This window comes from Lepus europaeus, chromosome 18, assembly GCF_033115175.1.
Source record: "Lepus europaeus isolate LE1 chromosome 18, mLepTim1.pri, whole genome shotgun sequence".
In the NCBI taxonomy this organism is placed as follows: Eukaryota; Metazoa; Chordata; class Mammalia; order Lagomorpha; family Leporidae; genus Lepus; species Lepus europaeus.
In genome coordinates, this window is record NC_084844.1 from 71,779,902 (window position 1) to 71,843,872 (window position 63,971).

Consider the following 63,971-nt stretch of genomic DNA (forward strand, 5'->3'; position numbering starts at 1 on the left):
GAATAGACATTTCTCAGAAGAAATGTAAATGGTCAAAACATGTGACTATGCCCAATGTCACTGGCCATTATGTAAATATAATCAGAACACAATATCAGTCTCCAACATCTGTGGGAGAATACAACGCTCAGGTTTTTGTGTGTGCAGCAAGTGGGTTTAGAGGACCCTGTTCACCTCTGGAGAGCAGAGTCTACAGGGAGATAGAGAAACCTTACTGCTTTCCTAACGGGCTTATTAAGTTCTCAACCAGTGCCTGTTAGTCTTGCCACAAACTTTCTAGTCTCACTACTTTCCTTCTTCTTCCTCTTCTCTGTGACTTGTAAAATAGTATACATTTTATATACTATGGATACTTTTGATTTATTTTATTCCTTCGGTCTCTTATGAAGTTCCCCCACAAAATCACAGCCCTCAAAATATTCATTCATTTATGCAGTCTGCAGATTTCATGAGCTACTAAATTCCAAGTAGTATGTTAAAGGCAAGATCTAGGCCTAACAGAAAAATGGTCTGAATTCTGTGCCTAGAAGAGGATTTGGGACATAGTAGAACTTCAGGGAAGTGCTATGAGAATGACATGCACTCAGTAAATGAGGAATCTAAAGCATACACTGCATTTAAGCAACACAGCAGCTGCTACTGACCACGGGTAGAGCAATTGAGAGGAATAATGGGAACAAAAATAAGACATCAATAAGTTGAATAATAACAGAGAGAAAACAAAATGAGATAGATGCCAACATTACTGACCTATTTTTGAGGAATTAAATTGATAGAGAGGCTGACATTGTGGCTAAGTGGGGTAAGCTGCAATCTGTGAGGCCAGCATATCATGTGAGTTTCAATTTGAGTTTAGGATTCTCCACTTCCAATTTAGCTCACTGCTAAAGCACCTGGGAAACCAGTAGAAGATGGATGAAGGACTTGGGTCCCTGCCACTCATGTGGGAGACTTGGATGAAGCTCTTGACTTCAGCATGCCCCAGGCTCAACTACTGAAACTCTCTGGGGTGTGAGCCAGCAGATGAAAGCTATCTCTGTCTATCCCTCTCTCTCTCTAAATCCACCTTTCAAATAGACAAATATTTAATAAACAAAATAACTGATTTCAAAATACACAAAAACATGAACAATATTATATCATCTTTATGCCAAAATGATAAAAAATAACAAATGCTAGAGAGCATATGGGAAAAGAAAACCTTCATATATGGTGGGTGAAAATACAAATTAGTACAGTTGTTATGGAGAACAGTATGGTCACTCCTTAAAAAAGATAAAACTTTGGGCCAGCACTGTGGTGCAGTGGGTTAAAACCCTGGCCTGAAGGGCCAGCATCCCATTTGGGTGCCAGTTCTAGTTCCAGCTGCTCTTCTTCCAATCCAGCTCTCTGCTATGTCCTGGGATAGCAGAAGAAGATGGCCCAAGTCCTTGGGCCCATCCACCCACGTGGGAGACCCAGAGGAAGCTCCTGTTTCCAGGCTTCAGAATGGCACAGCTCCAGCCTTTGTAGTCATCTGTACAGTGAACCAGCTAATGGAGGACCTCTCTGTGTCTCTACCTCTGTCTGTAACTCTTTCAAATAAATAACAAAAATTTAAAATAAAGATAAAAATTGACATACTGTTTGACAGTTATCTTGCTCTTGGCTATATATAAGAAGGAAATTTTATTCGAAGGAAATGAGAAGAGCATATCAAAGATACAGCAATTTTCCCATAACACAGTTCACTGCAGCCATGATTTGAAACCAATCTAGCTGTCCATCAATGAAAAAAATGGACAGGGGAACATCATTTAGATACAAAAAAGAACAAAATATTATTAAATTAATTGAAATAAGCCAGAAACAGGAACATAAATGTCACATAGTCCTTGTCACATGTGGAAGTGAAAGAAAATAATGGATCTGAACACAGAACTGTGATTATTAGAGGCTGAGAAGGGAAGCAGCTAGGGATAGAAGGAGATTGGATAATAGGTAACAAAATACAAAGAGGCAGAAGGAACTTCTGGTGTTCCATAATATAATGAGATGACTACATTCAACCATATTAGGTTCTGTGTAAAGAACTGGAAGAGAGGAGCTGGTAGTCTCAAATCATGGAGAAGAATTAAACTGTAGTTGCTTGGGGGCCAGCATTGTGGCACAGTGGGCTAACACCCTGGCCTGAAGCACCAGCATCCCATGTGGGCACCAGTTCTAGTCCTGGCTGCTCCTCTTCCAATCCAACTCTCTGCTATGGCCTGGCAAAGCAGTAGAAGATGGCCCAAGTCCTTGGTCCCTGAACCCAAGTGGGAGATCTGGAAGAAGCTCTTGGTTCCTGGCATTAGATTGGCACAGCTCCAGCCATTGCAGCCATCTGGGGAGTGAACCAGCAGAGGAAGACCTCTCCCTCTCTCTGCTGCTACTTCTCTCTGTAACTCTGTCTTTCAAATAAATAAATCTTTAAACAAATTGATAAAACTGTAGTTGCTTAGCTTGATCAGTTTCTACTGTGTAAATGTGTACAAATACTGCACTACACCCTGTAATAATGTCTGACTAGTACACACTGATCACAAATTATTTAAATAAAATTTTAAAAATCAGGAGCATTTCTTTATATTAACAATGAACTCTTTGAAAAACAAATTAGAAAAACATTTCCATGCATAGCGGTGTAAAAACCAGGAACCAATGTCTTCAGCATTATCCGTGATGAATCAGATTTACAGCCCTCAGCACTCAGATTTTGCCATAGACCTTACCATGGCAATTGTGGGCATATGATAGTAAATCAATGGACAGGAACACTTTGTCTCTAAATCTGTTCAATAAATAAACAAGGAATTCATCAAAGAAAAAGAGATACCAATTTGGATGCCAGGTCACAAAAACACATGCACTTGAGCTATCCTCCACTTTGTGATGCTAACAATTCTTTCAGACATGTTACATTTTCAGAGACTTTTGTGTAATCTTGCTAAGCTTCCTGGAAATCTGCCTTACAGCAAAGGGTTTCCCAATTCCATTACACTCATGATTTTTCTTTTGTGTGAATTATTAGTTTACCATCTAGAGATAATTTATGGTACAAAACTTTTCTATACATGCATGTTTTCTAATTTGTGAGTCTGTTCATGGGAATTAAAGACTGATTTACAGCAGAAATACTTTTTCCAAAGTCATTGCATGGAATTTTGTTCCTTATGAATCCTCTGAAGTCTGTTGATGTCTAATTTCTGGCTAACAGTTTTATCAAATTCACAGCATGCAAAGAATATTACCTTTTGTGAATTCTATATCTATACAAGCCTGAAATAAAGAAAATGTTTTTACACAATCATTATACTCCTAAGAAACCACCTGTGTCAATTCTCTGATGTACCATTGACTTCTGACAATCTTTTCACACTAATAATATTTATAAGCTTTCTCCATTACATGAGTCTGTTAGATAGGATGTGATTTCCAGCAAAAGGTTTTATCACAATACGTACATGAATTTTGGGGAAAAGCTCTTCCACCTTCATTATATTGTTAAGGTCTCTCCCTTGTTCAAGCTCCATGATGGATTATGAGGCATTACTTATGTGAAATGGCTTTCTCACATGTATTTCATTCATTAGATATATATGTTGTGCATTCTGATATAAGGAGAGATTTGGGCAGAGCTTTCCAACACTCATTACACCCATAATGTTTCTCTCCCATGTGAATTCCCTGTTGTCTTATGAGGTATGGCTTCTAATTAAAGGGATTTTACTTTCAAAGGGGTTTTTCCCTATATGAATTTGATGATGTACAGTGAGGGCTGAATTATGGTAAAAGGCTCTGAGTCATTACATTCATAAAATTTCTCCCCATGAGAATTCTTTTATGTTTGATGAGGTCTGATTTGCACCACAAAGGCTTATTCACATTTATTACATTCATGCATTTCTCCCCTTGGTGAATTCTCTAATATTTCATGAGATATAACTTGCACAAAAAGGTCATATAGAAAATTCCCTGTGTGAATTCTCTGATATCTTATGAGTTATGAATTACAGCAAAAAGGCTTTCCACCATCCTGACATCCATAAAACCTACATAAATTGAGCAACACAGATATAGGAAAACTAAACACACCCACAACCAGATGGAAATGATATCAGTAATAAAGACCCTTGCCACAAAGAAAATCTCAGGATTGGATGGCTTCACTGTTGAATTCTGACAGACATTTAAAGAAGAACTAACTTCAATTCTTCTCAAGTTATTCAAAACAATTGAGAGAGAGGTGATTCTCCCAAATTCTTTCTATGAAGCCAGCATCACCTTCATTCCTAAACCTGAAAAAACTACAACAGAGAAAGTAATTATAGACCAATTTCCCTGATGAACATACATGCAAAGATCCGCAACAAAATTCTGGCCAATTTAATCTAACAATGCATCAGAAAGATCATCCACCCAGACCAAGTGGGATTTATCCTCGGTATGCAAGGATGGGACCAAAGGCTTTTCCACAGTCATTGCATTCATAAGGCTTCTCCCCTGTGTGAATTCTCTGATGCTTTTTGAGTTGTGACTTCTGGCCAAAGGCTTTTCCACAGTCATTGCATTCATAAGGCTTATCCCCTGTGTGAATTCTCTGATGAATTATGAGGGATGACTTGTGGCCAAAGGCTTTTCCACAGTCACTGCATTCATAAGGTTTCTCCCCTGTGTGACTTCTCTGATGATTTATGAGGTGTGACTTCTGGGCAAAGGTTTTCCCACAGTCATTGCACTCATAACGCTTCTCCCCTGTGTGAATTATCTGATGCTTTCTGAAGTTTGAATTCTGGCCAAAGGTTTTTCCGCAGTCACTGCATTCATAAGGTTTCTCCCCTGTGTGAATTCTCTGATGATTTCTGAGGATTGACTTCCGGCCAAAGGCTTTTCCACAGTCATTGCATTCATAAGGCTTATCCCCTGTGTGAATTCTCTGATGAATTATGAGGTATGACTTGTGGCCAAAGGCTTTTCCACAGTCATTGCATTCATAAGGCCTCTCCCCTGTGTGACTTCTCTGATGATTTCTGAGGATTGACTTCCGGCCAAAGGTTTTTCCACAGTCACCGCATTCATAACGCTTATCCTCTCTGTGACTTCTCTGATGAGTTATGAGGTGTGGCTTCTGGCCAAAGGCTTTTCCACAGTCATTGCACTCATAAGGCCTCTCCCCTGTGTGACTTCTCTGATGATTTATGAGGTGTGACTTCCGGCCAAAGGCTTTTCCACAGTCATTGCATTCATAAGGCTTCTCCCCTGTGTGAATTCTCTGATGCTTTTTGAGTTGTGACTTCTGGCCAAAGGCTTTTCCACAGTCATTGCACTCATAAGGCCACTCCCCTGTGTGACTTCTCTGATGATTTATGAGGTGTGACTTCCGGCCAAAGGCTTTTCCACAGTCATTGCATTCATAAGGCTTCTCCCCTGTGTGACTTCTCTGATGCATTTTGAGTTGTGACTTCTGGCCAAAGGTTTTTCCACAATAATTACATTCATAAGGTTTCTCCCCTGTGTGAATTCTCTGATGATTTATGAGGTGTTTCTTCTGGTCAAAGAACTTCCCACAGTCATTACATTTATAAGATTTCAACCCTGTGTAAATTCTCTGATGTCTAATGACACCTGACTTCTGGTGAGTGGTTTCTCTACAATCATTACACACATGAGGGTTTTCCACTATATGAGTGCTGTGATGGAGGGGATGGCAGAATTTATTACTGAATGACTTCCCACAAGTTTTACATGCATAGGATTCCTTCTCTATATTTGGTCTATGATTCATTCTAACATGTGATTGGTAAATGACAGGTTCCACAGGCCCAATATATTTATAAACGTTCTCTCTTTTGGGACTTTGTTGATGTATACTGAGGTTAGACTTTTTATGGAAATCTTGTAGTATTTGAGTTGTCTTGCCAATAGTAGCAGTTGGCTTATTACAGGTTTCTACCATAAAAAGCTTCTCAGATCCATAGAATATATTCTTCCTTTTGAAGACTTTCCCTTGTCCAATTTGTTCAAGTGCCTGCTCCATGGTCTGAATTTTGTGCTGTTGATTAAGAGGCTCACAGAACTGGAGAGTGTTCCCAGGTACCGTAGTAGCATCAAATTTCTCTCCAGCTTGTAGCTGATCAGGCCCACAATGGGGATACACATTCTGACATATACTACATTCTTCAGGTTTTATTCCTGAATAGTTTCTCTTTTTGATACTCAGTTTTGGAATATGGCTTATACTTAAATTAAGTGTTTTTCTGAATTCAACTCCCTTGGGAGTTAATGTCTTATTATTTTTCATAACATCCTGATTCAGATTTTTCTCCAGACTTTTCTGGTTGGTCTTAATCAGTTCATCCAGTTTCATGGCAACTGAAGTGAGAAAAAAAATGTCACTGAATCAAATATAATTGTTTCTCCTAGCATACTCATGTAAAAGGAATGAAGTTACTTGTATTTAAGAGGGATAAGATGTTAGGAAAAGTTCTGCATTGGTGCCTCCTCACACAGGGCACCAAAATGTTAGGAAAAGAGTTGTAGAATAGAGGAGACAGTGCATCAATTTACAGCCAGACAGAATTTATTCAGATAAAATTAATCCACAGAGGTGGGTGACTAACTGGCTGTGTGTACAAGATGGAGCAGGTGGCAGAAGGCCCCAACTCCCAGGGGCTAGACCTTTTTAAGGAGGGCTAAGGCTGGGCATGGGGGTAGTGGGCAGCAGTGGAGGGGAATTCCAGGAACTGGGTGGGGGGCCTTGGGAACCTGGAAAATAATGCAGGGTGGGGTATGAAGACAATAGGCTGTGAGACCCAACTGAGTTTCAAGGGCAAGGAATACATTCCAAAGTTTTGCGCAATGAAGGAGAATGGCTCAGGCTCGTATGCTCGTTCCATCATAAAATTTTAACAAAATGATTAGAAGATACATATTTATGAATATACAGGTTTTCTCCATAATACATTAATATATTAAATTGTATCCATAGATTTTCCAATGTTCATCCATGATCCTGTTTACTAACAGAATTTTTTCAAGTATGATTGAATGGTTTTTGTGGTAAGATGTCTTAAGTCACTGCTTGAGATGCCTGTATCTCAAAACAGTGCCAGTTTAAGCCGAGGCTACTCTGCTTCCAATACAGTTCTGGGATAATAGATACTGGAAAGCAGCAGATAATGGTTTATGTGCTTGGGACCCTGTGATAGAGATGAGTAGGTGAAATTCCAGGCTTCTGGCTTCAGATTAGTCATAACTGTTGCTAGTATTTGGGGAGAGAGTTAATAGAAAATATATTTCTCACTGTTTCTCTCTCACTTTCTACTTTCACAAAAATGAATAAGACTTCACAGAATGGACTAATATTTAATAAATATATTCATCTGTAATCTAGAAACCAATTTTTCCCTGTCCATTTTTAAATGTATTTTTATTTATTTATTTATTTGTCAGAGTTAGACAGAGACAGAGACAAAGATCTTCCTTCCATTGGCTCACCCCTCAAATGGCAAATACAGTTGGAACTATGCCAATCCAAAGCCAGGAGCCAGTTGCTTCCTCCTTATCTCCTTTGTAGGTGCAGGGGCCCAAGCATTTGGGCCATCCTCCACTGCCCTCCTGGGCCACAGCAGGGAGCTGGACTGGAAGAGGTGCAACTGGGACTAGAACCCAAGGCCCATATGGGATGCCGGCACTGCAGGGGGAGGATTATCCAAGTGAGCCACAGCGCGAGCCCCTTTTTAAATTTTAGAAAAATTGTGGGTTTTGTACTTCTGTGATATTTCAACCATAAATATGGGGACGTTTTACTAGATCATTTCCTTGAAGGTAAAGAGTGAAGTGTCTATACTCTAAGAAGGATCACATTCATGGGACAAGATTTCAATATGTGGTTGTCTCATGTTCTGTCTTCCCAGGGAAACAGCATTTGTGAAATTTTTCTAATGAAATTCTCTGTTTTATCTGCACTCTTACAGTTTCCCCATATTTCTAAGGAAACCTGACATCCTCAGCTTCTTTGAACTACAACAGTTACAGAAAGTCCCAATATACCACCTTGGCTATACATTCCCACCAGTTTAAATAATTTGTTTCTGCAATCCAGAGTCTGCTCAATTATTGAAAATTGATTTCTAACTCATTGTGCAGACGTCAGCCCTGGTTACCTCCTCTTGTTTCTTTCTATAAACACTCCTCTGTGATAATTTGAGTTTCTGGAGGTTTTTCATCAGTTGTTGATTTTCACATAAAACTTCATTTCCTTTGCCTTTACCAGAGATACTGATCTCCATAGATACTGTAGAATGTCTGTGTCTGAATCACAAGACCAGCTGTCTTCAGGAGTAAGACTTGGGAAAAAATCATGGAAAGAACACCACTCAACATCTGCTGCAAATACTTTGGCCTCCCTGCCTGTTATGTGCAGACTGACCTGGAAGGCTCTGATGTAGGCATTCTTCCCCCATCCAGGGCTCTGCTCCTTGCTCCAACTTGAAGATCAAGTCAGGTTTGGTCATGCAGTACCCTATTAATGGAAACAATGTAGACTTTGTGAAATCATTATCTTGGGTTAATTAAAGAAGTACAGCTTGGTCCAGAAGCTATGCAACAAATGTTCCAATTTGAAATCCTTCCCAGGTGGTAGATATTCAGATTCTTCATGGACTCAAATTCTATACCTGTCCCTCATTAAACTTTATGAATAGTGCTCACTTCTTTGTCAAATAGCGAGAAAATGTTACCATTGGGCATGTGAAGTGTGACACTTACCAAGGGAGAACAGGTTGCTGTAGGTCTCCAGCATCACATCCCTGTACAGGATTTTCTGAGCTTGGTTCATGTTCTGCCATTCCTCCCAAGTAAAGAACACAGCCAGGTCTTCAAATGCTATCATCACCTGTGATAAAACACTCCTGGTCAACATGTCAACTCTGTCACATAACAATCAATGGCAGTTGTATATCTTCTACATGGGTATGGAGGAAGAAGAAGCAAGAATGCCATTTCATTTTAGATTGGTTGAGCATTTGGACAGCCTCACAGAAGCATTCAGCAGGGGATCAAACCTATGGTATAAAGGCTGTGAAAAATGCCCAAGCTGGAGGGAAACAGGAATTTCTGTTCACAAAGGCCAGACTATGTCAAGGGTATTTGCACAGTAGGCTGAAAGGGGGACAAAAGTCACTCTGGAATGAGCAATGTTCAGAAGAATGTAGAAGTATTCAGGGAAAAAGACAAGAAACCATCAGGGAAGTTATGAAGGGATTGAACAGTGAAGAATTTCCAGGAAAATACTATACACAGTCAATGCAATTATGGCAGAGAAAAAAATATTTTAAAAGAGACAGTAGGACTTTAACTTAGTGTTTATGATGCCAGCTCAGATATTCTCTCTACATCAAATTTCCAAAGTTGGATTTCAGTGCCAGCTCTGGTTTCCAGCTCCCGGCTAATGCAGAACAGGGGAAGCAATGGTGATGCCAACCAAGAAGGAGGCCTAGATTCCATTCCTGACTCTTGGCTTCAGTTGTGCCCCACCCCTGCTTGATATGATTATTTAGGCAGTGAAGAAGTACATGGGAGCTCTCTAGCTTTCTCTCACACCATCAACTTCTTTCTCTACCAAGCTCATAAATATTTGAAAATAAGGGAGGAGATTCAAGAAAGAATAGAAAGCAGCTTTGGCTTTTTCTATAATTATTCTACTCATAAACATTTAAAGAACTGAAATAACATTATAACAAATTAAAGTAAAAGCAGTGGAGTTATTTACCCAAGAACAGAACCTGAGAAATTCTGCAGTATAATCTGCATTTGTGACTGAGGGGAATACAGAGAGTTTTGTTTGAGAACCTGCAGTAGGCACCAGCATTGTGGTGCAGCAGGTAAGTCTCCACCTGCAATTCAGGCAACCCATGTGAACAAACAATTTGAGTCCTTGGTGCTCCACTTCCAATTGAGTTCCCTGCTAAAGTACCTTAAAGAGCAGTGAAAGATGGCCTGAGTATTTGGGCCACTTCCATGGTTATGGGAGACCCAGATAGAGTTCCAGACTCCTGGCTTTGGCCTGGCCAACCATTGTGTCCATTTGTTGAATGAACCAGTAGATGGAAGATATCTCTTTCTCACTACCCATATCTCTCTATCTCTATTACTCTGCCTTTCAAATAAGTTAATAAATAAATCTTGGGGCTGGCACTGTGGCACAGTAGGTTAATTCCCTGGCTTAAAAAACCGGCATCCCATATGAGCACCGTTTTGAGACCCAGCTGCTCTACTTCTGATCCAGCTCTCTGCTATGACCTGGGAAAGCAGTAGAAGAAGGCCCAAATCCTTGGGCCCTTGAACCCATGTGGGAGACCCAGAAGAAGCTCCTGGCTCCTGGCTTTAGATCAGTGCAGCCCAGCCATTGCAACCAATTGGAGAGTGAACTGTTGAATGAAAGATCTCTCTTCTCCCTCTTTCTCTCTGCCTCTCCTCTCTCTGTGTAACTCTGATTTTCAAATAAATAAATAAATAAATAAATCTTTTTAAAAAATCTTAAAACATAAAAGAACCTGCAGTAGATTATTTTCCCGACATCGTCCTAGCTCAGGATCAAGTTCATCTCCTCAAACTATTAAGGAATGCATTGCTCTAACAATTAAAAATAAATGCAACTGATTTGTTTTAGCCCTAGGTAACTCTTTCCCTTGCAGAATGTTAAGTGTTTACTTCCAGGGTGGCACTAAAACACTGCCCACTACATCATCTGTATAACACTAAAGACTCTATTGGACATCATGACCCCAAAATTTAGAATATTGTCCTTGAAGCTTCAACTGAAATCATATAACAAATATATATTTTGCTATGGCAACAGAAAGGTGAGTGACAAAACTGCCTTATCTTGGATAACTGCAATGCTTCATAGCCATGACACATTCACCATTCATCTTGTTTTTATATATTCCCTGAGAATAAAATTCCTCTTCCTTTATCCATTTCCATTAATAAATTATTATTAATCTAAAAAGAAAACTGACAGCAAGTTGGGGAATAAAAAAACCACTTACAGGGGCCAGTGTGATCGCCCAGTGGGTTAAAGCCCCAGCCCGCAGAGCCAGCATCCCATGTGAGTGCCAGTTTGAGTCCCAGCTTCTCTACCTCAGATACAGCTCCTGCTAATATGACTGGGAAAGTACTGGAGGATGACTCAAGTGCATGGACCCCTGCAACTATGTGGGAAACACAGAAGAATCTCCTGCCTCTTGGGTTTAGATTGTCTCAGCTCTGACCATTGTGGCCTTTTGGGGAATGAACCAGCAGATAAAAGATTCTCTCTGTCTCTCTCTTGCTCTCTTTCTCTATCACTCTCTGTGACTCTGTCTTTCAAATGTATAAAATAAATATGTTTTAAAAAGCACACAATTTGCAGGTGATGTATTAATTTTCTTTGCTTTTTGAAATATCAGGAGGTGCCCTGAACCATACCTGGAAGAAAACGTGAATGCAAGGATTTAAAAGAAAATTTCTCATCTTTCCTTCTACATTACACTGTAGAAAAAGGAATGGTAAAATGAATAAAGAATCTTGAATATCTAAATAGAGAAAATGTCAACTTCACCATGGAGGAATAAACGTTTAAACATGGAAATATATAGGCAAGTGCCCCCACCTCTATTAAGTGGCAGAGATTAACCAGAAGTTATCATTGCTTTAATGAAAGCATTGCCAAAATTTTATTAAATGACAATGTAACAACAAAAAACAATAAAACTTAGTTATTGTTCAAATAAACTATGTTCAGTAAAATTTACACTAATGAAAGTTATTTTGGGGACTGGCACTGTGGCTTAAAAGGTAAAGCAGCTGCCTGTATCCCATATGGGTGCAAGTTCAAATCCCAGCTGTTCTACTTCAGTTCCAGTTCTCTGCTATGGCCTGGGTAAGCAGTAAAAGTTGGCCCAAGTCCTTTGGCCTCTGCACCTGCTTGGGAGACCTGGAAGAAGCTCTTGGATCCTGGCTTTGGATTGGTGCAGCTCTGGCCATTGTGGCCAGTTGGAGAGTAAATCAGCAAATGGAAGACATCTCTCTCTCTGCAAACGGGATTGTCACAGAGTATCCAAACTTCCACATTTTTGCAAACTAGGTCTTGTATAAAGTTCTGTAACCTTGAAAGAGTAGTGCAAGGCAGGCTACACAATGCAGGAAAACAGAAATTTTACTAGAAGATGATATACCATGAAACCCCAAAATTGCAATTGCCACATAGTGTAAGTCAGCCTGCACACACCTCACGAGGATTTCTCAGGGAATGCAGGGACATTTCACTAGTAGCACTAATCTTACAGATAGGTAAATAGTGACAGAGGTGCAATAAACATTCATGCACACACATTTCATCCCAAATGGCCTGAACCCCCAGCTCCATCCCATTGCCGTCTTGGATGAGACAGACTTCCTACAGAATTTTTAGAACTGTACTCTGTACACCTGGAGACACATTGGTCTTCTTTCAGTGCACCAATTTCTGACTAAAAAAATCCTTAAAATCTCAACCTTATTCACCTTTTCTCCAGTCTTCTTTCAGTGCAGCATTTTCTGACAAAAAATTCCTTAAAATTTCAACTTTCTAAAATATGTTAATAAAAATTCACCCTTTCTCCAGCTCCAGAACTGAGGCTGTGCCACTGGTGTCTCTTCCTCGACCAGCCAAGATCTACAGGGTGCACCTGAATACCTGACTTAACACCTCAGATCTATGGCTGTCACCTATGCCACCAAGAGACAGACACCTGTCCTGCTCTCCAAGGTTCCTTTCACCCTCACACTAACACCCACAGACACAGAAACCAACCACACAGCTCTGGAGCATATGAGGAAAGCCCCAGGGGTCAGGAATTCTGTGAAGATGGTGGGAGTGGTTGGAATGGCACATGCTGAGAAGGAGGCCAGAGGAGATTTCCCATGGTCCTGACCTGCTGACATCATGGGCAGATGACGCTAGATTCCCAGATACCAATGCATGCCTGCATTAGGAAGAAATGAAGATGATCCATATATCAGCTGGAAAATCAGCCTCCTGGGACACAGAGGGGATATATCAGAACTTTCCTGACCACATGAGATACCCACATAATTATCCAATTCCTCAGTAATTCTTGGTTTGACATATTTACATCTGAAAGAAACATAGTATAAGTGGAGAAATTCAAATATGGAAAGAATTCTTGGCAATTTATTGTTATTTTTAAATCTCATAATTAAAATATGGTTCTAAAAACCTCACATATTTTTTATGACTTATTTTATCTATTTGAAAGACAGAGATACAGAGAGATATAGAGCAAGAGAGAGAGGTCTTCCACCTGCTAATTCACCCCCCAAATGGCTGCAACAACCAGAGCTGAGCTATCCAAAGCCAGGAATGGAAACTTCTACTTGGTCTCCTGTGCAGCTGCAGGGGCCCATGGACATGAGCCATCTTCCACTGCTTTCCCAGGCCATACCAGAGAGCTGGTTCAGAAGTGGAGCAGCTGGGATTGGAATCAGGGCCGATATGGGATGCCAGCACTGCAGGCCAGGGCTTTTACCTGCTGCACCAAAGCACCAGCCCCCTAAATATATACTTCTTACAGATACTCAGGAAAAGACTCCAAGAATTTTTTTAACTTAAAATATTCGAAGAAACTAATGTTCCTCAACAACCCATTTTTAATCTTTTAAAATGATGCTTGATCTTACCTACTAAAACATTTTTTCACCCATCAATGCATCATATTTAGCAGTGAGGAAAATTATTTGAATCTATTCAGTGTATTAAAATGGCTGGAAATTGGGGTGAGTGCCTTCTAAAATGTTCATGAATAATTGAAATTGCACTACCTGGTAATTCTTTACCCAAAAGTTCCTGAAATTCATCTATGAATCACTCCATTTAGTTAAGTATTTAACAAAACTTTATTTTTTTGAGATCTGAACTTAATTTGTGGTTTCTCCCACAAATTAGGCCCAGAGACAGATAAAGGGATGCCATGGACTTCCTGCTTTTACTCCTTTTCCTGTATAAGTGAGAATGGACATGAAATTATGATTTGAGTGGTAGTGTCATTGGGCACTGACTTTTGGCCCACAGCTATTGGTCAATTTTTACTAGATATAATGTCTGAATTGTGCTGTTCAAATTCCTGTATCATCTCTGAGCTGGTAATTACCTTTCAGTGACTTTATTCTGCAACTCGAGGGAGGTCAGTCTTCCTTATTTTTTATTTTTAAATATTTACAGGATTTCTTTATTTATCTGAGAGTAAGAGTTATAGATAGGGAGAAGCATTGACAGAGATGCCTTCCACCCAATGGTTCACTCCCAACTGGCCGCAATGGCCAGAGCTGGGCTTGACCTGCTATATCACAGCAGCAATCTCAGTAAAGCTTTTTAAAAATCTAAAGAAGGAAAATGTAAAATGCATAAATTATAGTTGTCTGCATGTATACATTTCTGAAAAGTACACAATTTGATCCTATTGAAAACCTAAAATTCATTTTTAAATTATATAATTGAAAAAGATAAAAAAGATGTTCTGTCTTATGTCTCTACAGCATAAGATATAAATCAACTTTCCCAGGTTCTATATGCATTTATTAACAAAGTTTCATAGATGTAATCAGTAGAGTGGCTCCAATAAGTCTTAACCAGGGGTGCAACTAAATTTAACAAGAGTACTCAATAGGAATTTTAGAAGAATTTCAAAATATGTATCAGAAGAAAAATAAGTACTTTACTTGGTACTATACTATTGTCTAAATTTCCAGTTGTCAGATGTACTAAAAAAAATCCCAGAAGTGGCAAAGTTAGTCCAACATGATGTGTAATAAAATAAAGTTTTTAAGTTACAACTTGGCTAGAGAAAATGAGAATTTGCAGATCCCAGATTAAAATAACCAAGAAGGCCCAATAAAAGAAAACTCAATGTCTTCCTATACTAACATTTACTACCTCAGATTTATTTAACAGAAAGGTGATTATTCAAGCTATACCCCATTAGGTAGCCCAATTATACCTGCTAAATCCAGTAAAAAAATAGCACCTCATGATAGATTACTAAAATCATATTGCTATATGCCATCCACCATGTCCACTGTACCTTATACCTAATGTTAACACATCTGATGCATCTCAATAGATAAATGCTGTGTCTTAACCAAGTATGGCAAATGTGTTTTGTTCAAAGTTTTTCCAAAAGCCCCTCAGTCTCAGTTTGCCTTCACCTTGAAAAGACACTTCTGAGGTATACAAATCAGTCCAGCTTCTTTGGGCCTCCCTCCAATGAAAGGGGCTAAAATCCATCAAAATAAACTCTAGGCACTGTCCTTGTGTTCTCAGTGACTTTTTCCCTCTAGGGGCTCACAAACCTAAATTCTCTAGATCACCTGTGATGTCCATTAGTTGTCAAAGACTATGATGCAAGTAATTTCCCCTCTTGGAACCTTGTTATTAACTGTGCTGTATGAGAAATGAAGTCTCCTACACAACTTGTGCTTACGATTCTCCAAACTATGTTGTCTGCTAGGACTTTGGCCATGAATATAGGACAGTAAAACCTGAGTATGGTTACTGAGGTGTCCTTAATTAAGGATAGACTGGGGCCAGCACTGTGGTGCAGTGGTGTAATCCTTTACCTGCAGTGCCAGCACCCAATATGTACACCAGTTCTAGTCCCCATTTCTCCTCTTCCCATGCAGCTCTCTGCAATAGCCTGGGAAAGCAGTAGAAGATGGTCCAAGTGCTTCGGTCCCTGCAAAAATGTGGGAGACCTGGAAGCTCCTAGCTTGGATTGGCCCAACTCTAGCCATTGCAGTCATTAGGGGAGTAAACGAGCATATGGAAGACCTTTCTCTCTGTCTCTTTCTCTCACTATCTGTAACTACACCTGTCAAATAAATAAATAAAATCTGTGTGTATGTATGTGTGTGTGTATATATATATATGTGTGTATATATGTATATATGTCTATGTGTGTATATATATATATATATATATATATATATATATATATATATAATGAACCAAAACATGGCATTCTCCATTTGGCAAAAGGGACAGGCTCCAATATCTACTCTCTATGTCAGTATGTCAGTATAATGCAGGAGGTTACCCCTCTACCAAACAAGAAAAGCTATTTAAGTTCAGCTGGACACCATTCTGCTGACTATTGACCTTATTTACTGTTAGTCTGGATGCTTTCATTGGTTGCAATCCAGAGACCCAATTTTCCCATAGATGTTAACATCAGCAAACATGAAAATTTGGTAAGAAAAGCTTAAACTGAGAGTTATGATTAATAACTCTTTTAACAAAATTTCTCAGAACCCATCTAGTCCAAACCTTGGACGACTGGAAGCTGTTGTACTTGGCCCACCCATAATCAAAATGGATTCCAAATTCTTTAACTGCAAGGAGAGTATCATAGACATTAATGCTCCAAACTGATCCAGTTCCCTGCTAATGTGTCTGGAAAAGCAGCACAGGATGACTCAAATATTGGAGCTCCTGTACCCGTGTAAGAGACTGAAAGAAGCCCCTGGCTCCTGACATCAGTCTGGCCTAGCCACAGTCATTGCAGTCATTTGAGGAGGAAGATCAATCTCTCCCACTCTCTCTTTCTAGCACTGCCTTTCAAATATATAAATAAATCTTTAAAAAAGTAGATCACTTCAATCAATTTGCCATTGCTCAGTCATGATGACTTTTACTACCCGAAGTTCTTTTTCAAAAGATTTATTTATTCAAAAGGCAGAAAGAGGAGCTGGTGGTGTAGTGCAGTGGACAAAGCTGCTATATGTTACACTGGCAATCCTGTATGTGCACCAGTTCAAGTACCAGCTATTCCAATTCTGATCCAGCTCCCTGCCAATGGACTGAACAAACAGTGGAAGATGGGCCAAGTGCCGGGCTGCTGCCACACACATTGGAGGAGAAGCTCCTGGCTTCAACCTGGCCACACTCTGGCTATTGAAGTCATCTCAAAAATGAATCAGGTGATGGAAGATTTCTGTCTCTCCCTCTCTCTGTAACTCTTTCAAATAAATAATTAAATATTTTAATATGATAAAAAAGGCAGAGACACAGAGACAAAGAAAGAGGGAAAGAGAAACATAGAGATCTCCCATCTGCTGGTTCACTTTCTACATGGCTACAACAACTATGCAAGACCAGGTTCTCAAGTCCCCATTTAGGTTACAGTTCTCCAAATTAGATGACAGGAATCAAAGAATTTGAGCCATCATCCATTGCTTCCTGGGGATATTAACATGAAACAGATTTGGAAGTGGGATACCCAAAACTCAGATTAGCACTGCAATATAGGATGTGGGCATCTGTTGTGATGGCTAACAAATTGGAAAACCTAGAGGAAAAAAATGAACAGATTCCTGGACATACACAATATACCAAAATTGAGTCATAAAGACACATAGAAAAGCTAAATAAATCAAAAACCAAGACAGAAATTGGATGAGTAATAAAGACCCTCCCAACAAAGAAAAGTCCAGGATCAGACAGCCTCATTATTGAATTCTTCCAGACTTTTAAAGAAGAACTAATTCCATTTCTTCTCAAACTATTCAAAACAATTGAAAGAGAGACAATCCTCTCAAACTCCTTCTATTAAGCCTGCATCACCTTGATTCTTAAACTAGAAAAAGACACAGTGGAAAAAGAAAACTATAGAAAAATATCCCTGATGAGGGCCGGTGCCATGGCACACTGGGTTGATCCTCCACCTGCAGATCTGGCATCCCATGTGGGTGCTGGTTCTGGTCCCAGTTGCTCCTCTTCCAGTCCAGCTCTCTGCTCTGGCCTGAGAGGGCAGTGGAGGATGGCCCAAGTGCCTGGGCCCCTACACCTGCATGAGAGACCAGGAAGAGGCATCTGGCTCCTGACTTCAGGTCAGAACAGATCCGGCCATTGCGGCCATTTGGTGAGTGAGGCAGTGAAGAGAGGATCTTTCTCCCTGTTTCTTTTTCACTTTCTGTAACTCTACCTGTAAGTAGAGTTAAAAAATTTTAAAAAAGAAAGAAACATATCTGTGATGAATATAGATGCAAAAATCCTCATAAAAGAAATACGTAATTGAGTCCAAATGACCACAATGCCTGGAGCTGGGCTGATCTGAAGCAAGGAGCCAGGAGTTTCTCCAGGGTTTCCCACATGAGCGCAGGGGCCAAAGTACTTGAACCATTTTCCACTGACTTCCCTGCCCATTCGCAGAGAGCTGGATCATTAGAGCAGCAGCCAGGATACAAAATGATGCCCATGTGATATGCCAGTGTGGGTGGCAGAGGCTCAATCTAGTATACCACAGCACTAGCCCCCCAAAAGCAATCACAGATTCAATATGATCCCAATCAAAATACCAACAACATCCTTCTGAGATCTAGAGAAAATAATGTTAAAATTTGCATGGAAATGCAAGAGACCCCAAATAGTTAAAAGAATCTTAAACAACAAAAACAAAGTTGGAAGCCTCATAATACCAAAATTCAAGACCTATTACAAGACAGTTATAATCAAAACAGCCTGGTACTGGCACCAAAAAGTCATGTGGATGAATGAAGTGGAGTAGAATCCCCAAAAATTAATCCACAAATCTACAACCAACTAATTTGTGACAAATGATCTAAAAGAAATCCCTGGACAAAGAACAGTCTTCAAAAATGGTGCTGGAAAAATTTGACCTTCTCATGCAGAAAAATGAAACAAGATCTCTACCTTACAACTTATACAAAAATACAGTGTAAATTGATCGATGATCTAAATCTATGATGTGATACCATCAAATTCCTAGAGGGAAACATCAGAGAAACTCTGCAAGATACTGGCATCGGCAAAGCCTTCTTAGAAAAGGCTCCAAGAAGCACAATCAATGAAGGTATAAATACTCAAATGGGATTACATCAAGCTAAGAACCTTCTGAACTACAAAGTAAACATTCAACAAGATGAAGCACCTGACAGAATGGAAGAAAATATTTGCAAACTAGGCAACTGAAAAAGTAAAATATCCAGAACTAGAAAGAGCTCAAAAAACTCAACAACAAAAAAACAAACAATCCAGTCAAGAAATGGGCAAAGGATATAAATCGGCATTTTTCCAAGGATGGATTTCAATTAGCAAGCAGACACATGAAAACATGCTCAGGAACAATAGCCATCAGAGAACTGCAAATAAAAGCCACAATGACCTTTTGCCTCACCCAGTTAGAATGGCTCTCATACAGAAACCAAAAGTCAGGAGATGGAGGTTTTGTGTAGCAGGTTAAGCTGCTGCCTGCAGTGCTAGAACCCCACATGATTGTGATTTTGAGTTCAGGCTGCTCCACTTCCGATCCAGCTCCCTGCTAATGTGCTTGGGAAGGCAGCAGAAGATGGCCCAAGTACCTGGGCCCCTGCACCCACTTGGGTGACCAGGGAGATGCTTCTAACTCTGGCTTCAGATTGGACCAGCACCACCTGTTGGGTCATATGGAGAATAAACTAGCAGATAAAATATCTATGTCTCTATGCCTCTGCCTCTCCCTCTCTGTAACTCCACCTTTCAAATAAAGAATTCTTTTGAAAAAGTCAACAAAAAATAAAGGCTGGTGGAGAGGTAGAGAAAAAGGTACTCTAACCCACTGTTGGTGGGAATGAAGCTAGTACAGCCATTATGGAAGGCAGTATAAAAGTTCCTCAGAAATCTGAAAACAGATATACCATATGATCCTGCCATTCCACTCCTGGGAATTTATCCAAATGAAATGAAATAGAATATGCATATGCACGAGTTATCTGTACCCTCATGTGTATAACAGCTCAATTCACAATAGTTAACATGGAATCAACCCAGATGTCCATCAACTGGTGACTGGAAAAAGAATATGAGCTATATATACAGTCTAAAATACTATTCAGCCATAATTGAGAATGAAATCCTATCTTTTGTAACTAAATGGATGCAACTGGAAACAATTATGCTTTGTGAAAAAAGCCAGTCCCCACAAGACAAATACCGTATGTTTTCTCTGATTGATGGTAATTAATATATAGACAACAAAATGTAGCATGAGTTAAATTGACATTTTGAGATTTGATTATTGTTCACAGCGCTTTTCTGTACTCTTTGATAGAGTATAGAAAATATACTCATCGATATTTCTGCTACTACTTGAATTCTTTATTTTGTAGAGGGTTAAAGCTTGTGATTCTAAAATTAAATCAAAGCATGGAGTTGTAAAAGTTGAAAGAAAATAAAACAAGAAGGAGGGAGTTGGAAGTATGAGACAAAGGGAAGATAGGGTAGGATGTATCAGTTTCCTCTTAAATCTGTATATATAAATTACATGAAATTTGTTCACTTAATATGAGTTTTAAAACATAAACTTAACACTAGAAGAAAAAGACCTGAGATCAGTGTTTTCTGGATCACCACTAATAAAATTTAGTCTTCATTTATGTCTGATCATATTTTATTTTTATTTTATAAGAAAATTAACATTACCATCCCTAACAAGCCCATCCTGAATCATCCATATCTATCAGTTCCCACTATGCTAATAATTTCTCATGAACTTAAATCCATATCATCTTAAAAAGATGCAATGTGGGGCTGGTGCTGTGGCATAGCAGGTAAAGCTGCTTACTACAGTGCTGGCAACCCATATGGGTGCTAGTTCAAGTCCCGGCTGCTCCATTTCTGAACCAGCTCTCTGCAATTGCCTGCAAAAGCAGTAGAAGATGTCTCAAGTCCTTGGGGCCCAGCACACACGTGGGAGACCCAGAAGAAGCTCCTGGGTCCTGGCTTTGGATCCACGCAGACCAGCCATTGTGGCCAGCTGGGCCACAATCAGCAGATGGAAGACCTCTCTGTCTCTGTCTCTCTGTACCTCTAACTCTATTTGTGCAACTCTGACTTTCAAATAAATAAATCTTTTTTTTAAAAAACCTGATTCATGTTATTATTTATGTCTTTTAGAGGCTTTGCAGATGTTGATTATGTGAGCCATGAAAATGCATAAAATGCAAATCCTAGAATAGGCAATGCCATGTTCACTAAACTGGTAAAATCCAGTGCATGTGTTGAAAAAAATACACTAGCAATAAATTTGAAAAAGCTGTTAAGTATTATAAGTGGCTGTCAAAGAGCTAAAAACCTGACAATGACTCATTATGTCATTAATTTAATACATAATGCTGAGAAAAGCAGAAGTATTTGTTAAAATTTCTGCTAAAATAAACTAGATTTATAATATTTGAATGCATCTTTCTTATATGTAATGTAGTCCTGTGCTACTTTAGAGTATCAGAAATTTAAAGTATTGGACTGATGCTGTGATGGAGCAGGTTAACACCATGGCCTGAAGTGCCAGTATCCCATATGGGGGCCAATTCAATACCCAGCTACTCCACTTCTGATCCTGCTCTCTGCTATGGCCTAGGAAAGTAGTAGAAGATGGCCCAAGTCCTTGTGCCCCTGCACCCATTTGGGAGATCCAGAACTAGCTCTTGGCTCCTGGCTTCAGAACAGCACAGCTCCAGCAGTTGCAACCAATTAGGGAGTAAACATAAGATGGAAGACCTCTCTCTCTGGCTCTCCTCCCTCTTTGTAACTCTGACTTTCAAATAAATAAATCTTTAAAAATTAAGAAATGTAAAATGTGAAAGGTTTTTAAAAATGTATTTATTTATTGTGAGGCAGAGTTACAGATATAGAGAGGAAGTGAAAGAGAGATCTTCTATCCACTGGTTCACCCCCAAATGGCCAGAAGGGCTGGAGCTGGGCCAATCTGAAGCCAGGTGCCAGAAGCCAGGAATCAGCAGCTTCCTCCAGGTCTCCCACATGAGTGCAGGGGCCCAAGCATTGATATCATATTCCACTGCTTTCCTAGGCCATTAGCAAAGAGCTGGATTGGAAGTGCAGAAGCAGGGACTCAAACTAGTGCCCATATGGGATGCTGGTACTGCAGGTGGAAGCTTAACCTACTATGCCACAGAGTGGGCCCAGTGATTGGTTTTAGGAAGACACCTTTCATGTAGAATAGGCTGCAATATTGTAAGGTAAGGTTTAGCTTTTATTTCTCACACATCAGCATTCATCTTTTAGCAACTATAAATATTGAATATCATACATATATACATAAATATAGGTAACTGCAGATTTTGTTGTCATTCTTTCTAATCCTCTTTTTAATGTCTGCTTACAGGCCATCTTATGGATTATTATATTGATGTTACCTGTACACAACCAACAGACATTTCCACTGTAGAATGCATTTATATGTACAGGTATTTTTGTTTGTGTGTACATGAATGCACATTGTATGGAGATAGCACTGACAGTAATACTGTGAGAAATCCTAACACTGATTTCAAACTTTCTGTCCTCCCTAGAAATGACTGTCATTGAAGCAGACCACAGGGCCCCTTTTGATGTTATGGACTGAAATGTGCCTCCCTAAAGCTCAAACACTGAAGTGCTAACCACCAACATGACTCTACCTGAAGAAAGTGCTTTTAAGCAGGTCAAATGATATATGTGTCTGTCTGAAAAATTGAGCCTTTTAGGACCTTGATCTTATATTTTCAAGCTCCACAACTCTGAGAAGTAAAATCCCATGATTTAAATTATATTCTCTCTGGTATTTTCTTAGCAAATTAATACATCCTCATTTCTGCCAACATTTCATGCAGTCATCTAGAAGGTTCTCATGATTGGCAGAGAAATATAAAAATTAAAACTATGACTATAGATGACCAACTATCTACAAACACAAAAAAGATATCCCAGAAGCAACTTACTACCATCCTCCAGTACCCAGAGAAAAACAAGAATGAATCAAGTTGCAGGGCAGTAGAAAAAGTGAATAATGAAAGATCACTGCAGAAATAAATAAATAAAGGGCTGGTGCTGAGGTGCAATGGGTTAGAGCCTTGACCTTGCATCCCATATGTCGCTGCTATGAGACCAGCTACTCTACTTCCAATCCAGCTGCCTACTAATGCACCTGGGAAATCGGTGGAAGATGGCCCATGTTCTTGGGTGCTAGCACCCACATGAAAGACTTGGAAGAAGTGTCTGGCCTTTCAAAAAAAACTAAAAAAATAGAGGCAGTGTTAGCACTGTTGGAAAAACAGACACATAGTTCAATGGAAAAGAATAGGCAGCTGAAATAAACTGACTTTTCTACAGGCAACTCATATTTAACAAAGAAACTAAAACAAACAGGAGAAAGAAGATTCCTTTTAGCAAATGGTCTAGAGGAAAGTGATTATCCATATGTAGAAGCCTGAAAATATACCCCAACACCTCATACACTATGTAAAAGTAACTCAAGATGAATTAAAAAACTAAATACAAAACCAAAAACTAAATAAAGATAGAGGAAACTATGAAACATTAGCTAGAGAACAGTTTTGGGTAAGATTCCAAAAGCACAAGTAACAAAAATAAAACATATGAATGAGTGTATCAAATTAAGATACATCTTCACAACAAAGTAATCATCAGAGTGAAGATTAACAAACAGAATGGCAGAAAACATTGAAAACTCTACATATGACAAAAGATTGATAGCCAGAACATACATATATAGAACTGGAAAAACTCTAAACAAGAAGCAAAATGTACAGTTAAGAAATGGGCAAGGCCAGTGCTGTGGCTCAACAAGCTAGTCCTCTGCCTTGCGGTGCCGGCACACTGGGTTCTAGTCCCAGTTGGGGCACCAGATTCTGCCCCGGCTGCCCCTCTTCCAGGCCTGCTCTCTGCTATGGCCCAGGAGTGCAGTGGAGGATTGCCCAAGTGCTTGGGCCCTGCACCCCATGGGAGACCAGGAGAAACACCTGGCTCCTGCCTTTGGAACAGCGTGGTGCACCAGCCACAGTGCACCGGCCGTGGTGGCCATTGGAGGGTGAACCAATGGCACAAGGAAGACCTTTGTCTCTCTCACTGTCCACGCTGCCTGTCAGAGAAAAAAAAAAAAAAAAAGAAATGGGCAATGATCAGAATAGATGTTTCTCAGAAGAAGAAATATAAATGGTCAAGACATATATGAACATGCCCAATATCACTCACCATTAGGGAAACGTAAATCAAAACCAATAGCAGACTCCATATGTGGGAGAACACAGTGCTTGGGTTTTCATTTGTGCAACAAGTGGCTTTAGAGGACCCTGTTCACCTCTAGAGGGCAGAGTCTACATGGCAGTAAGGAAACTTTAATGTTTTCTAATGGGCCTGTTAAATTTGACCAGTGCCTACTATATTTGCCACAACTTTCCAGTCTCACTACTTTCCTTCTTCTTCCTCTCTCTGTCGCTTGCAAAAATAGTATACCTTCTATAAACTGAGGATACTTTTTTTTTGTTTTGATTCCTTCTGTCCCTTATGATATTCCTCTAAGAAATCACAGCCATCAAAGTATTCATTCATTTATGCAGTCTGCAGTTTGCATGGGCTACTACATGGCAAAGTACTAGGTTAAAGGAAAGGTATAGGCCAGGAACTGAGCAAGGTTCACAATGATGAAGCCATTAAGGGAATGAACCCAATGGAAGACCTCTCTTTCTTCCTCTCTCTGCCTCTCCTTCTCTGTCTGTGTAACTCTGATTTCCAAATAAATAATCTCTAAAAACTAACTAAATAAATAAATATAGTAGTAACCTGGTGGCAACACCTTTCTATCAGAACATGTGAAGCACTCAAACACAGTTTGTCACGGAAAGTCAGCCATAGTTTTCCAGGGCACATCTTCTACTCCACTATGTGGACATATCTGTGGGGGGCAAGGGGCACTTATTTCTTCCCTTCTTCTTTCTTACCACTCTCACAGTTATAACTTCTATAGATGCTTCCACAGACCAGTCTCTATGAAAATGTAGAACTAATTTCCTCCCATGTCAAAAATGTCACGGGTTTAAACACAGAACCCAAAATAAGACAAATACCTGGCCTTCTTAATTACACAGTGTGGAATATAAGATTCTCAGTGGATCACTGGGTAACTGTAAAGTACTAGGCAGAGAAAAACTGTTACTTATCTGTATTTATGATGCTGTAATTCTCCACTTTATGCAAACTCAGATTAAAAGAGCTCCAGTTAGTGGGCAGCACTGTTGCATAGTGGGTTAAGCTACTTCCTGCAGTGTCAGCATCCCATATGGGTGCCAGTTGGGATCCTGGCTGCTCCACTTCCCATCCAGCTCTCTGCTGTGGCCTGGGAAAACAGTAGAAGATGGCCCAAATCCCTCATCTCCTGCACCCACCTAGGAGACCTGGACAAAGCTCCTGGCTCCTGGTTTTGTATCAAAACAGCTTAGGCCATCTATCTCTGCTTATGCCACTCTGTAACTCTGCCTTTCAAATAAACACATAATTATTTTAAAAAACAGCTTCAATGCAGAAGAAGCTCCTGGCTACTGGCTTCAGATCAGCACAGCTCCAGCTGCTGCTGCCAAGTGGGGAGTGAACCATTGGATGGAAGATATCTCTCTCTCTCTCTCTCTCTCTCTGCCTGCCTCTCTCTGTGTAACTCTGAGTTTCAAATGAATAAATAAATCTTTTTTTTTTTTTTTTGACAGGCAGAGTGGACAGTGAGAGAGAGACAGAGAGAAAGGTCTCCCTTTGCCATTGGTTCACCTTCCAATGGCTGCCGTGGCCAGCATGCTGCAGCCAGCACACTGCACTGATCTGAAACCAGGAGCCAGGTGCTTCTCCTGCTTTCCCATGTGGGTGCAAGGCCCAAGCACTTGGGACATCCTCCACTGCATGCCCAGGCCACAGCAGAGAGCTGGCCTGGAGAGGGGCAACCGGGACAGAATTTGGCACCCTGACCAGGGCTAGAACCAGGTGTGTTGGCACCACAGGTGGAGGATTAGCCTATTGAGATGTGGCGCCGGCCAATAAATAAATCTTAAAAAAAAAAAAAAAAAAGAGAGGCAGCAAGATGGTGGAATAGGCAGGGAGCACACTTAGTCCGGGGAGAGAGAAAGTTTAATATAAGTGGAGATACTGCAGGGTCAAGAAAGAGTAGGGGATGAAACAGCAGAGGAAACTCTTCCGGAACTAGTGATTCACAGTGGACCTGCGTGGAGAGCGTGGGAGCCCAAGTTCGGGACACCAGCGGCAGACTCAACGCACCAGCGCTGGAACGCGAGGTGAGCCGAACCTCCATAGCCCGAGATACCAGCAGGCAAGCGGAAAGAGGAGGCTAGAGGGAATGAGGCTTGAAACTCCGTGGGGAAAAGTTCACCAGGCTAACTAGAAGAGAGAGAAAAAAAATAAAAAAAGTGACTGATACGGACACAAGTTTCTCTCTCTCCGCTCACCTCTCAAAGGCGAGCAAGACAGAGCAGGCGCCATTTTGGACATACGTCATAAGCAGGGCGACCTCAGGTCTGCACCGGCCCTGAGCCTAGCAGAAAAACCTGACTCTGTGGGGAGGGGTGAAATAACAGGAGATTAGCATCTAACTTGGCAACCCAGTGGGAGACTGCAGGAGAATTGGAGCCCACACTGAGGGCAGCAGAGATTCCCTGTGTGGTCCTTGGGAAAGAGCTTCCGATCTCTGGCTCCTGTGGGTATATCATTTGCCTGCTAACTACCTCCAATTACGTTCAGCTGTGCGGAATTACTTCCCTTTTAAATCAAAAAAAGAAAGAGAGATTTACCACACCTAACCTGGGAGTGTCATCTTTGACACACCCTCAGCCCTGAGGAACCAAACACAGCTCTCAGTCCACACTCATCTCAAGCCTCTAAGGCTCCACTGAAAGCAGACAGTCCACTTAATATAGAGCCATAGTGTAACAAGAAAAAACACCACAGTGAAGAAACCAAATATCTCCAACATGCCAAACAACAAACGCAAAAACCAAGCTAACAAGAACAAGGAAGAAACTATGACGCCCCCAAATGAAAAAGACACCCCAATTCAAGATTATGAAGATGATGAGATCAAAGAAATGCAAGAAGCGGATCTCAAAAAATTGATAAGAACATTAAGAAGTTCTCAAAAACAAATTCTTGAACTACAGAAATCCTTCATGGACAAGATAGAAAATCTCTCTCGTGAAAGTGAAATATTAAGGAGGAATCAAAATGAAATGAAACAACTAGTGGAACAAGAAACTCTGATAGTGACTAGAAATCATAATGAAATGAAGAGTTCAATAGATCAAATGACAAACACATTAGAGAGCCTTAAAAACAGAATGGGCGAAGCAGAAGAGAGAATATCAGACTTAGAAGACAGAGAACAGGAAAGGAAACAGGCAAACCAAAGAAAAGAAGAAGAAATTAGAAATCTAAAAAAGATTGTCGGGAATCTACAGGATACTATTAAAAAACCCAACATTCGGGTTCTAGGAGTTCCTGAAGGCATGGAGAGGGAGAAAGGATTAGAGGGCATTTTCAGTGAGATACTAGCAGAAAATTTCCCAGGTTTGGAGAAGGACAGAGGCATTTTAGTACAGGAAGCTTATAGAACCCCTAATAAACATGACCAAAAGAGATCCTCACCACGACACGTTGTAATCAAACTCACCACAGTGAAACATAAAGAAAAGATCCTAAAAGGTGCAAGAGAGAAATGTCAGATCACTCTTAGAGGATCTCCAATTAGACTCACAGCAGACTTCTCATCAGAAACCCTACAAGCTAGAAGGGAATGGCGAGACATAGCCCAGGTACTAAGAGAGAAAAACTGCCAGCCCAGAATACTATATCCTGCAAAGCTCTCATTTGTGAATGAAGGTGAAATTAAGACTTTTCATAGCAAACAGAAACTGAAAGAATTTGTTGCCACTCATCCTGCCCTGCAAAAGATGCTTAAAGATGTCTTACACACAGAAACACAGAAACATGGTCACCAATATGAAAGAAGGTAAAGGAAGGAAACCTCACAGCAAAAGATCACAGGAAGCTCAATTTCTCTTTGACATAGAATTAAACTCTGATGCTCTGTTAAAGCAATGTGTTAAAGTAATCTATTATGTTCTCTTGATGTCTGTTAAATTCTAATTGTTCAAAAACAGCTGAATTTTTATTAAGAGCTATGGGTTATTTAAATATGTGCTTTTTTCAAAAATTTGAATAATCACCTTGTAACAATGATCAAATTTGGTCTATGTTATGTCATGATTTTAAGGAATCTTATTTCAACCAGATATTTTGGATTTTGAGCCTTCTTGGCATTCTTGACAGGCATTCAAAAAATCAAAGTTTCAAACAATCTGGTCTCTAAAATTTCCAGTAAATCCTGGACTTTGGTTTTTCCAGTTTGGGCCCAACTGAAAAAATCAAAGGACCTATGTCTCTCATCTTATAGAGACACCGACTAATCAGGCTATTTGGATTATATTAGAAGTACTGTCAAGATGTGATGTGGTACCAAACTTTAAGTTTCTATAATGAAAATGCTATTAATACAAATGTTTGAGAATTAAAAAGTCTAATGATCTTGTGTTACTAGACATGATAGTTATCTTAATGAGAAAGACCCAGAGGCCTAAAGGGTTAAATACTTGTAAAATCCTACAGGTGCTTTCAAAAATACTGTGAAGTAAGCAAGTGCCTCTTGTTGGCTGATGAGTTTATAATTTTAAACATGGCAACTTAAAGTCTTTTGTCATCCACAGTTATATATGATTTGCTGCTCATAAAACTAAAGCCTTGTTGGTTCTGTGTTTAGCTGTCCTCCTATAGGTTCCTATGGACTTTTTCTAGCCACTTCTATTGTATTCAGTACTTTGGGATGGCTCTGTAAACAGATGAAGCCAATAATGTATTAACAGTACCAACGGAGAGAAAGTATGGTTAACTGAGGTTACTAAAAACAAAAAGCAATTCAAATCAATTGGCAATCTACAAAAAGAGTTAAAGATTTTAAAAGCTATTATTAAAATTGCTATATTGGTCTATTATGCTATGTTATATGTGTGTACATATTGTATGTCCACATGGGGAAATTTTATTAAGAGTTTTATTTTAAATGGCTTATAGATAAGATTGTCCATAAATTTAAGCTGCTAAAATCAATCAAAGATACATTTTAATTTGTGTGACCTGAATCTGTGTATCATATGTTTTAGACTTGTTGGTAGAAAGAAACTAAAAACATTTTAGATGGTTGTGCTTAAGTTTACTGGCTAAACAAACTACACCATGTTAGATATTTAAGAGGTGTTTTCAAATACATGATTCTTAAAATTTATAGAAGGCATTGGACCTTCTGGTAAATGTTTTCTTAAGTTGTTATCTAATGGTTGAAACGGTTTGCTAAGTATTCATGTGATATTGCTATTGTCAGCAAGCGATCTAGGACTTGCTCCCTCATTTCTCTATTCTAAGCCCAACTTGTTCTTTCATTTCTCTATTCTCTTCAAGGTAGGAAACTAATTCTATTATGAAGGAATCTGTAGGATGCACAATTTAATCTTTAGACCTTATAAAAGAGATGGCTAACATTTTTCTGCAATAGCATAGCCAAAATAAGAACTTAAATAATAATCTCATAGCTAGATTCACTTCGCCATCAGTGAAGTAAACAGTAAGTAGAAAAAACCTCCCTTTCAGACCAAAGGGAAAGAAAGTTTTAAAGTGAGAATATAATTTTCCTCATGGGCATTGTCTACCTTAGAAAAACTACTACAGAACATGCCTGTGACTCTAGACTTGTAGTTCAGGCCACCGAAGATTAGAGATGGGAAACGGGCACTCCCTTGACTTGCATCCTCTGGTCTGCTTCAACACAAACCAGGAGGAAAAGAAAGCTCGGCATCAGAAGCAATGGGTGGCAGGCCTATTAATGGCTGATCTGTACAGTGATCTGCCCTCAAGGAGACCCAACAGGCCAGTCCACTGCAGTGGCTTTCAATGTGGTAAGCCTGGGCTTCAGCAGAAGTCAGCTTATGAAGAGCCCTGGCAGCTCTGCCAAGAGTTGGATCACTGGAAATGGACCTGCCCTGGAGTCGAAGGATGCCCAGGTCAGAGCCACAGATCTTATTGGCTCTAAGCTGAAAAGCCCTTCACTCAGCCCAACTTCCAAAGTGACCACTGCAGCTGAGGGGACGGTCAAGTAGGGTCAGCAACATTGCAGGCAGAACTGTAAATTTCTTGTTAGAGATGCCCCCTGCCTTTACCTGGCCAGCTCTACTCCCAGGCCAGCCAAGTAATGAAAGTCAACAGAGTGCCTTCCCCTAGGAGGTTCACACTTCCCTTAGGATATACCCCATGTGAAGAGATAGATAGGTCTGGGCCTCTGAATTTACAAGGCCTAAAGCCCACCAGATTATTATCAAGCCCCTTCTATCAGGTTCTATTTGCCTCTCAATCAGAAAAATTACTTGTAGCTTAGACAGCACCTTTCTTAGCTCCTCTAATAATGACTCTGTCCTTTGTTCTAGACCCTGTCTAGTGCACTTGGGCCTCATTCCTTTGTAATCATAACCTCTACTCTACCACCAATGGCTCTGCTCCCAACATGTGTGTACTGATGGTCCTCTTCCCCACTTAATGCTGTATAATTGTTCAAACCTGGTAAATGCCACTCTTAGCATCATTGGTTACTATCCTCACTCTGTCTTTTATGACCTTGTCTAAATATGATCAGAGTCGGCAAACTTGGAAGGCTTCCATAGCCTTGGCAACTCATGACGACAGCCTAGGATGGTTACTGGCGCCATAAACTAGAGTGTCAATTTGTTGGGTCAACAACAGGAGCCACTGTGCACTTGCTCCTCATGTGGGATCTCTGTCCTTAATGTGCTGTCCATTGTGATTTAATGCTATAACTAGTACTCAAACAGTATGTTTCACTTTGTGTTTCTATGTGGGTGCAAACTGTTGAAATCTTTATACTAAATTGATCTTCTGTATATAAAGAGAATTGAAAATGAATCTTGATGCAAATGGAAGAGGAATGGGAGCGGGAGAGGGGAGGGTTGCGGGTGGGAGGGAAGTTGTGGGGGGGGGGAAGCCATTGTAATCCATAAGCTGTACACTGGAAATTTATATTCATTAAATAAAAGTTAAAAAAAAAACAAAAACAAAAAAACTCCAGTTATTGACAACACAGTAGACTTGCATTAATTTTAGTTCACTTTTCACTTTGCAAAGGGATCAGCGGCAGGTAAAAACAGTTGACAACCTTGCTAACTGGAGAAGAAATAGCTGAAGACAGAAAATGAAAAGCAGCCAAATAAATCATCAGCTACGATTCCATGGCCTTGTAGAAGAAATACAGCCACAACCTGAGACAAAGAAAGAGAAATGAACCCCATCCAACATAAACCTTGAAAAGTGGATGCTCACAATTAATGAGTGAAGCAGCTGCCCACTGATATCTTGTCTAGGGAGTGAAGATGCCCTAAGTTCTGCTTCTGAAAACTCCAGTCATAAATCTGTCCTTGTAAATCTGTCCCTGGCATCTCTTTTACAAACATACTGGACCCACCAATAGTTGGAAATGTGATCCTAAGTCATGTAGGCTGCATTTAAACCCACCAGTACTATAACAGCTGAGGTATGATGCTGGTGATCCTATACATATTCTAAGAAACTTGAGTTTAATGCTCAATTCTCAGGAAATCATTCCAGCTGAGCCTAGGGCCATTAATATAAACTCCTTGGACCCTCCACTCTCTCTGTGCCTGTTTGAAAGAAGGGAGTTTTCCCACCCCAGGTTTCTGTAACAGCTTCAAATTCCAGATTGGAAAAATCTGATAATCAAATATGGGAAAGGGATCAATGCACAAAGCTGCTACACAGGCTGCACACTGCTCCCTCTGGGAAAAAGCTGAACACTCAGGGCCACACCCAGCAGGTGTGTCCATGGGGACCCCACCAGGAAGATGAAGTGCAGGATGAGAGCAGTGGGGCAGATCCTAGTCAGATCCTCCTTCCCACCCCTCTGTGCCCCAGGCTCTCTGCTGAAGACCATCCAGCCCCACCCTGCAGGAACCAGCCCAGGAAACAGCAGGAGGCCCTGCCAGACTGCATTCTGAGACCACCCACAGTGGGAACCCGGCTTATTTAACTGGAGAGCAGGAGTCTCCCCGCCTTCCTTCCCTGTGCTCTCAGCTGCCCTGCATGTGCAGTTTCCCAGAACGTTGCCCTCTCCTGTAACCACTAAATAAAGCACATTAGGGACAGGCCAGGCGCTGGGAGCCTGGGAAGCCTAGGTGGGAGACAGAACAGCCCGGGCCCCAGCCCTTGACCTCGGGAAAGCTGCCATGATCGCTGAGAAGTAAGTGAGCCTCACTGGGGGCCTCCAGCCGCCCTGGCACCCACCTTGTCCCACACGCCTCCCCGCCCGTTCCTGTACCTCAAACCTGCTGCAGAAAGTCCCAGGAGTAGGTACCCTTTCTTCCGGAACCACGGGGAGCGAAGCGGGGAGAGTGGGGCAGAAAGAGTCCCTGGCACGAGGGACCCACAGGCGGACAATGAAGAGGGAAGCAGCAGCAGGAGGCAGGCTCTGGGTGAGCACTCGGAAACTGCCTGGGATCGCACGTGCAGAGCAGGAGATGCAGTAAATGCAGGAGGAGTAACACAGCCCCCAGGGCAGACCTTGACCAGGGAATGAACTCCCTCTGGTCCAACCCTTGGGCGGGCACTAGCACGCGCATGCCCACAGGCATTCGGAAGGCAGATTACATCGGAGCTCCTGGGGACTCTGGGAAATGGAGTCCAGGCCACAGCATCCCTACAGACACCAGCTGGCCCTCCCCAAGGGGTGCAGGCTGGGGTGGGTGCCCACAACCAGAGGGCATTTGCTTTTGTTAAGTCCCTCCTTCCTTTCCTTCCCACCCCAACATCTCAAGGATCAGTAGCTGTTCTTCCTTTTCTGAATCAAAATCTTAAAGAGTGACACCTACTGCTGCTACTGACCCCAAATCCTGGCTCCCTCATAACCTCTGTCTCTTCCAGAAAAATCTTATTTACTGCTTTGGCCCTAGAAATCATAAATGACTATGGTAGAATGTAACTTTTAAGAGAGGTGTAGAAGGCATGGTTTAACATCCAGTTTTGAGAATACAATTTTTATTTGTGTTTACAGTTCTTTTAAGATTTATTTATTTATTTGGAAGTCAGAGTTACAGAGAAGGAGAGGCAGCGAGAGAGAGAGAGAGGTTTTCTGTCGGCTAGTTCACTCCCCAATTGGCAGCAGTGCCACAGCACTGACCCCTTATAGTTCTTTTCAAATCATTTTACACTGTCTTTTTATTCATCTAGTATGGAGACAAACAGAGGAATGGACACAGAGCTAACATAGCTGAATATTCAAGAAGACAGGTTAAGGGGTTAAATGCCTTATATCATTTATACCTTCGATTAATTCTGGGGACAGTATTATCTGGAGTTTACAAAGGAGAAACTGAGTGGAAAGAGCTTGGAAAAACATGGTGTTTTTTAATATCATTAAAAAGTCTAAGTTAAAGGCCAATCAAGGGGCCAGCACTGTGGCATAGCAGGTAAAGCTGCCACCAGCATTGACATTCCATATGGGTGGAGGTTCAGTCCCGGCTACTCTGCTTTCAATCCAGCTCTCTACTATGGCCAGGGAAAGTGGTGGAAGATGGCCCAAATCCTTGGGCAGCTGCACCTGTGTGGGAGACCCAGAAGAAGCTCCTGGCTGCTGGCATCAGATCAGTACAGCTCCAGCCATTGTGACCAATTGGTGAGTGAACCAAAAGATGGAAGATGTCTCTCTCTCTCCCCTTCTACTCTGTGTAACTCCGACTTTCAAATAAATAAATAAATAAATCTTTTTTAAAGAGCTAATCAACATATAATACTAGTTTTAAAAATCTTTCTTTTGTCTTGGGTCTCAGTTTTTAAAATCTGATTTCTCATAGGGAAAAAATGTGAGAGATACAAAGAGTACCTACAAAAATAATTTACACTGTAAAGAACCACAGAGGATTATAACTTGTCTAGAAAACAAAGGAGATTTGGCCGGCGCCGTGGCTCAACAGGCTAATCCTCTGCATTGCGGCACTGGCACACCAGGTTCTAGTCCTGGTCGGGGCGCCGGATCCTGTCCTGGTTGCCCCTCTTCCAGGCCAGCTCTCTGCTGTGGCCAGGGAGTGCAGTGGAGGATGGCCCAGGTCCTTGGGCCCTGCACCCCATGGGAGACCAGGATAAGCACCTGGCTCCTGCCATCTGATCGGTGCAGTGCGCAGGCCACTGCAGCCATTGGAGCGTGAACCAATGGCAAAAAGGAAGACCTTTCTCTCTGTCTCTCTCTCTCTCACTGTCCACTCTGCCTGTCAAAAATTAAAAAATAAATAAATAAAAAAAGAAAACAAAGGAGATTCAAAGTTTCTATTATTTCATGGTAATTTTTTTCTTATTTTTAATATCAAGATAGTATGTAAATTTGCAGTGCTAGGTATTTGTGTGTTGTTTGATATGTTTTATTTTTAAGCAGAAATTCAAAGAGATAACTGGGTAACATGGGGTTCTATATCTCTGATTACTTCTCTCAATTAGAGATCATGGGATTAGAGTTGGTGCTGGATTAAGAATGCTTAAATCTTTATCCACTGACTTCACACCACCATTCACTATGAAAGACAATATTCTTTGGGTAGATTGCTCTTTCTTGCCAGACTGTAAACTTCATGGGGTCTAGAAACACTTGCTTTGACACTAAAACTCAGCATCTTGACAGTCAGTCTTTTAGTTGAATGAATAAATGATATACAAAATAAATATTTCTGCCCCTCAAGAACTGCCTAATAGAGAAGAAAATAAAATTTGATTTGATGACTGTCAGTATTAAGTGAATATATAATTTGTTGTTCTGACATAAGCTTGGTCATAAAAAGGGCAATTAATAATGACACAGAGTTAAAGTGTATAAACATCTAGGGCCAACCAGGTTAAATGTTCACCCTAGCTATGTAAGGTATTCCATGTCAATAGGAGAGGAAGGAGGAAGAGGGGAGGGAGTGTAGGTGGGAGAGTGGTTACAGTGGAAAGAATCTCCATGCTCATTAATTATTAGCAAAGAGAGAATCTATGATCATTTGTTGCTTAAGAAAGGGTGATAGGCATTATTTAATTATAATGCAGGCATTTAATGTTTTCCTGTCTCTGAAATAGGAAGTCTATAACTCAGAATTCCTTGCTGTTTCATCAAAAACAATTCAAAACAAAAACCTAATTAAGCATAAGAGGAAGTTATGCATTAGAAATGTATTCTAATCTCTAGGAGGTTCAGGGTTTGGAAAATTAATCCCAAATCTTGCTGCAAAATATCCCATATATTTTCCATGACCACTACCAGTAAGCATAAACTCTTTTTTTTAAAAGATTTATTTATTTATTTGAAAGTCAGAGTTGCACAGAGAGAGGAGAGGCACAGAGAGAGGAGAGGCAGAGAGAGAGAGAGAGAGAAAGATCTTCCATCTGCTGCTTTACTCCCCAATTGGCCACAATGGCTGGAGCTGAGCTGAACCAAAGCCAGGAGCCAGGAGCTTCTTTCAGGTCTCCCACATGGGTTCAGGGGTCCAAGGACTTGGGCCATCTTCTACTGCTTTCTCAGACCATAGCACAGCTGAATCGGAAGTGGAGCAGCCGGGGCTCGAACCGGTGCCCATATGGGATGCTGGCACTGCAGGTGGCAGCCTTACCCGCTACGCCACAGCACTGGTCCCCATAAACCCTGTCTTCTGCAGAACCAGTACCCCAGACACCAGCCACAACATGACATCCCACGGCACACCCACTCCTGGCAATGTTCTGCAGCTCCTGCTCCTCTCCACTTTCACTGGAAGGATCTGCAGCTCCTTTTTTTTAATGCAAGTAAGTCCGATTGAGATGATGTCCCTGATACACTTGGCTGGCAAGAGCCATGGCATGTGTCCATGACCTAGCTAAATGCAAAGCTGGAACATTTTAAACTTTTCACTGCCATGGTGAGACAAGGACTCCATCTAATGAAGTAGGGCATTTTTCAGGGAGTCTAGAGAATCAAATATGACAAAATGACAAATCTTAACCAAAGACTGTCATGGTAGAGAGGAAAAGAACCCAAAATGTACTTTTCTATCTTTTCTTTTCTGATATAAGTGCCTAAAAACAAAGCCAAGGAGGGCTGCCACAGACCCATTCTGAAAATTCCTTAATATCTTCATTTTCATCCAAATTAATATTTTATTTGAAGAAAATAAACTTTTACATAAATGAAAATGTAATACTGCAGACAAGTGTACAGGAGAAAATAGGCACTCAGTTACCTTAGAAAAATCTGGGTCCATTAATGTGTTCTTCCAGAACCAATGCTGCAGTACAATAGAACCACAGCCTCTGATATTCCCCCTCCACCCTGATGGATCTTGGGTTTTCCTCCCACCTCCCCTCTCCTGTGAATATCTAAGTAGTAGGACAAAAGGAATCCAAAGATACGATGATGGTATTTAACATGGAATAAACATACTGTTTTAGTCAGTACAATCCTCAATACTACAATAATTATTTCTAGTTCACTGATTACAAAATTAAGTATATGAAATCTATTCCTAATTAATCATTCCATCGAGAGCTTAATGTAGACTTTCAGAGGTGAAAGAAATAGAGATATGTGTAGAGATGTGTATCTCTATAATACAGATTTACCTCTGTACTTTATAGGCAATATACCATGTTTGTATTTTTTTTGCAGTCTGGCATAGTTTATTACATCCAGCTTGTCACTTTGGAAATTTTATAATTAGACATTAATATACAAAAAATTTTGAATCTTTACAGATAATATAGAGCACCCTAGGCCCTCCCAGGGCAGAAAACAGATCATGAGCTCATACAATGGCTTCAACCACAAGGAGCAGATGAAGATATCATCGGAAAGATACCTATCCCTGCAGTGTGGCTGCTGAGCAGTTCTGCCCTTACAGATCTCGTCTGGTTCAGGTCACTGAAGAAGGTTACAGGCTTTCTGACATTCCTAAAGATTTCACTGATGAGGATCTAAGATATCTTTACTCTGCTAAGAGCCTCAGAATGGTTTGTACAATAGAATGTTACTTTTTCCATGTGAATATGCCTTAAAGCAGTAGAAAGCACACTGATAACTTTCTAAATTAATTCCCTTTGCTGGAGCTTGGTCAGATGAGCTTCTCCACCTCCCCACCAGTCAGGCATTTTGCCAGGTTTGCCAAGATGTGGCTGGAATTGCAGGACAGATGGGCAAAGTCTGAAGCAGGAAGGTAAATGGTTCAGCCTCCTGCCATCCACACCTTGCTCTAAGGGAGGCAAAGCATGAGATGCCAGCAGGCAGTACCTGCACCCTTGTTCTCCTGCAGCACTGTGCTACCTTCCTCTAGACCACTTCCTCCACCACTGGCACCCAAGAGCCACCTCCAAACATGCAGAGAACATTTCTATTATACAAAGAGTTTGTGGAACATGGAATTCAAAGATAGGTGTAAGGGCCAGCATTGTCAAGCAGCAGGTTTAGCCACTTTTTGCGATGTGGACATCCCATAGGGGAGGTCCAGCTCAGTCCTGGTTGCTCTGCTTCAGCTTCTTGCTGATGCAGCAGATGTTGACTTATGTGCTTGGGCCCCTGCCACCCATGTGGGAGACTCAGAGGGCATTCTTGGCTCATGACTTCTACCTGGACCAGCTGCCCCAGCTATTGCATGCACCTGGTGAGTGAGCCATCAGATAGAAGATCTATCTCCCTACCTCTCTCTGCCATCTTAAAAAAAAGGTACAAAGAAACTGAAAGCCATGCATATGGAATATACATAGTATGAATTATGTGTAGCTCTCACAATTTATTTAGTTATTTTTGAACTTAACACCTTAAAAAAAAAACTTGAAAGACAGCAACTGAGATCCTCCATCCACTGCTTTATTTTCCAGATGTCCATAACAGCTGGGGCTGGCCCAGCCAGGAACTCCAAGCCTTTAAGCCATCATCTGCTGCCTCCCAGATGCACAAGCCTGACCCACTATGAACAGATGCCCCTACATTTTTTTATTTTTCCACAAACTTTTTGAAGTCACTTTTGCCAAAAGGTTCCTGACACCTCTCTTGTTGCTTTCATAGCGGCAGACTCTGGAATGCCATCTCCCAGTACAGAAGAGAGCCTCAGCAGTCCTTGGGGGCCAACAAGTAGGCAGATGGTGATAGGGTGAGCAAATCCCATACATCTTTGTTGTTAATGTAACTGTGAATGTGGCCAGTGCTGTGGCTCACTAGGCTAATCCTCTGCCTGCGGTGCTGGCACACTGGGTTCTAGTACCAGTTGGGGCACCGATTCCATCCCGGTTGCTCCTTTTCCAGTTCAGCTCTCTGCTGTGGTCCAGGAAGGCAGTGGATGATGGCCCAGGTGCTTGGGCCCTGCACCTGCATGGGAGACCAGGAGGAAGTACCTGGCTCCTGGCTTCGGATCGGCACAGGTGCCAGCCATAGCAGCCATTTGGGGGTGAACCAATGGAGGGAAGACCTTTCTCTGTCTCTCCCTCTCTCACTAACTCTGCCTGTCAAAAAAAAAAATGTAACTGTGAATGTCCATATAATTTTGTTCTGTTTACACAAAAATATCTTTGTTTAACAATTGAGGATTGATGCTGTAAAAACTGTCCTCAAATTTTTTGCTATTTTATTATTTATAAACCCATTTTGAAGATTTGTAGATCCATAAGTCCCTTGAGGACAGTGCACCCTGGTTTTGATATCCTTCACAGAAATAAATACAAACTGATTTCCATGGTGGGGGGAATCACTACAAACTATTGAACTTGTCACAAATAAGAGGCTGGGAGAATGGCTGCTCTGGTTATGCACAGTAACTACTATAGCACTTAAATAGGTATAAAGAATCTGACTGTAGGAAATAAATATAAAGAATTGTCTTGGGCCCTCTGCCAGCTCTAATCCTCTCATTAGGGAAGTGACAGCCCAACAGTCATGTGTGCACACCTGAGAGGGATGCAGCACTGCCCCTCAGGGCAGGCAATGAGCTCTTCCCCTTCAAATAGTGGCAAGGTTGCAGCAGGCACACAAGGAGTTGCTCTTCCTTTAAGTAACTGGGGAGTATTTGTCAAAAGTATTAAACTAAAATTTGGGAATCTCTGTATTGCCCTATCCTCACATTACTTAACATTCAATTACATGTTTTAAAAGATTTTATTTATTTATTTGAGAGGTAGAGTTAGAGAGAGAGAGGCAGAGAGAGAAAAGGGGTCTTCCATCTGCTGGTTCATTCCCTAAATGGCTGCAATGGCCAGAGATTGGGCCGATCTGAAGCCAGGAAATCAGGAGCTTCCTCTAGGTCTCCCATGTGGGTGCAGGGGTACAAGCGCTTGGGCAGCTCACTAGCATGCTGCCTGGTTCCACTGTTCAAGCACACATCTCCCATTCTCTTTTGGCGGGTCTACTGTAAAGAAAGGAGAGTATCTACAGTAATTAATATCTTACTGTTGCTCTCACTGTCCGCCTGCAGGCCTGAGGGAAGAGCACCTGAATACGCACTGTGGAGTTCTGGACGTAGTTTCCAAAATTCAGTCTCTTTGCAGCTTAGGGACTCTGTCCTCGTCAATCACCTGAAAGCCTGCAGGAGTAGGGAGAAACTGTGTTTGAAGAATTCACAAATAAAGTGCATTGAAGTCAACCACTACCACCTCCACCACACCCCTAATTCAGGGTTCTGGCAAATCCCAAACGGACCAGGAGTGACTCAGGAGGTGACCTCGACTCTCAAAGGCTCCAAAGAGCCTGGTGCACCCAGGGTGAGCTCAGTTCATCGCCCTCCCGCCCCCGCCACCAGGACGCCCGGCTCCCAGATCCTCCAGGAGGCGAGAGGCAGCCCCGCAGGTCCAGGCACACGCGGACATGCATCCAGAGCTGTCCCAAAAAGCAGGCCCAGCTCGGGTGTCGCCTCCTGACAAAGTCGCTGTCTCCTACTCCCTCCCGGAAGGCTGCAGGCCAACACCCTGAATCGAGGCCCTCCCGTGAAGGAAACTGCCCCCATGGGAACCCTGCTCCACTTGCGGGCAGGGCTAGGGAAGAAGGGCTAAGCCAGCCTCCGCCCCAGGACTGCAGCCTGGGAAAGTCCAGGGCCCCAGCGCCCCTGCCGGGCGTGGCGTCTCCCTGAGTGCGCTCTGAGCCTGGCCTCAGCTATCAGCAGCTCCCTTGCTTCCAGAATCTGCTGCAGGGCGGCTCAGGCTCCGCCTGGCCAGGGGCCTCGGACCAATCCTCCCTGTCCTGGGACAGGACCGGCGCTGCCAGACTTGCCCCACGCCTGGCTGGCTATAAAGGTCATTGGCGGGCAGCTGGTAGTTGGGGTGTGTGCGGGTGACGTGGGTGGTGTTACATTCTTGGCCACTGAGCTCAATTTCAGACATTGGGACAAGAACACAGGCGGCAGCGTCGAGAGCTAGGAGAGCCAGGAAGGGAGGCAGACCCGGTGAGTGCGACCCTCAGCCTCTCCCGCCAGCCTGCTGTAGGCATCCAGGGCAGCAGAGTCCTGCGGGGTCCCTAGAGATCCTGGCTGCGCTGTGCCTTCCGTCATCCACCCTCCTGCGCTGCCGCTGGGGCAGTGCTTCTGCGGTTGGATGTCTCGTTCGAGTCCATGGTCGTTTTGTCATGATGGGCTGACCTCACGCAGTGACAACCATGGAACAAATCACTGTTCTGCGGCATCTGCCTCCCAGGAGCGTTGCGGGTTACAGGGGGGCACGGGTGAGGCGGTGGCACCTCCTGTGCGTGGTCTCTGGCCCGTCCAGGACCGAAGGTGGAAAAGGAAGCAGAAGAGCTGGCTCAAGGTAGTCCCGCTGCGGGTTCCATCAGGTGTGAAATGTCTCCCGATTGCGGTTAACCTTGCAGGGAAACTGTCCCCTTTGGTGGGCCAGAGACAGCATCTGCTTTATTAGCTGTGCAGTATATTGAAAATTAAAATTTGGGCAGTCCTATCTTTAGTCCTCACAGCAGCACTTACATTATGAGGAACACATGAAACTGCTCAGTAATTCAGTGCTGAGTTTAATATTAGGTTGGTAAGCCTGCTATTGGCTTTTGGTTTGTTTGTAGCTATTGGACGACTTTATTTGGTAAAAATGCATTCAGGTCAGTAGTGTACTCAAGGATGGTCATTTAGTGAAATGTACTTTTTTTTACGAGTAAAAGATTGGAAGACACGATTGAGCTACCTCAAAACTCCACCACTCCTGGGAAGGCCACAGTTGGCAAGAAAAGCCCGTAGCAAACTTTCATCAAGTAAGTTGAGATTCCTGTGTTTGCAATCTGAACAGCTCACTGCTGAGCCGGGAGGGGAACTGCTCTGAGCACAACTCACTACAGAACTGCTCTTGCAGACCTTCCCCGAAGGAAGCACTGCTGTGGTCAGAAGCATTCCAGGAGCTGCTGGCCTGCAAATGTGAATTAGTCTTGAATTTAATCCATTGCAAGTATCTTGACAAGAATGCAGAAAGGCTGTGTCCTCAAACACACATGAGCAGCTCCCCAAGGGGAATGAGACTTAACCTAGAAGGTCTGTTTATCTCCCTTTATTTCTCAGCATATTCACCCCAGGTGGGGGAGATAAATCACCCTTCAGTTCTGCAATGGCAGTGCTCTGGGTGGAGGCTGAGGATGCTTTTCATTGCAGGCAGTGTTTGCAAGAGACTTAGTTCCCTGACGATTTGTGCCTCTCCTACAAATACATTTTGGCATTAAAAACAAACTGAAGTATTTATGTTTTAGTAGTATGGCACCAACTTAAGTATTTTGCCTACTGGCATCTTTGTCTTTAAAGAGCTAAATCCTCAGGACTACAGGATTGAGTAAAAACTGGAAAATAGCTAATCCTAGTACTAGAAAAGCACAAGGGATTATTTGATCATTCGGTTCTTCATATTTCACATGCTTTTTTTTTTTTCTACTTTTCCCTTCCTACAGATATTCTGGCTGTATTGAAGGCTTTTTTAAAAACTGAATTCTGTGAGGGAAATATAGGCTTTTGGCTGGCTTGTGAAAACTTCTGAAAAATCCACCCACCCCAGAAGCTATCCTTAAAACCAAGGTAAATATATACAGTCTTCATAGAAAAAACCCCCAAAGAGGTAAGACCAAATTCCTCATTTCAGTATAAAGTGTACACCCTTGGCACCAAGAAGCAACAAAGGAAGTAAAGATATAAGACTAAAGCAAGGGCCAGGGAATCTGAAAAGCTTCCTTTCCTGGTGTCCTGGCTTTCAACTAAGTATCCCCAGACCTGGCAGGTGGAGCTCATCACAGGTTACAGCTTCTGATTTTCACTTTCAAAGAGCAGAGCTCCCTTCTCTAACGAAGGATAATGAGTGATCTTTGTTTCAGATGAGCTTGCTTTCAAACCAAAACTCTTATTATCCAAAATATACAAGAAGCTACAACTCCCAGCTGTACAACTGCCTGGAAAAGGGTGTACAACATGATGTTTTACTTATTTGAAAGGCAGAGTTGCAGAGAGAGGTCTTCCATCTGCTAGTTCACTCCCAAAATGGCCACAGTGGTCAGGGCTGGGTCAGGCTGAAGCCAGGAGCTTCCTCCAGGTCTCCCATGTAGGGGCAGAGGACCAAGCACTTGGGCCATCTTATGCTGCTTTTCCCAGCAGGGAGTGGGTAAGAACTGGAGTAGCTGGGACTCAAACTGGCATCCATATGGGATGCTAGTGCTGCAGGCATCAGTGTAACTTGCTATGCCACAGCACCAGCCCCAGGTAGAACACTTATCCCTGTTTTTTGGAATCAGAGTTCTACTAGGGCTTGAGTGAAAAACCAGAGATCACCACAGACACCATGGTTGACGAGAAAAAGGGAGCCCCAGAGTAGAGGACATGTTCTGTTTCCTAAGGCAGAAGTCTGTGACTGCCAAACAGACTGCCATTCAATTCAGTTCCCTCAGAACTATTGATTCCAAGCTAGGTAGTGAGTCAGAAAGCTGGTGACTGTCCAGGAGATGCTTGTATCAGAACAGCTTCCACCACTGTACAGACACAGGCAGGAAATATGTGGTCTCAGGGGGTGGGTCTTGTTGGAAAAGCAGGACTGTGAGATAGAAGATAATGCAATGGAATGCTGTTGACCTAAACTCATTTAAAATCAATAGGTCTGGGATTCTGTGGCCTTAACTACCTAGCTGTATATCTTTCACTAAATCAGTTCATGTTACCACATAGTGGTTTTGAGTCCCAACTAATGTAACATGTTGACTATGTGGAAGAGTACTAAAGTTCTTGTGACTCCATTTCATGCATGCTATTCTTGTGTATTGCTGAACCTGAAATGATGTTTGAATTGTTAAATGGTATATAAAATAGTGAGTGCTTGTGTGTAGAAAACCACAGTGTCTATTACAAGTGCCAAAAACTCTTGAAGGCAGTTAAGCTTTGAAGTGGTCCTTGATTATTTGAATACATTTATTTTGATAAATAATGTCATTGAATACTTACAGTCCAGGTGTGAGCTGATTTGATGTTGATAACTAGAATTATGACCAACATAAGGGGAAGATCTTTGTAGTAGAGAAGAAGTGTGCATTACTGTGTCTGTGCAGGGAGAACTGACAGCCCCAGAGCTGAGATGAGGGTGGCAAGGAAGATGCTCTTTCTAAACCTAAGTCACAGCACATCCTTAGACCCACCCAGGGTAAAAATTTTACCCAGGGTAAAAATTACTAACAGAATCTTTTATTAAACATCAGGGTCTTTGATGAGAATAGAACATTGACCTAAATCCCTTTTTGAGGATTAAGAAACAACTAAATAGAAGTGAACTGTACGGAGACAAACACCAATGTTACATTACTCAACTCTCCACTGCACCAATGAAGGAAGAAGACAAATGGGGAATATGGGCCTCCCCCTTTTTTGTCCTCTTTTCTTTGGTTCCAACTAACATGGGCTTCCAGAAGACATACATGGAAACTGTTCTCTTCGTGGTCAACACAGATCTCAGAATTTCCCTTATTCATTTGCCTTCACTTGCCTAACAGATTTTGATTATGTTACTTTAGGTAATGAGGAAGGCAACAGAAGTGCACTTTTCTCCCTCATTTTTATAACATTTATTTGAAAGGCAGAGTAACAGAGAGGGTGTAGAGACAGACCTTCCATCTACTGGTTCACTCCCCAAAATGATCACAATGGCCTGAGCTGAGCCGATCCAAAGCCAGGAGCCAGGAGCTTCTTTCAGGTCTCCCACAGGAATGCAGGGGCTCAAGCACTTGGGCAGTCCTCTGATGCTTTCCCAGGCACATTAGCAGGGAGCTGGATTGAAGTGGATCAGCCAGGACTTGAATCAGTGCCTATATGGCAGTGGCTTTACCCACTGTGCTACAGTGTGGGACCCATATATGTATATATTTCAAAGACTCATTTATTTGAAAGGCAGAGTTAGAGAGGGAGAGGCAGAAGAAGAGAGATCTTTCAACCTCTGGTTCACTCCCCAATTGTCCACAACAGTGGAGGCTGGGCCAAGCCAAAGCCAGGATGTTGAACAGTGCATAATCTCTAAGTATTAAATTGAAAAGGCTGAAGCTGGTACCATGGCATATTGGGTAAAGTCACCACCTGCAGTGCTGGCATCCCATATGGGCACTGGTGCATGTCCTAGCTGCTCCGCTTCTAATCTAGCTCCCTGCTAATGTGCCTTGGAAAGCAGCAGAAGATGGCCCAAATACTTGGCTCCTGAATCCATGTGGGAGACCTGAAAGAAGCTCCTGGCTTTGGATCAGCCCAGCTCTAGCTTTTTGCAGGCACTTGGGAGTAAACCAGCAGATGGAATATCTCTTGATGTATGTCTCTCTGTAACTCCTTCAAAAATAAGCCTTTAAAAAAATAAAGTTTATTGACATGTGCTATGATCCAATCCAGTAAAAATAAGAGAAGCAATAACTATCACTACCTATATTTTTATCTAATCTAAGTATTGTGTAAACTAAAATATACAATACTAGGAGTATACTATCAGTAATTACACTACTGAGGTGGGGACTGCGGTACACAGGTTAATCCTCTACCTGCAGTGCTGTCATGCCATATGGGTGCCAGGTTCTAGTCCTGGTTGCTCCTCTTCTGGTCCAGCTCTCTGCTGTGGCCTAGGAGGGCAGTGGAGGATGGCCCAAGTGCTTGGGCCCCTGCATCCACATGGGAGACCGGGAAGAAGCACCTGGCTTCTGGCTTTGGATCAGTGCAGCTCCAGCCATTGTGGCCATTTGGGGAGTGAACCAATGGAAGGAAGACCTTTCTCTAACTCTACCTGCCAAATAAATAAATAAAATCTTTTTTAAAAGTAATTACCAATACTCAGTGATTATAATTAAAAATTTTAATAACTATATTGATTCTTTTTCTTTTTTTTTTGACAGGGAGAGGTAGACAGAGAGACAAAGAGAAAGATCTTCCTTCCATTGGTTCACCCCCAAATGGCCGCTATGGCCAGCACTATACCAATCCAAAGCCAGGAGCTGGGTACTTCCTCCTGGTCTCCCATGCAGGTGCAGGGCCCAAGGACTTGGACCATCTTCTACTGCTTTCCCAGGCCGTAGCTGAGAGCTGGATTGGAAGTGGAGCAGCCAGGTCTTGAACCGGCACTCATATGGGATGCTGGCACTTCAGGCCAGGGCGTTAACTACTGTGCCACAGTGTGGGCCCCAGTCCTAGCAGTTCTATGTTGTTTAGCATTTTGTCTTCAGTGCCAACTGCTAATAATACAGTAGAGTTGTAGAAGACCTGACAGTCATGCAAACCTTACCACAACCTAGTACTGTGTAGAATAAATCCTTTAAATATAAAGACAATCTTATTTCACAGCGGAGGAAGAACTAGAGGGGTAAAATAAGTTGCTAATGTCACTTAGCTCTTTTGGTACAGAAACAAGGAAGGGTCTCAGCTTTATGCCACTTGCATCAACTAGATGAGCCTGCAATTTTAAAGACACTCATCTTGGGCTCCTTGAGTTTAAATGAATTTTCCAAGGTTACATGACAAAGAAGCACCAAAGCCAGAAGTAAAAATTATTGCTCTCATCTTTCTCTTCCTTATCCACTATGGAAGTCTGATTTACAGTTGTAAATTATTCTAATATCATTTACAACCAAGAAGCATTATTTTTTGCTAACTTTAACAATGAAACTATTTTTAGCCATTGAGGAATTTATTTTAATGAAAGATATAGACATACTTTTTTGTTTTGTTTTTTTAATTGGAGATGCAAAGAGACAAACAAGTAGACAGAGAAGTGGTATTCACCCTCTAGTTCACTGCTCAAATGTCCACAGTGGCCCGGGCTGGCCCAGGAGCAGGGAACCCCATCATCTGAGCCATCACTTGCTAGCTCTCAGGGTTTGCATTTCCAGGGAGTTGGAGTCAGGGGCTGGAACTGGGAATCAAACCCAGAAACTCCAAAATGAGACACAGGTATCTAAACCACAAGGCTACACCCTGGCTTCCAGACTTGTTTTTTCACGAGTCATCTGAAAATGAAAGTTAATTTGGACCTGAAATCAAAGGCTCTGGAGTCCTCAGGTGTGTGTGTCTATGCATGAGAGTTAGTTGGGTTGCCCAAGCAGAGTCTGCAGTTTAGGGAGAACAGCAGAGTGAAACGTGTGTCAGAGGATGTCAGCACTGGAGAGTGGCTGTGCTCTAGTCAGAGGCTGAGGAGGGCGAGTCCACAGAGAGCAGCAGCACCAAGGGAGTATGCTAGAAGGTAGGGAGAAAAAAGGTTGAAAAACAAATATGTTAAAAAGATTTGTTTATTTATTTGGAAGACAGAGTTATAAAGAAAGAGACAGGGAGGGAGAGGGAGAGATCTCCCATCTGCAGATTCACTCACCAAATGGTCACAATGGCTGGGACTGGGTCAGATCAAAGCTCGGATCTGGAACTCCATCCAAGTCTCCCTCATGGTGGCAGGGACTCAAGAATTTGGGTTGTCTGCTGCTTCTCAGATGCACTGCAGAGAGCTGGATGGGAAGTAGCATCACGGGCAATGGATTATCCTAATGCATCACAACACTGGCTCCAACAAATGAAATTAGGTAAAAAAAATTAGGTAAAAAAATTCAAAATGCCAGGGAAACATCAAATAAAATGTCAGGGATGAGCATCGTGGTCAGCAGATTAAACCACTATTAGGAGGCATATATCATTCTTAAGTGTGAGGATGTGTTTTTTTTTTTAACCACTTTTGTACAAGAGAGTACCAAGATGAAAACTGTTCTCCAAGGAGTCTGATCTGATCACCTCACATAGGATAGACAGAGATTAGAAGAAACTGCAAGACAGATTACAAGTACAGAAAAGAGGAAACAAAAACTAGAATGATAGCATGAGGAAGGAATTGTAATCCATGTTTTGCAAGACCTCAAATCAAATATATGTACTGTGTATAGAAAAATAGAAATAAAAGCAAATATGAGAGAGTTTCAAAAAGTTTGTGGAAAATGAAATTAAAAGATTAGCTTATTCAACAAATTTTGAAATCTATGCATGTGAATGGTCTTCAAAAAGTTCATGGAAAATGCCTATTATAAAAAATGGTACATGATTTCAAAATAATTTTTAAAGAAAATATATTTAATTTTTTATTTATTTGAGAGGTAGAGTTACAGAGTGAGAGGGAGAGACAGAGAGAAAGGTCTTCCTTCTGCTGTTTCACTCCCCAGATGGCCGCAATGGCTGTAGCTGTGCCAAATTGAAGCCAGGAGCCAGGTGCTTCTTCCCAGTTTTCCATGTGGGTGCTGGCGCCCAAGTACTTGGACCATTTTCTACTGCTTTCCCAGGCCATAGAAGAGAGCTGGATTGGAAGAGGGGCAGCTGGGACTAGAACTGGCACCCATATGGGATGCCAATGCTGCAGGTGAAGAATTAACTATTTATTTTTACAAAAGACAGTTACAGGGGGTGAAAGGGGGAGATACAGATCTTTCATTTTCTGGTTCTCTCCCAAAATGACCACAAGAGCCAGGACTGGCCCAGGCTGAAGATGGGAATCCGAAGTCCATCTGAGTCTCCCATAGGGGTGGTAGGGGCTCTTCTTCTGCCAAGAGCATTGCAGGAAGCAAAATAGCCAGGACTGCAACTGGCACTCAAATAAGGGATGCTGGCCTCACATGTGGCAGCTTACCCTGCTGTGTCACAAAGATGGTCATTCAAAATAAATTCTTGAGGGTTAAGCCACCTTTTGCAGGGCCAGCATCCTATATGGGTAGCAGTTTGAGTCCTGGCTCCACTTCTGATCCAGCTCCCTGTTAATGTGCCTGGGAAAGCAGTGGAAGACAGTCCAAGCGCTTGGGCCCCTATACCATGTGGGAAACTCAGAAGAAGCTCCTGGCTTCAGCATGGCCATTTGGGGACTGAATCAGCAAATGGAAATCTCTCTGTAACTGTGACTTTCAAATAAATAAATCTTTAAAAAACATCCTTGTGCACTTAAAAGACCTCTTGCAATCCAAGTGCATGGTTACTTGTTCAGCAAATGCTGATTCAGGTGCAAGAAGTGCTGGTATCAGGGATGCCTTGGTAAAGAAGTAGTGGTTTGGAAAGGTCACTTAAGAGGCTTTTATGTAGAATGCAGGCAGTGGCGTGTTAGAGTTTAATAGATAGTTTTGGTTTAAAAATTACATATTGGGGCTGGTGCTGTAGCCTAGAGGGTAAGTAAGGCCAGCAGTGCCAGCATCCCATATAAGCACTGGTTTGAGGCCTGGCTGCTCTGCTTCCAATCCAGCTCTCTACTGAGGCCTAGGAAGGCAGTAGAAGATGGTCCAAGTCTTTGGGCACCTGCACCCAAATGGGAGACCTGGAAAAATCTCCTGGCTCCTAGCTTTGGATCAGCCCAGCTCTGACCATTGTGACCATTTAGGAAATGAGCTAGTGGACAGAAGACCTCTGTCTTTTTCTCTCTGCTTCTCTGTAACTCTGCCTTTCAAATAAAATAAATCCTTAAAAAAAAAAAAAAACTTAAACTAATTATGTATTAACTTCTAACTGGGAGATCAGTAATTAAGTCAAGGTACAGTTAGTCATTTAGACAGGCATCTAGTCAGCCAGTAATGATGACCTTGTTTCATTTCTAAACACAGAAATTATTTTAAATGGCTTTAGAGATATACTTATCAAAATAACATGTGTAGGACTCCCTGGGGCAGCATGGAGGCTGCGGGGGAATGCAGAACACCTGAACCAGTGAGCCCTGAGCAAAGTATTGTGAAGCTGATGTAGGACTCCCAGTCTTTAGATGATAGACACATGGTTCACAAATGGAAACAGAAGAAAACTGCCTGAGTAGCATAGTAATAGGAACAGGCACAGAAACCTGGTGTTCCAGGGCACGGTCCTTTTGGTCCTCTGCCATTACTTCCCCTAAGCAACAGGCAGAGCCTGCAGCCTTCTGCCACCCACCCTCTCCCCACATAAAGGAAGAGTTGGAGGGGCCTATGGAAGTGGTGCATCTTGGGAGGCTGAATCTCCAGAAGAGAGGGCAGAGCAGGTATGGAGCTCACCTGGCAGTGCCTGGGGACAGTTTCCCCACTACTGCATTTTAATGGGGACAGCAAAACCCTTACCATCCCCCCCAACACACATACACTGCAGAGGCTTAATTGGTGAATCCTTCCAGACAACAGTGATTGGGCCAGGAGCTAAACACAGCAACTTCCTCTAGAACTGTGCTGGGGGAACAGTTCCCACTCAGATGGAGGGAATGGGGACAGGCTACACCCCCCCACCAAACACAGGTCAGGTCATAAGGCTCTCACCAGCTAGCAGCTCTCTGGTCTCACCTCCCTAGTCTTTGTAGCTGACAAGCTCTTCCCAACCTTGCTGCCTGGGAGAGATACACTCAGATGTCACTTTCATGGAAAACCTAGGAGTTATTTTTTTTAAGATTTATTTATTTCTTTTAAAGAGTTACACACAGAGAGAAGGAAAGGCAGAAAGGGGGAGAGGGAGAGAGGGAGAGGCCTTCCATCTGCTGTTTCACTCCCCAGTTGGTTGCAATGGCTGGAGCTGTGCCAATCCAAAGCCAGGAGCCAGAAGCTTCCTCTGGGTCTTCCCACACAGGTGCAGGGGCCCAAGGACTTGGGCCATCTTCTACTGCTTTCCCAGGCCACAGCAGAGAGCTGGATCAGAAGTGGAACAGCCAGGACTAGAACTGCCACCCATATGTGATGCTGGCACTGCAGGCAGTGGCTTTATCCATGACCCCACAGTGCCAGCCCCAACCTAGAAGTTCAAGTTGACATAGTGGACAGCACACTGTGGTCCCCAAGTCTAACATAACCATGGGAAATGCTAATAGATTGTGTCACAGGCTGAGGGAGGTGACAGGCATGCTCTGCTGCAGAGCTGTGATGTAGGGAAGGGGCTCCAGACCAGGAGAAAGGGGACCCTGGGGTTCCCCGCCCTTCCTCTCTCCTCAGTGACCACTCTCCAGAACACCTCTTCTCTGTGGCCACAGACAGCTCTGAAAGCAGTGTCTTGGGGCAGGGAGGGAAGGTTGCAGGGAAGATCTCTGAGTAGTTGGTCCAGAGAGAGCATTCCTCTTAAAACATTACAGTCCTGTCTGCACCCACTCCCCTGGCCTTGATGGCCATTTGTCTATTAATGTCCCACTTCAGATGATACCTCCAACCTTTGCTATTGGACAGGAGGTGATTGGCAAGAAAATTCAACCTACAGTTTTAAAAGATTTATGTATTAGAGAGGACTTCCAATCACTGGCTCATTCCCCAAATGTCTGCAAAGCCAGGGCTGGGCTAGGCTGAAGCTAGGAATTCCATCCTGTTCCCTGACACAGGTGTCAGGAGCTCACATACTTAGGTTATCACCATTGCTTCCCAGGTGCGTTAGCAAGAAGCTCAACTGGAAGCAGAGGTGGGACCTGATTTCAGGTCCTCCAATATTGGCTGTGGGCATCCCAAGTGGCAGCTTACCACTGTACCATAACACCCTCTACTTTGATATTATTTATTTATTTACATATTTATATGCTTATTTATTTGAGACACAGAAAGAGACCTTCTATCTGCCATTTCACTCTCCAAAGGCCTGAAATCTTTAGGTTTGGGCCACACTGAGGCTGCGATCAGAGAACTCAATCTGGTCTCCCCACATCTGCTGCCTCCCAGGTTGCACATTAGCAGGAAGTTGGAATTGCAAGTGTGCCAAGACTTGTGCCAGGCACTTTAATTTGGGATGAGTTTCTCAAGAGCCGTCTTAACCACTGGGCCAAGCACTCACCCCCCACCTCAGTTTTTAAAGAAAGACAAGGGATTCCATTCTCTTTCTATTACCCATAAATAAGAGTATGGATAATCTCAATTGCTTGCTCCAAGCCTAATTCCTTTTGCCACAAAGAGAATCAACTTCAGATAATGATAGTGCTGTGAGTCACAGAGTGGAGGTGAAAAGAGCCCATGTTCTCACTGACATCTCCAGCCATGGAATTTGTCGAGCCCAGGACCACTGTGTCTGACTCTCCTCATTGTTCAAGCTGGCTGGAGATGGGCTTTTAGTGACCTGAACTCAAAAACATCCCAGTGAAAACACCATGTACTCTCTACAAGATGTTTGTGAGAAGGATTTTGAACTAAACTATCCACGGTCACCTAATGGGCCACTAAAGAGTTGGACTCATAATTTTGTCTTAGTACAAGGTGTCCTAACTGAGGACAAAGCCACCAGGATTTCCTCTGTTTGATTCGTCTTACATTTGAGGAATTTACTACAGTGCCTAAAAAGGGGTGCAGGAACCTCAGTTTTCCCACTCAGCTGTGTGGCCCTGAGAAAGGTATTTAGATTCTATGGGCTCCACTTTCTCACCTGCCCATGGAGAGTATCACAGTGCTTGTTTAGAGGGTTATTGTCGGTATCAAAGGAATAAAATGACTCATGTGTTTTAGAGTTTATTCCAGCTATGAGTAGCACACAAAGTAAATATTTAAAAGTGTAGCTTAGGGGCCAGCATTGTGGTATAGTGGGTTAAATCACAGCCTATGATAGGCATCCCATAGGGTGACAGTTCTAGTCTTGGCTGCTCCACTTCTGCTGGAGCTCCCTGCTAATACACCTGGGAAAGCAGTGCAGAACCCAAGTACTCAGGTCCCTGCACCCAGGTGGGAGGCCTGGATGAAGCTGCTAGCTCACAGTTTCAGCCTAAGTCCTAGTGGCTGCAGCTATTTGAGGAGTGAACCAGCAGATGGAGGATACCTCTCTCTGACTTTTCTTTCTCTGTAACTCTGCCTTTTAAATAAATAATGTCTAAAAAATAAAACCACCTGTAGCTTAACACTTCTCTCACATATAAGGATTCAAAGATATTCATTCCAGGAGGGGCTCCTTTGCCTTGTTGCCTCATCCATAAGGTTCCCTCATGGGACCAAATGGTTCCTGCAGCTCCAGTCACCTGCTCTCCATCCCATCCAGAAGGACAATAGAATATTTCCTTGGGTCAGGCATTTCACCTCGCAGATAAGATGCACCTTTCCCATATCAGAGTGGCTAGCTTTGACTCCTGGCTGCAGCTGCCAATTCCACCTTCCTGGTAATGTTCACCCAGGGAGTTGGCAGTGATGATTCAAGTAATTGGGTCCCTTTCATCCCCATGGGAGAAATGGATTGGGTTATTTGCTCCTGATTTAGGACTAGTCCCGTCCCAGCCCTTGTAGACACTTGAAAAGTGAACCAGCAGATGGGAGCTTTCTCCATGTCTACCTGTCTCCTTCTCTTTGCCTCTCAAATAAATAAAATTTTTAAAATACATTTCCTGGGAGTCACACATCATGGCAGCAGATGTGCCCAACAGAAAAAAATCAAGGAATCTGTTATGGGAGATGGGGAGGAAGTATCTAGCTTCTGCTGCCCCTGCAGAGGATGAGCCCAGTGATGTGGAATGGAGGTAGTATCCATACAGGGCAGGTGTTCTCTTTAAAAATCTCCACTCAGCCCAACACTCAGTCCCCAGTCCTCTGTCATCATGTCCTTTAGGCTCATCAAGCATCCATTTATGCTGTAACTGAGCTAACATACTGTATAGACACACAAAATCTGGGTACTTTCACTATGAAGCCATGGTTGCCAAGTCACTGCCTATGAAGCTGCACCTGGTTCACAGGAAGCACTCAGAGAATCTTTGAAATTACTATCCTTGTAGTTAAAGAACTAGTTTCAGGCTAGCACTGTGGCATAGTGGGTAAAACCACCGCCTGCAGTGCCGGCGTCCCATAAGAACAGCAGTTTGAGTCCTGTCTGCTCCACTTCCAATCCAGCTCTCTGCTATGGCCTGAGAAAGCAGTAGAAGACAGCGCAAGTCCTTGGGTCCCTGCACCAATGTGGGAGACCTAGATGAAGCTCTGGACATTGTGGCCATGTGAGGAGTGAACCATTAAATGTAATACCTCTCTCTCTGCCTCTGCCTTTGAAACAAATGAAATAAATCTTAAAAAAAAAAAAAAAAAAAACTAGTTTATCAGGATCAGGAGGAATGGAGCTTGAATTCCTCCTGCACCAGTTATCAGCTGTGTGACCCTTGACAAGTCCTTAAACCACTCTATGTAGCAGCCCTGCTTATGTGTTTGAGAGCTGCATTTAGCTAGTTGCTTCAGGCATTCCTTTCTAAACTCAACATTTGTTTATAAATTTGACTTTTCTGTAACAAGTCTTGTAGGTCACAGCACTGTGATGTTCTTGTCACTACCTGAGAAAATGTTTCTCAACCTTATTCTTTTGTGTTCTGATACAAAGAACATGTCTTGGCAAGTAGTTGAGGCTCCAATAAACCAGAGGGATGCTCAGACAAAATAACAAACAGCCTAAAAAATATGCAAAACAGCTTAATCTAAATGTGCTCATCTTCCTTGGAGAGGTAAGGCAGCTAACTTTTATGATCATATGGCTTGGAAACATAAAAATAACTTTTTCATAAAAGGCCAAATCCATGTAACATGAAATAGAGAAGATGGTAGACAGATAATTTAGGTTTGTTGTTGTATGCATAGTTATATGGTAATCCAATCTAAGTATGAATAAGATATGATTGAATGGGTTCAGTCAATTCATTTTTTATAATGAAAAGTTTAAGGATAGATCAATGTTTCCAGTAAAATCATGTCTGCTTTTGTTAGAATGAGAATGGAAGGGAGAGAGGGGAAGGAGAAAGAAATAGTGTCTGTATTTGTAGGAAGCTTGGGAATCACAGCTCCAGTGAAGGAGTGAGAGTCCAGTCTTGGTGTTGTAGAGGAAGGTGCATTTCCCTCTCCCGTGTCCTCCATTCAACCCATGGGAGAAGAAGCTGAGTGCAATTAGAACATATCTGATTGTCTTCTAGAGTTTGCTCTGAAGTTATCGAAGTTGCTCCTTGCCCCTTTCCATGATTAATGGCTCATCAGGTGAAGACTAATTAGCAACGTGATGAGTAGGTGGTCTCCTTTGGGAGATGCAATTTTCCCTACAACATGCATTGCCAGCAAGTTATCTAAGCATTAATCAAAACCTAAGTAGGAATAACAACAAAGTACTCACAAAAAAGTGTCCAATAAATCCAAGCTTGTAAAGTTACTCAGACGTCTAAGTATACAATCCTATGCAAGGGCCCCCTGATCAAAAGAACATATCTCATTCCCTTGTCACAGCTCTAACATTCTGTTTCTTATTTGTTATTGTGGCCCAGGTAAATGGAGTCTTACAGTAACATGAAAGCATTAGCAATATAAGATTGGCATTTCACAAAGAACAGCTCAGGGAGAACAGAATTTATACATCCAGAGTCTAGAACCCAAAAGGTTTTACAAGACCCAAGATGTTAGCAGTAAACGAAAGGCCTGGGGAAAGTGTTCTGAATGCATTACAGTTGGCAATGAAGTTTTTGTGTAGAAATAACAGCAAACCTATTTCAAATGGCTGAAATGTTAACACCAGAAAAAAAGAGAACTTTGAAAACTTTTTGCATGCATACAGAAACACAGAAAACACATTCAAAATCAAGATCTTGCACTGTATACCCTGAAACTCTTTACCAATGCAAACATGAAGATGAACTGTACCTGTTTCTTCGTGAAGAATCAAGAAGGCAGGAATGTCTGTTGCTCAACAACCTACATCCACACCTGAGCAGTTTCTGGACCTGTAGGGAAGATGTTTTAGAAAGGGAAATATGTGATCAATGCCATATTTCTGACACCCCCGCCTTCCTTATAAGCACAGAAGCCATCATTTACTTCCCCTCAAAGTACTTGTCTTCCCCAGACACAACTGATAGCATTTGTTTCCTATTCTTTTGTCAAAAAAAGAGGCACCAGATTTCAAGATTTTGTTTTATAAGTCTATACCTAGAGCCCTCAGCGCCTGGGTTATTTTTGCTCAATTCCATGCAAATTGTGTTTACAGTCTGGTGCATGGGAAATGTTGCCAAATTAGCATCAACAACATACTATCTTTTTTTAAACTTTTATTTAATAAATATAAATTTCCAAAGTACAGCTTATGGATTACGATGGCTTCCACTCCCCATAACTTCCCTCCCACCCACAACCCTCCCCTTTCCCGGTCCCTCTCCCGTTCCATTCACATCAAGATTCATTTTCAATTCTCTTTATATACAGAAGATCAGTTTAGTATATATTAAGTAAAGATTTCAACAGTTTGCCTCCACATAGCAACACAAAGTGAAAAAATACTGTTGGAGTACAAGTTATAGCATGAAATAACAGTGTACAGCACATTAAAGACAGAGATCCTACATGATATTTTTTAAAAATTGATTAATTTTGTATACAATTTCCAATTTAACACCAGGTTTTTTTTTTTTCATTTTCAATTATCTTTATATACAGAAGATCGATTCAGTATATGATAAGTAAAGATTTCATCAGTTTGCACCCACACAGACACACACAAGTGTAAAAATACTGTTTCAGTACTAGTTATAGCATCACTTCACATTGGACAACAAATTAAGGACGGATCCCACATGAGACATAAGTACACAGTGACTCCTAAAATGTTTATTTTATTTATTTGAAAGAGTTACAGAGAAGGTACAGACAGAGAAAGAGGTCTTCCATTCACTGGTTCACTCCCCAGATGACTGCAACAGCCAGAGCTGCGCTGATCCGAAGCCAGGAGCAAAGAGCTTCCTGCGGGTCTCCCACATGGGTGCAGGGGCCCAAGGACTTGCGCCATCTACTACTGCTATCTCAGGCCATAGCAGAGAGCTGGATTGGAAGAGGAGCAGCCGGGACTAGAACTGGCACCCATATGGGATGCCAGCGCTTCAGGCCAGGGTTTTGACCCGCTGCACCACAGCACCAGCCCCAAAATATTTTCTAAATCAGAAAGACTTGACTGGAATAATGATCGTGTTTCTTTTCATTGTTTTTCTCCACACGACCTGGGGGGGAGGCGGACTGCGTGCACGGAGACGTAGGGAGGCTCTGGAGGGAGCCAAGGCCGCTGGTGCAGGTATGGGGCCTGTCGCCCGTGTCCGGAGCCGGCCCAGCCCTCAGCGGTGGGGTCCGCGGATGGAAGAGCTCACGTGGGGGAAGTCCAGGTCCCTCTGTAGCTGGTTCTGACAGGATCCATCCGCCCACCGCCCCTTCTGGGAAACCTGGCCCCACACACTCACCACTTCCCGCTCCCGAAGCCTCCGGCTTCCTCTTCTCAGAGCAGAGAAGGCCGAGCCACCACGGAGACGCTCTTCCCGCTGTACTCTGGACACCACTAGGACATAGGGATCTCGCGAGATGATGAAGTGCTCCACCGCCCTCACCGGGGGGCCCCTGATTGGACAGCTGCAAAGCCAAGGGGCATGAGGGGCGTCACAAAGACCATAGCCAATCAGCACGCTCGCTGGCTCAGTGGGCGTGGGGAGGTTGTTGCCAAGCAACCGGAGGGCTGGACTGGTTTGGGTGCCTGATTTCCAGGCGGGGTCACTGTGGCCTCAGGGCTCTCAGGACTTGCAGAGTTCCTGAGCTGCAGAAGCTGCTCAAGGTGAGTCACTGCTAACTCATCGACTTCTGATCCTGTGTTTCTTCATATCCCGAATGATTTCTCCTTTGGGAAGTTTCTGTGATGTTTCTTTGAACAATGTTTAAAGATATTGCGTGGTTAATCCTCTTGGTCCATTTCTCTTGTAGATAACGTGTTTTCTAGTCTGTCTTTTGTCTTTTTAATATTTCCTATGTGTTTCTTGCTGTTAATAATATTTTAAAAAGGCTTATATTTGAAAGGCAGAGTTACAGAGAGAGAGAGATAGGGAAAAAGAGAACGGTCTTCCATCTGCTGGTTCACTCTCCAGATGGCCACAAAGGTCAGAGCTGCATCAATCTGAAGCCAGAAGCCAGGAGCTTCTTCCAGGTCTCCCACGCAGGAGCAGGGGCCCAAGGACTTGGGCCATCCTCCACTGCTTTCCCCGGCCACAGCAGAGAGCTGGGTCAGAGTGGAGCAGCTGGGACTCGAACCGGCGCCCACATGCGATGCCCCGGTCATGACATTTTACCCAGTCATCTCGATACCCTCACTTGTCAGTTGTATGTAGTTCGGGATGACATTGTATTGTTGTATGTAATGGTGTCATCTGGGTACATTGACAGAGTTCCTGGTTTATTTAGGGTTGGTGCTTGCTCTTTTTTGTTGTTGGATTTCCCTGTTAAGAGAGATGGGGGAGAAGGCAGGCATGGCTAGGTCTGTTCCCAGGGGAAAAGCTTTCACTGACCTTGTGTTAAGTAGTTTGCTGTAGGTCCATTTTAAACTATCTTGATCTCATACAGGAAGTCTCTGTTTTTTGAAGTTTTGCCAGAAGTTGATTTTTTTTTTCCATCTGGATACTGAATTTTGTTAAATGCTTTAACACTTAATCTAAATGATCATGTAATTATCTCACATTTTCAACCTACCTAGATGATTTACAAGGTTTGTTTGACAGTGTTGAATGCCCTTTACTTTTTAATGTGTCTCACTTGTTATTGACCTACAATATTGTTCTATATGGTTGAATTCATAAAATTTTTTGCTCAAGATATCACCTGTTTATGAAACAGAAGCTCATTAATTTCATAACCTGATGTTGTTGGCATTATATATATATAAAACACTGACTTCCCAAAAGTAATTCAAATATATTCTGTTTTTTTCTACTTGGAAAGAATTTGGGAAATTTAATTTTTTTCTTTCTTAAAGGTTTAGAATATTCCGTATGTTTGGGCCCAAAATTTTACTTGTGGGACTTTTGGTTGGTTGGCTTTTCAAAAATTTGATCATCTTATTTAAGTATGTAGAAGTTTTTCTGTTCCATGCTATATTTGTGATTTGGGAGACTGATTTTCAAAATGTAACAGATTTTGAACTCTGGAGTAAAATTTTTACTTCTAAGAATTTAACAATATCCTCTTAGTGTCTTGCTAAGTTCTGTATGTTCTATAAAGAATGGCCCTGTGTTAATTTCCTGAAATTGGTTATTGGCTTAATAATTTTCTTAACTTTTAAAATATGGTTTTCCTTACATGTTTCTGTAGTACTTTTGTGACTAGAAACATTTCATTGATGTCTGTTGCATCTGTGTCCTGCCTTTATTTAAATATTCTTTCAGCATTTTTCCTCTTTAATTCTTGAGAAGGTAGCTGAGATTTCAGTGTCCTAACATATTCACTTAAGGATTTGCATTTTCTCTAAGCACTCTATCCATATCCCCTTAATTTTCTCATATATTTGCAAACCCTGTAAGTTCAGACCCTGTCTGCCCCAGTGTCTCCATCCCCATGAGCCTGCAACCATACCAGGCTTCATATATCTTCTTTCCTGTGCCGGAAACCCCATGTGTTTTCTCCAGTGTCACTCTTCATATAACTGTGACCTCCCGTCACTGTTTTATGTTGCATCCTAAATCTACATGCTTATATATTCTAGAATTGAAGGAATTATAGGATTAAGATTAAATATGATTTAGACTAAAATAAATGCTGTGATGCTTTCACCTACATCTTATTTTCTGGATTCTTCATTGCAAGGAAACAGGTTTATAGTGCAATGATTTCTTCCAGACTGAAGAAAGAGACTAGTATTTAGAAATGACATTGGAACATTTAATCATGCCATAAATAAGGAAATGATTAGATTAATGGAGAGAATTCAAAAGGATACAGAAACCAGCTTGAATGGCTACCAATGGTCAAATACAGGATTCAAGTATTTAAATAGTAGCACATTTTAATTTGTTGAGTAAAATAAAATGCTATTAGCTTCTATTGTTATAAAAGTGAATAAATAGTTGGAGGAGAAGGGAACACTTTTATTAAAGTAAGACTACCACTGTTATCAGGTTAAACTGCTGCCTGCAATGCAGCATCCCATATGAATACAGATGGAAATCTTGGCTGCTCCACTTCTAATCAAGCTCCCTAATGGTGTGCCTGGGAATGCAGTGGAATGGCCATCTACATGGGCCTCTGCACTCATGTGACAGACCCAGATGAAGCTCCTGGCTTCTGGTTATGGCCTCACTCAGCCCTGGCTTTTGTGGCCATTTGAAGAGTGAAGCAGCAGTTGGAAGACTCCACTTACTTTTAGATAAGGTAAATCAATCTTTAAAAAAATAAATTATAATAACAACCAATTAATACTAACAAAATAATGGGAACTGTAAAAACAGCCATTTAGAAAACATGCTAGTAATAACAGAGCCAGACAATAATTATCAATAAATACTAAAATGGATGGCTGAAATTTTCCTAATAATTTAATTACAGTTTCAAAGTATTTCACCACTATTTATTACAAATAGACAACTACCAATTCCACAGTAGAGAAACATGATAGGTATCACCTTAAGAAATTATGAAATTAACATCTCCAAAGAAAGAGCAAGTCAACATCATGTATCTCCTGATCCAATGTGCTGAGAGGGACACAATATCACTTATGGGGTAGTTCTGACACAAAATCACAACCTGAATGTGGTGTGGAGAATCATAAGGCAAATCCAAGTTAACTGGCTTATCCAGTTAATGAAATAAAAAGAAAGACAACAATTCTTGGTAACTAAATTCAATGTGTGATGCTAAATGGGAACAGGAGTGGTACATAGAAGAGAGTAAACTGCTGTAAAGGACATTACTGGAATGAGTGGAAAACTCAGATATAGAGTTTGGGGATAAGTAACACTATTATCAAACTGTTATAGTTTCTTAATTACTGTATTATGAATTGAGAACACTCTCATTCTTAGAAAATATTATATAGTGAACAGTTGAAGGGGAAAGTGGCAAAAACTTTGCAATTCACTTCCAAACAATAGAGATAAAACAAGTATAGTGTGTGTTTGTGTGTGATGCGCATGTAGAGAGAACAAGCAATTTCAGGGATTAACTTGTAAATCTAGGTAATGGGTAACCAAGAACACTTGATACTATTCTTATAATTTCTTAAAGTTGCATGAAAATTTAAAAGTTACAGAAACAATGCACACTGCTAAATCATTCTCATGTTAAATTTTATGAAACTAAATGGGAATACATACTAGATAAAAATGAATTGAAAATGAGAACAATATATATCAAAAATTGAAAAAAGAAACAATTGATAAAATAATTATAAAATTAAACAATTCTAAATAAAGAAAACCAGGACCAGTACTGTGGCATAAAAGGCTTCACTGCCACTTGAAGTGTGAGCATCCCTAATGAGTGCTGATTCATGACCTGGCTGCTTCACTTCTGATCCACTCCTTGATAATGTGCCTGAGAAGGCAGCTGATGGCCCAAGTCCTTGGGCCACTGCCACCCAAGTAGCAGACCTGCAAGAAGCTTGCCTGGCCCAGCCACAGCCATTGCAGAATGCAGCTTTACCTGCTATGCCACAGTGCCAGCCCTCCATTGTTTATCTTTTATTTCTATGTCATATATACATCAATGATGTTGTAGTGTAAGCCAATCTTAGTACAGAGAACAAAAGCCCAATATGGTTAACTTTTTCATTGTGTCTTCATCAACTGGATGAAAATTCTGTAAATTTTCTTTTTTTGAAAGATTTTATTTATTTATTTGAGAGGTAGAGTTGCAGACCATGAGAGGGAGTGACAGAGATAAAGGTCTTCCATCCACAGGTTTACTCCCCAAATGACCGCAATGGCTGGGTTGAGCTGATTCAAAGCCAGGAACCAGGAGCTTCTTCCAGGGCTCCTATGTGGGTGCAGGAGCCCAAGCACTTGGGCCATCTTCTACTGCTTTACCAGGCCATCAGCAGGGAGCTGGGTTGGAATTGGAGCAGCTGGGACTCGAACTTGTACCCATACAGGATGCTGGCACCTCAGGCCTAGTGCCAAACCCTAGAGTCTAATTTTTAAAAGGTGAGAGAAGCTGGTGTGTAAGGGTACCCTCTACATAATGTCCACCATAGCACATGTGGAACAGGTGAAGTCATGGAGACTGGAAAAGACCAGGAGTTTCCAGGGTTGCACTGGCAGAGCCCAGGGGGTGCCCAGATCAGTGATGCCATCCTCCTCTGTGGTCCTGTATGAGTACACCTGTTGCTGCTTGCTTTTCAAAGTTGATAGGGCATGCAGCACCAAGCAGGATGTGCAGATGGACCATGGAGATGGCCATTATCAGGTCTGGGTGCTGGCTTAGCAGCAGCAGCAGCAGCAAGCGTACACTCTTAATCAAGACAACTGGGAAACTGGGCAGGTGCAAACACCCCTTTTTACTCAATTTTTAAGCCTCTGGAAGTTGCTGGGGAAGTTTGTTAATTTCAAAGAACAACATAATGAAGCCTGTTGAGTCTGTTGAGCCCAGGGTGTCAGGTGCACATTGCTGGTGATGCTGCCATTCTACATGAGCTCCTTCAGGAGTGAAACATAGCCTCCAGCAGTTCCTATGGAAGCAGCCAGAGGGGCTGCTGTTCCAGGGCTCTCCATGTGGCCAGCTCACCCCATGGAGCTCAAATTTCCTCCATTCGGAGCGTCCATTTCCCTCTGCACCATGCCCAATTGTGGCAGCCTCACCACTCCACAGACTCCCTGTTCTCTGCAGGTGTCTCAGTCAGAGGACAGCATGGCTCCCTGTCCTGCTTTGGGTGTGGTCTAGGCCAGCAGCCACACTTGAACAAGATCATGTCATTAGAGGAGACTGTGTCCTTCCCTGTGTTGTGTGTGTGTGTGTGTGTATGTGGTGGGGGGGAGGCTGAGTGATGACCGCAGCAGACAGCAGACATCACTGAATACGGGGATGACTCCTGTGGGCAAGGCAGCTGGGAACAGCACAGGCAGTGAGGAGCAGGCCTCAGGACACCAGTGCATTTATGGATCAAAGACAGATGAGAACCAAATGCTCCCTGGTGCAGCATGCAAGACACTTTCTGCTTGGGATTTAGGTGTCCACAGGTTACCTGTGCTCATTGTGCCTTTAACACATGGACACCCTGTGACTGGAATTGAATTAGGGGATCTCACACTCCATGGGTGTGGTGGTCTGTGTGCTCTCACACACAAAGCTTACTTTACTGACTCAAAATCATCAATAAAATCACGCAATCCACATCCGCTGAAGACTGGATGAGCTTTCCTTCCCTTTCCTTTGCCATAAGCGAAGGCTGTCTCACTGTCATTCCAGCACAGAGGCCCCAGTCTGGTCTCCCTGTAAGGTGTTCTTGGGCTCCATGCCCCTCACCGTGACAGGGAGCTCTGGGGGGGGGGGGGAGGAGGCTGAGACCTGGCACCAGAACTCAGTGGGGAATCTCTGCCCAGTGCTCAGTCCCTGCTGCTGAAAACATTTGAGGAAGGCAGGGCCCCCTGGAGATGAGAGCTGAGACTCCATGCCTGCCAGTTTCTCAAAAAATTTCATGGGCCCTAATTACTTGAAGCCTAGCACATCAATTCCTCTAATAAGAGGAATAAAGCAAGAGAAGCTTTAACATTATTGTCACCATTGTACATCTTTTTTTTTAACTGTGGGTGAAAGTTAAGTCTCCTTTTATGCATGGATGTTTCTGAAATTGTGGAAACTGACAATGGAAAATCACAGGTCACTCGTGTAAGGAGACCAGGATAGGAAGCTACTCCACATTCCCCCCTCCCTGGCCTAGGTCAGAGGGAGGTGTCCTAATTCCCTCAGTCAGAGGGAGGTGGCCCAACACCTGCATCTGAGCAGGGACTGACCAGCCTCTCCAGCCTGAGCCCTGCTCCATGCCTGCTTCTGTCCTGAGAGGAGATTCTAGGTCAGTTACAATTAGTTTTAATTGAAAGATCCATTTCTTTTTTTTAAACTTTTATTTAATGAATATAAATTCCCAAAGTACAGCTTATGGATTACGATGGCTTCCCCCCACCCCATAACTTCCCTCCCACCCACAACCCTCCCCTCTCCTGCTCCCTCTCCCATTCCATTCACATCAAGATTCATTTTCAATTCTCTTTATATACAGAAGATCAGTTTAGTATATATTAAATAAAGATTTCAACAGTTTGCACCCACATAGCAACACAAAGTGAAAAATACTGTAGGTGTACAAGTTATAGCATTAAATCACAATGTACTATACATTAAGGACAGAGATCCTACATGATATTTTTTTAAAAATTGATTATTTTAAAAATTGATTCTATGCAATTTCCAATTTAAAACCAAGTTTTTTTTTCATTTTCAAATATCTTTATATACAGAAGATCGATTCAGTATATACAAAATAAAGATTTCATCAGTTTGCACCCACACAGAAACACAAAATGTAAAAATACTGTTTCAGTACTAGTTATAGCATTACTTCACATTGGACAACACATTAAGGACAGATCCCACATGAGACATAAGTACACAGTGACTCTTATTGTTGATTTAACAATTTGACACTCTTGATTATGGAATCTCCCTAGGCTCTAGTCATGAGTTGCCAAGGCTATGGAAGCCTTTAGGGTTCGCCAACTTCGAGAAAGATCCCTTTCTTCCAACATCAGTGTGCCAAAGGAT

General features: G+C 42.2%; 1 protein-coding gene across 6 annotated transcripts; it reads right to left on the reverse strand.

Annotated features, from left to right (window-relative positions):
* Positions 1 to 1,127: 1,127 nt before the first annotated feature.
* On the reverse strand, positions 1,128 to 56,735 carry LOC133746591 (zinc finger protein ZFP2-like). 6 transcript variants are annotated; one of them, XM_062174759.1, is made up of 7 exons: positions 56,642 to 56,735; positions 55,062 to 55,141; positions 46,856 to 46,985; positions 39,519 to 39,597; positions 8,788 to 8,914; positions 8,450 to 8,542; positions 1,128 to 6,390 (listed from the first exon to the last, which is right to left on the reverse strand). In XM_062174759.1, the coding sequence occupies exons 5-7, from the start codon at positions 8,909 to 8,911 to the stop codon at positions 4,454 to 4,456; spliced, it is 2,154 nt and encodes a 717-aa protein (XP_062030743.1). In that variant the 5' UTR covers positions 8,912 to 8,914; positions 39,519 to 39,597; positions 46,856 to 46,985; positions 55,062 to 55,141; positions 56,642 to 56,735; the 3' UTR covers positions 1,128 to 4,453. The 6 variants fall into 6 exon arrangements, 5 of the variants coding, with proteins under 5 accessions (XP_062030743.1, XP_062030741.1, XP_062030745.1 ...); XM_062174757.1 differs by having other exon boundaries at positions 39,465 to 39,597; XM_062174761.1 differs by having other exon boundaries at positions 39,465 to 39,597; positions 46,856 to 47,037.
* Positions 56,736 to 63,971: the final 7,236 nt, after the last annotated feature.

What these genes read in the sequence shown, in the direction of transcription:
- LOC133746591 (XM_062174760.1), bottom strand. Translation starts at nt 8,911, where the DNA reads ATGATAGCATTTGAAGACCTGGCTGTGTTCTTTACTTGGGAGGAATGG. An exon ending in CAGCAACCTGTTCTCCCTTG is followed by an intron (nt 8,543 to 8,787) that starts GTAAGTGTCACA and finishes TTCCATTAATAG; the next exon opens with GGTACTGCATGACCAAACCT. An exon ending in CCTACATCAGAGCCTTCCAG is followed by an intron (nt 6,391 to 8,449) that starts GTCAGTCTGCAC and finishes TTCTCACTTCAG; the next exon opens with TTGCCATGAAACTGGATGAA.